Source organism: Mytilus trossulus, chromosome 1 (genome assembly GCF_036588685.1).
Source record: "Mytilus trossulus isolate FHL-02 chromosome 1, PNRI_Mtr1.1.1.hap1, whole genome shotgun sequence".
Lineage (NCBI taxonomy): Eukaryota > Metazoa > Mollusca > Bivalvia > Mytilida > Mytilidae > Mytilus > Mytilus trossulus.
Window position 1 is genome coordinate 65,828,287 of NC_086373.1, and position 72,089 is coordinate 65,900,375.

The 72,089-nt window shown below is 33.0% G+C and overlaps 1 protein-coding gene across 1 annotated transcript; it reads left to right on the top strand.

Moving 5' to 3' along the window:
• The first annotated feature begins 14,146 nt into the window (after positions 1-14,146).
• LOC134689316 (uncharacterized) lies at positions 14,147-41,257 on the top strand. Its single transcript, XM_063549513.1, has 8 exons — positions 14,147-14,266; positions 19,537-19,612; positions 20,234-20,407; positions 20,752-20,931; positions 21,515-21,621; positions 23,480-23,545; positions 38,054-38,180; positions 41,049-41,257. The coding sequence occupies exons 1-8, from the start codon at positions 14,147-14,149 to the stop codon at positions 41,255-41,257; spliced, it is 1,059 nt and encodes a 352-aa protein (XP_063405583.1).
• The last annotated feature ends 30,832 nt before the right edge of the window (positions 41,258-72,089 follow it).

The following is a 72,089-nucleotide window of genomic DNA, read 5'->3' on the forward strand; positions in this document are numbered from 1 at the left end:
CCTGCAAAGGTTGGAGCGAAACGTGCAGATCCCGCTAGAGACTGTGTAGCTTGTAACTATAAAAAGTTTTTGAGACAAGCATGCAAAAGAAAGCAAACAATATTCTGGTGTCCTACATTCAAAGTTGCATTGTGTGTGCCTAATTATTTCCAGGTGTACCACACGTGACAGAACTATCGCGCAATCCTCTTACCTGCAGGAGAAAATTCCTCCGACTCTGAATAAACAGTTAATCAACCTAGTATAACTGTTCTTGATCAGTAATTTTGATCGTTAGTAACATTAATTAATTTAACAAAGTATTGTGTTATATTTATACTGTTTTATTTACATTTTAAAGTGTTATTTGTCCTTAACGAGTTTTCTCGATTTACCTGTGCCATATATTCCTGCAGTATTACCTGTGACTTTTACAAGTTTTTTTGCTAAATATCTAGTTACAAATGTTCTTGTTTTACAAAGTTTTGTCCTGTACCAAGTCAGGAAGATGGCCATTGTTATATTCTTGTTCGTTTCTCTGTGTGTTGCATTTGAATGTTGTGTCGTTTGATTTCTCTTATTTTTGAGATATTAAGATAAGACGTGGCACGGTACTTGTTTATCCCAAAGTTCACATGTATTTGGTTTAGATGTTACATGTGTTATTCTCGTGGAATTTTGTACGATGCTTGGTCCGTTTCTGTGTGTGTTGCGTTTCGGTGTTGTGTCGTTGTTCTCTTTTATATAGTGCGTTTCCCTCGGGTTTAGTTTGTTACCCCGATTTTGTTTTTTGTCCATGGAGTTTTGAACAGCGGTATACTTCTGATGCCTTTATTTATGTTTATTGAATTGTTAAATTATATTAAATTATAAAACTTTACCTTTGTATACCTTTATTTGCACCTACACAGGTAAAAAATAACCGAAAACACAAACAAACACAAGAAATGCAAAATTCAAGATCTAACAATGTTTTTTTCATATAAGTTTTATTTATGTATAGTCAATATTCACAAAGATATAGCAATTTAAAGTAAATAAGACAATTTCATAAAAATGTCATTTTTTTATTTAGAATTAAAACAATAACACAATAAAATCAATGCAGCAGTCTAAGGGTTAAGATCTTTTTCTTTCAGTGAGGTCGTAAGGGAACTCTCCTGGACTGATGATTTTTTTTCTTAGATGAGCTAAAGATTGCTTCTTGTGTAGTTTTATCCTTTTAGACAAGTTTTCCTCGACATTTTCAGCCATGTTGTCCTTTCAGAGTGCATCGATCGGAAAGTCGAATTCCGAGTGCTTCCGAATGTTGATGACGTAAGACCATGGTCTTAAAGGCCAAACAGCAAGCTGCACGTGGAAACGATGCAGAAACAACGCCTCGCGTCTGGTCAAAATACCCGACAGTTTAAAACTAAGTTTCAACTAGTGTTATTTTAAATTGCAATTGAACTGTGGCAAATATTTTTTATTTGTTACAACACAATTTTCTTACCTCCATTTGCATGTATATAGCGCCACAGTTCCGAGATATTCAACACTCAGGCACCGGAGTCGTCTTTCCCGTACCAGGAAGAAGGATCAAAAATACTAAATCCGAGGGAAATTCAAAAGACTTCAAAATTATAAGATTGAACACATTAAAAGAATGTATAGCAACTTGCATAATCCTTACTTCGGGTGCCACATGTTGAGCAGGATCTGCTTACCCTTCCGAAGCACCCGAGATCACCCCTAGTTTTTGGTGGGGTTCGTGTTGTTTATTCTTTAGTTTTCTATGTTGTGTCATGTGTACTATTGTTTTTCTGTTTGTCTTTTTCATATATAACCATGGCGTTGCGTTGTCAGTTTGTTTTAGATTTATGAGTTTGACTGTTCCTTTAGTATCTTTCGTCCCTCTTTTAAATAATAATCCTGGTACCTTTGATAACTATTGGTATGGTCATTTTCTAATTATAAATATATCTGGTTTTATAGCTAGGTAAACCTTTCATTTGTATGACAGTCATATTAAATTCCATAACTTGACAAAATGTGTGATCAAAACAAACGGACATGATTGTTTTGATATACAAGTACCTGGCCACGACCACTCTGTCTTTTTGTTAGATTTAATTTTATAATTCTCAATCTGATGAGGTAATAAAATTGCGACTGAAAATGGGGAAGGTTTGAAAAGTGACAAAACAAAACGACCAAAGAGCAAATAACAGCTGAAGGCCACCAATTGGTCTTCAATGCAGCGAGAAAATCCCGCACTCGAATGCGTGCTGAAGCTGGTCCCATAACAAAAATCTAATAGTTCAGTGATAATGGACGTCATTCTAAACTCTGAAATATATATAGATTTTTTTTATAGAAGACTACAAAGGCCATAAGACTTTTTACAACTGATTTTTATAACTCGTTCTTATGTTGTACTATTACATCACTGACCCAGGGTAGGGGGAATGTTGGGATCTGACTAACATTTTTAACCCCACCAACGTATGTATCTGCCTGTCCCAAGTCAGGAACCTGTAATTGAGTGGTTGACGTTTGTTGATGTGTTATAGAACAGACTCATAATAACTGTCCGAATAGTTTTTGATTGGTCTTGCTCATAAGATTTAAAAATCTGTAAACTACTGTTGTAATAAATTTTCATTTTGTTATAAAGCATAACGAGTACAGTTATGCGTAGTAATTTGCAACAATGGATTCACCCGTGAATACAAGTCTGGAATTTAAATCATTCGATGGGTTACATTCAACCAGTTTATAGGTGTTTATAATTTAATTGCTGCTAAGGTCTTTTTCACTTTTTATCTATTCATGTCTGACGAGAAAATCAAAAGATCTCCTGAACGTGCATCCGCAAGAAGTTATCATAGGAGTGTAGACGATTGTCTTTCCAACAATCCTACAGCTGATGAGTTCTCGTTATTTTTCAAGCAATAAGACAACGCATCAGAAAAAAAGTAAAAGATCTTCACGCTCTGAAGCAAAGTAACCAATAAGCGGTAAGTGGTGACTATATTACGGCTAAATGTAACGTGTTGCGATGCAAGTTTACCTTTCTACGTTAACGGGCTATTTTGTAAATAACTACCGGATTTTAGTTGAACTAGCTGTCAGTTAACTGCGAGTACTCACAGATATGTTTCTAGTGGCATTTTGTTGTTGAGATGTACTAGTACCCGGCCACGTCCACTTATATTTTTTGTCCATCTGATGAGTAAAGCCTTTTCCAACTGATTTATTTTAGTTCGTTCTTATGTTGTACTGTTGTACCACTTTCCTAGGTTATGGAGAGTGTTGGGATTCGGCAAACATGTTAAACTCAGCCACCTTATTATGCATATGCTTGTCCCAAGTCAGGAGCATGTAATTCGGTGGTTGTCGTTTGTTTAAGTGTTAGATATTTGTTTTTCGTTCATTTTTTTTTATATAAATAAGGCAGTTAGTTTTCTCGTTTGAATTGTTTTACATTGTCATTTTGGGGCCTTTCATAGCTGACTGCGGTAAGTCTTTGCTCCTTGTTTGACACCGTAGAGTGACCTACAGTTGTTAATTTCTGTGTTATTTTGGTATCTTGTAGAGAGTTGTCTCATTGGCACTCGTATCACATCTTCTTTTTTATTTTGTTAACGATAGCTGGTTACTTTGTATCCAACTACCGTAGTGTCATTAGCGCATCATTAATTAATGTGTCATTAAATATTTTGTACACAGATTTTATTGAAGTAAAAGTTCATTAAACTGTCATTTAAAATGAAGTTATTTAATGATGCCCCATATCGTTAAGCGTTCATTAGCAATTAAAGATGGCAGCCAATATTTCATTTGACCAACTCGAACGCCGGCGAAATGACCGTGTATACAGGGAAAGGATTGATCACTTAAATCAAATGCGCGACGAGGAAGTTAGGAAAAGATACATATTTAACAAAGAAAGTATAAGGTTCATTTGTAACTTACTTCGAGTCAAACTGCAGCAAGCATCTAAGAGATCACAAGCTCCCTCTGTAGAACTGCAGTTAAATTATGAAACAGTTCCGCATACAAAATTATTTCTACCTATCAAATAACTGTTTACCAAATGACGTCATATATCTATAACATTGGGAGCGATTACGGGCCCGGCACTATTTTTGTTCCAGATCTGGTTTCTTCCATCAAATATAGTAAACCTAATTGTTACACCTGTACCCGATTAAAAAAGAAAATAAACATATTTAATCAAATGGTATATCAAAAATCTGTATAACAAATGTTAGTCCGAGATTGCATTGACGTTTGCATGCCCTTTTATGGATTTGCTTCGGGCATGAAGAGCATTCCAAAGTAGAAACATAATTATCCTTGTATTGTTATTTTCTATCTCGAAATAGGTATTTATTCTTTGCAAATATATCATATATCTTTCGATTCAATATTCATTTACCTCCATGAATACATAATATATCATTCGCACTATTGTAAACATTTTTTGTAAACGGTATGTGACACATACCTAGGAGGGTCCGCTTATCTATATTTAAAAGAGAACACAGGGATATTGGGGTGAAACTTGGTCCGGGTACGCTCTAAAAATAACATAGAGAAAACAAATCTTGATTTGTATTCGCTATCCAGTCGTAAAAAAGGTATCCCTTGCCTTGTCAACGCTCTTCCCACTGTATGTAAAATGGCTCTTTTTTAAAGGTGGAGGGAGGGCGCATGACCTTTATGGGGATGTCGGAATTTAGATTTTTTTTTTAATTCTGGACCTCAGGATTTCATGTTTTAAGCCCTGGATCTGGACCTTCCACCTCCGACCCCCCCCCCCCCCCCCCCCGCCCCTAATATTTGTTGATGGTTGATGTCATAATGTATATTTGAATGTAAGCAGAAAAAAAACATATTGTTCCTGTTGTTGTAAGACTAGAATCTTCCATCTGACTGGAATTAATTGGTGACTCCACCCCCTGCAATCCAGTAAAACTGGAGCAATCTTTGTAGATATCCACAATATTTTCTTGTGCCTTTGTTAAAGGTTTTGGTGGTGGATCACCGCAAGTTCTCTGGTGGTCACGGGCCTTCTCTGAGTAGGCTTTTTCACCTCTTGGTGTATATAGACCACTGTGTTTTAATTTCTTTTGTGGGTCTTGGGCACACTTCAACGGTTGACCCATTCGGTTATGTGCTCTCAGATCAATTTCTTTTTCACTGTTCAGGAACTGTTGCCCTGACTTTAATTAAATTTATCACTGTTTATGGATATATTTTGTTGCTACAGTTCAGTGATCAATGTTTTTCCGACAATTCGAAATTTTTAGATCGATTTCTCTGCGTCTGTGCTTTCTCCATGTCTGAAGTTTGGGCGTTGTTAATGGTAGCAGACGACGGATGTTTACAACTGAGGGAATTGTGCGAAATATTTAGGGGGAAACCAATATTAAATGATAGTTTAATGACGCACCCTTCATTAAATGTTCATAAGTTAATGAGCAACCAAAAGTGTGCTTCGTACAACACATTTTAATGGAATCATTAAGCCTTAATGACTGAATTTCGTACAACCGGCTGCTGTTCTTTAAACTTATTTTAGACATAGTCATACATTTTATTTACCATAACAACTCATCCTTTGTCGTCTTGATGGGCTCTCTCTATAGAGCGTTGCGTCATATTTCTTATGGACCAAGGTATTTGTGCATTTGATTGTATAAGTCTTAGAAGTAGGTAATTTCGGATATAAATCCTCAGATGACGTAACTAGACGTCGTTTAACTAAACGTAAAAGGGAACTATAGAAGTTAAAATAGTAAAACTGACCAAATCTCAAATAAAATAAAAAAGGAATAATTTAAAATGAACAACAACAAATTTTTGTTCATGACAATATCATTTACAATATGAAATTATTGGCAAACATAACAACGAAATGGCAGCCCCCGAAAGAAAACTCTTGCAACTCTATATATGTTGATTAAAACAAAACATTAGAATATTCACAAACTCATCATGAATACCAAAATAACCACCGAATATCTTGCAGTCCTTTTTATTCTGAAAAAAATATAAGGCCCTCATATAAATGTAAGGTATAACTGTTAGATTTATAATTTTCCTACTGATATTCGACGACTTTATTGAAATATCAGAAAGAAACTACATTTTAAATAAGTATTGTTCTTTGGTATAATAGCCAATCAAAATCCGTCTTTCATATTGTAATTAAGTGACGTTACGTTACGTCATTTCACATATACTAATTAACTAATTATTGATTCCCTTAATTAATTTTCCTGGTCTGGTATATTGTTTCTTGGTTAATGTCAAATATTGAAGAGTAACAATTTTCCGACTTTCTACAATTTATTTTATAAACTTTGACCAAGAGATAACAAAGCTAGCAAAAATAATATTAAATGACTTAACTTTTTCGTCTGTTCTCTTCAACTTTCTCTTGCAACTCTATAACGCGAGGGTACCCAAGTTGCACCTATTTAGCAAAAAAATTAACGGTATACAAGGTTTCCTCGAGACTAAACAATTTTTATGATTTGATACAATGCACGTCTTTCAACATAGGTAAACATATTTGAATATACACAAAACGTTCACAGAATTTATCAACAGATGGACTGTGTACTGAAAAGCAAAATGTACGGAAACGTCGCATTCAAAACGTCATCTTTTTCATCTTTTTAAAATTAGCAAATACAATGTGTAACAAGTATCGAATTCTTAACAAATGAAGAGTAAGCATGGACTAACTTATAGATATTAGACAAAAGCTCTGTTATTCGACTTTTGACGATGCAAATTAAAGCATGGATGCAATTTGGGTACTCCTCATTACAGAATCATTGATCGTTTGGAGGTCAGTTCAGACCATTTTTTCTAGGATTTCATATGGATTAAAAATTAAATTGTTTAAACCATACAGTAAATAATGATACATCTACAAAATAAACACATGTGGGAAATTTTTTTCTGGAGCATAAACAAATGTGGGTTAAAAAACAATGTCAAAATAGGTGCAATTTGGGTACCCTCACGTTATATTGACTAATATATAACAAAACATAAGGACATTCACAAACTCATCATATTTAATACCAAAACAACCACTGCTTATCTTGCAGTCCTTTTTATTCTGAAAAAAATATAACAGTTAAATTTATAATTTTCCTACTGATGTTCGACGACTTTATTGAAATATCAGAAAGAGACTACATTTTTAGATATGTTTTGTTCTTTGAAATATTAGCCAATCAAAATCGGCCTTTCATATTGTAATTAAATGACGTAACGTTACGTCATTTCACATATACTTATTAATTAATTATTGATTCCTTTTCTTTATTTTCCTGGTCTGGCATATTATTTCTTGGAACGAAGTGTTAGCCGTGTTTAACTGTAACATTGGAGCGAGACAGGGAGAACATGTGTCCCCATTCTTATTTGCTGTTTATCTAAACGACTTGGAGTCTTTCTTCGCTGAGAATGATGTTCAGAACTTGCAAGTTAACGAAAATATTAGCCGCAATTATTTGCATATTTATATTAAACTTTTCGTATTTATGTATTTCAACGACACTATATTTATATCTGAAACGGACGAAACAATGCTATACACGTCTTAAATGTTTTTGAAAGATACTGTGTCCGACGGAAGTTAAAGGTTAATTTATCGAAGACAAAGGTTGTTGTGTTCTGCAAACTGAAATCACGAACATTACCAAAGTTTTAAATATTTAACCAGTCTATTGAAATTCATGATTTTTATCCATATTTATCGTTGTGGCTTTATAAATATTTTTATATGAGCGTCACAGATGAGTCTTATGTAGAGGAAACGAGCGTCTGACGTACTGAATTATAATCAATAATTGCTTAGACAATCAAATTAAGGTCATTTCTCAAGAACTTTTATGGCCATTATGTCTAAGTGTGTCTGAAATCATATGTGATATTCTTCCTCAGTCATAATAATAACCTTCCATCAATACCGAACTAAACAAAGAAATAACACGACGGGTGCAGGAAATGCTGCACCTGATTTCACTCTAGGTTTTTAGGGGAGTTCGTGTTGTTTTGTATTTATGGTTTATAACTGTTGATGTAAACGTCTTTTGGTTTTGTGTGTCTTTGTTAACTCCTTGGTTTTTGATTGTTATTGTCCTGGTAAATTTGATAACTTTAAGGACTAACCTTTAATTACAATGGTTCACTTACAACAGCTTACAACTGTTTGATGCACTTCCAAAACTGACATATAGATGTGAAATATGGGGATTCGGAAACAATTACATGTTGGAAAACATCCATTTACAGTTTTGCCGGAATGTGTTGAAAATAAGATCGTCGACACCCAATTTTGTGAGATGGAGAACTTGGTCGTACACCAATAGATATCGTGATAAAATGTAAAATGGTTGTGTTCTCTCATCAATGAAAATAAACTTAGCAGTATACTTCATCAAATAATGTTCAGCTTAAAAGATGATCACACTTTCAAATGGATTGATTATATTCAATCGATTCTAGACAATGGCGGACTAAGCTAGTATGTTTAGACTGAGCAATTACCAGTAGATATAAATCAACTAAAAATCGTACTGAAAGAAAATCTTAAGATGCATTAATTCTACAATGGCATAGTCATCCAGAGGAGAATTTAATGGACTATTAAAACAATCTTTGGCTTAGAAAACTATCTTGTAAAATCAACACCAATCGAACGTAAATACATTTCAAAATTAAGATGCCGCAATATAGAGCTGGGAACAAGGTATAACATTCCAAAAGAAGAGAGCACATGTTATTTGTGTTAAACTAAAATTTGCAATGAATACGATTATTTATTTGAAAGCAATTCTATATGAGTAAAAAAAATTATCAGAAATCAGTACATCCCAGAGTATAAGAATTATATGCAAAACAGTGTGGATGTGGCCATTGATTGACGCCCTAAATTATCCCATTGACTGGGACAGATTATGTGAACTTTTGTCTGTAACGACCACTGCTCACTATGTACTTGTTAAAGTCACTTAAACTGTGGAGTTACCAAAGGTTCTCAATACCTAAATAAAGTAATTCGAAAAATTAATCATGAATAACACGATGTTATATGATTTATATCAATAATATAAATCAAAACATAAAGGTTATTCCTGATGAATTTTTCGGATTATTTTATTATTATAGGCGTTAAGAACCTTTGTTGACCCTACAGTTTAAATTCTTTAATAAGTAAGAAGTGAGCAGTGTCGTTACAGACAAACGTTAACATAATCTGTCCCAGTCATTGGATGAATTTAGGACGTCAATCACTGGCCACAGCCACACTGTTTTGAATATGATTCTAATATAAATCAAAACATGAAGGTTATTCCTGAATAATTTTTCGGACTATTTCATTATTAAAGGCGTTAAGAACCTTTGGTGACCCTACAGTTTAAATTCTTAAATACAATGTAAGTAAGTAGTGAGCAGTGTCGTTACAGACAAACGTTCACATAATCTGTCCCAGTCATTGGATGAATTTAGGACGTCAATCAATGGCCACAGCCACACTGTTTTGAAAATGATTATATGTGAAATATCCAAGTGAAGCAAAAATGAAAGGACTACTGTCATTGATTAATATTAATGTACTGAAAAATGTATCTTTATTTATTTCAAAGTAAACTAAAATATTATAATATACAGTAAAGTCATTTTCTATATATTTCATTTCTAAGTTGTTTTATTTATATATTTGATTGTATGTCATTGTATTATAAATTTACCTTTTGTTTCACACGTAAATGTGACGGAGTGGTTTTTTTTAAAAACATATTGGTTGCAAGAATGTCCAATTTTTATTACGGAACACAAGCCAACAGTGTATAACCAATGTCAACAAAATTGCTGAGTGTGATCAACTTTTAATTTTGTTTAATTCTATTCTGAATAATTTTTTGTTGTTGCGGTGGATGGTTTCCTTAGTTTGAAGCAAAATTTAGCCTTCTCTGCACCACGATGAACCTTTGGTCTTTTGATGTGCTTCATTTGCTAACAAATTTAATCCTGGTATCTTTGATATGATTATATACGACCAAGTGGTCGATTCCAATACTGGTGGAGTTTTAATTCCGAGGGTATCAGCACGTGCTGACTGACATGAATTATCAGTGATATATGATCATATTTATAAATTAACTGTTTACAAAAAAAAATGAATTATTGAAATACTAAGGCTTTTCTTCATCAAGAATAGATTTCTTTATCTGTTTTTGGCAACACTTTTATGAATTATGGTCCGCAATGCTCTTCAACTTCGTACGTAATTTAGCCTTTTAACTTTTTTGGATTCGAGCGTCACCGATTATAGTCGCCGTCACGTAAAATTGGCACCATGATTTTTGTCAAAATTTTCTTAAATATCGACCGCGTTTAGTCGAGATTATGTTTTTCAATTAGCGGAATAAAAATCCAATCCAAATATATACTACTGTCCTACCTTTTATTGTGTTTGCACTGTATAATCCTGACCTTCACAAAATCCAGGATTATTTTGTATGGTGGAATCCGACATTGTTATTACCGGAAGTGTTGCCGTGGAGTCCACGTGCTCTCAATTTTCTTGTGTCTCTCGGAGCTGTGCGTCATCTTCATGTAAAAAGCGCGGGAAATCGTATCATCAATGACAATGATATTACCAGAGAGTAACGAATGTTATGTAGTAAGGGATCCTCATAGAAACCAAGATGGCGGTTTTACAATGAAAACAATCTTGAAAAATGTGAAGGTCAGGATTATACAGTGCAAACACAATAAAAGGTAGGACAGTAGTACATATTTGGATTGGATTTTTATTCCGCTAATTGAAAAACATGATCTCGAGTAAACGCGATTGATATTTAAGAAAATTTTGACAAAAATCATGGTGCCAATTTTACGTGACGGCGACTATAGTCTTTTGTAGACTAAACGCGCATCTGGGATAAAATCGAAATTTAATCCAGGTATCTATGATGAGATTATTTCATTTTTTTTTATTTCAGCCCTATTTTAAATTTAAACGCTGTAGTTGGGTCTACCCAGGGTGGGTACAGTTTCCCGATAAAGCAATAACACACACACCTTTAAACATGTTTGATGGCGGGGGTCGGTAGCTATGTTTTAAGGAGCAAATAAATCGTTTTACAGAAATCTAACCCTTATTCGGAAACGCAACGCAGGTAGTTTAATGACCTACTAGTAGTTAGCGCCAAATCGTTAAAACGCAGAAGTCCCCTTAACATGCTTAAAGGTCACTTAGGTTATATTTAACTTTCAGTCAGTCAACCAAACTTGCTGAGTGAGAACAAATCTTGTCGGAAGTAAAATTTACGTTTACCATGGTTCAAAATGCAAGTTCCATATTAATTTTTTTCAGAACCTGTTAAGTTCCCAAAAAAAAAGATTAACTATGTGCACCGATTTTCAAGCTGCTCAGAATAATTGTTTTTCAAGTAATACTAATGAAAGTTCTTATATTTCAATTTTGTTCTTTTTCGCTCTACTCATACGAACATAAACATTGTCTTAATAATACGTAAAAAGCAAAATAAACAAAAAGCAACGTGGGATGAGAAATTGTACTGATCAGTTTCATATGAATAAATTGGGACAACTCTGGTCATGTAAATCATGGTCTCCGGATCTCCGAATAATGATGAGAAATCTACAAATATCAAAATGTTCAATCAGAAAAAGTAAAAGCTCTATTGAATAACATAACATGAATGCAAAATATACGTGTCGATCTGATCAGTGAATTTTCTCGACAAGAGAAAAGGCGCGAAATCTAGATATATATGTATAAAAACCGAATTGTGTATACGCCAAATTAAGAAATGAATTTATTATAAGGACCTGTTTTAGTTTCAAAAGGTTAACAGGACATGCATGTTATCAGAATAATGTTGGGTTTTTTTTGCAAGATAAAAATATAATCTTGTTTCCAGATTTTCATTACTTTAAAGGTCAAAACGTTTGGTTTTTTGGTCATAAACATAAATTATCCTGTACACGTTTGACATCAGTGAATTATTTTAATTTTTTTGTTAATTTATCATAATTTTTTTTTGGCGAAAGTTGTCAAAGAAACATTCAAACTCGCATGTTTAAAGTATACTTACAACACCATGATAAAAAGAGTGAAAGCCAAGAGATAAACAACAATAAATGAGAGGGAAACAACAATAAATGAGAGGGCTGATGGGTTATTTCCATTCTTCGTGATCGGCGCATTTTCGCTATCGTGATCCGTTTTTCTACAGATTTATTTTTCGTGATGAAACCATTGTTCGTGAATCGTTTTCATTGGAATTTTATGTTCGTTCTTCGTGATTGAGACATATATTTCGTTCTCGTGATTTTTTTTCATTACGGAAATAAAGAGTTCCATTGAGTTGTCTTTCTTGGCTTAAAAAGTTAAAGTGGCGCGATAGTTTTAAAAGTGCAATCAGGTCATTTATTAGTGCAAGCTATAGCAGCCCCCATGGATGAGAGCCACAGCAATAACATTGTCGAGGTTGTGATATTTTATGTAGATCCAACCTGTTTTGGACAGGAAAATAAATTTATTGGGGGAAAAGAGAGAAAGATGGTCAGTGTTAAAAAAACGGATGTGAACGTTTTCAGAACTTTTTGTTCAATTTTAAAAGAACAGACCGGACTTGTGGAGGAAGCTCTCCAAAGAGGTTTGGGCAAAGAAGTGGAAGTGAAAATAAGTAGATTGGAGAAACCAAAGAAGGTGTCAAAACATACAGCATTTCCACGCAGGCGACATGGGAGTTGGAGCTTCCCGAAATAGAAAAAGGGTGTAGTTTACAAGGTATTAAAAATTGTCACTGCTATAATAATGTATGTATTTATTTATAAGGTCGGTTCAGCCCTCAGTCGATCCGCCGGCCCCAGTTGATCCGACCCCACTGTTTATCTGACCCTGCCACATCTATCAAGTTATTCTAGACACAGACAGACAACTTAATGGGCCAGTTGGAACCATATCATCGAAAACTTTGAAGTCCGTAGACATGATCCATAGTGAACTGAGATATTTGCAAAGTCAAATAACGTCAATTCTAATGCAATAAGTTTGTAACGACAATTTTCATTGGACGTTGACAAATATTTTGAGGGGTTAGATTCCACTTTCTACCAGTCCGTAACTAAGAAAGCCACCATTTTGAATTCCTATATTTTTTGGGTATGTAATTTCCTCGTAATTTCTTAAAAAATAAACAAGATAGTCACATTCTGAGCCTCAAAATCTTCTTTTTGTCTATATTGAAACCATTCTGAAGCGTACGAAAGGTAGAAATACGTTTAGTATTCATGTTTGACAACCAGAGCATACATATGACGTCACATTGTTTAAATGCTAAAGACCATGCAACAGTTTCGCGGACTTTTTCATTTATGGCATTTTCAAACCAAAATATTTATTAAATGAAATTATGTTAATATGTGGCATTAGAATGGAGATAACTGAATTGTATTTTAAGCTTGGCCTTCGTAAAACTTGATTTTACTGTCGCAAATATCCGTTTACCTATCTCCGCTCCGCGTCGCATTGTAAACTCAATTTGCGACAGTAAAATCGACGTTTTACGAAGGCCAAGCTTAAAATACAATACAGTTATCTCCTAATTAACTCGTCAATTCCCATTAACATGTTGTCTTGTCTCACTGTATGCGTTGAAAACTTACATGCTCTTGGACATTTCAAATGCCAATCACCAACTATGTTAGAACATGCCCGGAACTTAAGCAATACGGTGTATGAGGGAATAAAAAGGAGTGTCATGTGGGCTGCCTACTAATTTACGCATCCCTCCTCTTATTACCCTATTCCTGAAAATGACATGCCATTGTCGTCCCTGAGTGCTATGGAGCACTTGAAACCAAAATCCCTGCTGTCAAAGGACCAGGAACGAGAAATGCGTGAGTGGGCCCAAGACTTCGGAAAGTGTGTTCGACAAAGATCAGTACGTCAGCAAACGTACAACAGTGGCACATTACCACTTAATATGTACAAAAATGCAACTTACAGTACCACAAGTCAGGGACGTATATAGAAGTCCTTGCACAAGTGAAAAAATTACATTTCCTTCAATAGCTGAAGAAGGTAACACGGACTACGATCAAGTTTCTGAATATGATTCAGAATCAGATGTGGACTACACTGAAGAAACGGACAATGTTATTGACACCCCAGAATGTCTTAGTTTTCTTCAAGGGACAACCAGCAGGAGTGGGAGAACAATCAGGCTCAGCAGTAAAAAATTTTGACAAAATAAATATATATACTTTATTATCTCTTAGTTGAGCCTCAAGATAAAACACAGATGTGGTTCCGTGGTATTTACGCCAGTAAAACATTTCTATGAAATATTATTATCATATTATAAAAGAAGTCAGAATGTGACTGTTTTTAACGATTTAATTTAGAACCTGGAAGAATTCAACATGTAAACAAGTAATGAGCCAGTAATGTATTTGATTGTAGCTTAATTGCACTAATCTACAACACAAACAACCAGCTTCTGGATCTCTATTATCGAGATTGATTGGTGACACTCTTTTTATATTTTCGTGATCCGTGATCATGGAAATTTATTTTCTGTGACTCGTGATTGACAAAAAAATCAACTTGTGAATCGTGATGAGACCCTTCCCCATCCACCCCCCCCCCCCCCCCCCCCCCCCATCAGGCCCCTCATAAATACAAAAAAACATGATAGAAAATTACACTTAAATAACAATATACGATGTGAAGGCGTTTTACATTTTAGGACTTGACATGTTTAATGTTTTAGACGCCTGAAAACAGTCTTCAGATAGATAAGCTGTCAGGACACATTATGTCGTTCAGCTGCATACAGTCATCCAGGCTAGTGGAAAAATTAACATGTTTTTTTTAGACAATGAATAATCTCCATGCAGCAACTCATACATAAATCTTTACAAATTTAAAATCTACCTCTCTGATGAGTAGTCAGTTCATTGCCAATCAAAACATATAGTGCTGTATACTATACCTTCTTAATTTTTTATATATTGCATTTAGCATTACAATTATTTTGCTTACAATTGATAAGGATTGTCGCCAGTGAAAATTCTGACTAATTCATAAGTCTTTAAACCATCTGGAGCTACTGATAGAGTGTTGAGATCTTTAAGGTCTTCCACCTGTGTAGCATTATATGACTTCTGGTCAAAATCGCTGATCTTGACTGACCAAATATATACAGTTTTGGCTTTTCATCAATTCTTTAAAAAACATCTATAGCTTCTGTTCGGGGTATTTATTGGTGTTTTTCTCATTTGTGAGATAATTTTTCTCATCAAATAAACAAGAAACCATGATAAAAAAAAGTATGGCATACTCAAGATGCCAAAATGGTCATGCCATAGTTTAAATGGCGGTGTATGATGTTGACCGGATAAACCCCATTTCAAACTGTTCGTGTGTAAGGTTCTGACATAACTGGTGTAGGGGAAATTTTCTGCCATGAACTGTTACAATTTCTTATGTTGTTAGATCTAAAGACTGTATCAGCAACTGTGCCATCTATATCTAAGTTACCAGTCTGTAATTGTTGCCTTACTTCTTTCCTACGTTTTTTTTAGCAGGTTTCAGTGTTTGTGTTGTTAGTCGTTTGCATAAAATATGTTTAGCCCTACGTACTCGTCTAAAGTAATCCCGGCCGCTTATTTTCTACATTAGAAAATGCCTGCACCAAGTCAAGAATATGACAGTTGTTATCCATTCGTTTGATGTGTTTTGACTTTTGATTTTGCCTTTTGATCTTTAATTTTCCTTTTTTAATTTTTCTCGAAGTTAAGTATTTTTCTGTTTTTACTTTTATTCCTTTTGTGTTACTACAACTCTTTCAGATTTGGCAAATTGATATAAAACCTGACCTCCATTGAAAGGTAATTTATTATACAAGTTCTTGACCTCATATTTCCTGGATAATTCGGTCCAGTTTACATTTGATTTACCTGGTAGTGATTTTATATTATTAATAAACTTCTTGTTAAAATGATAGTTTTTGATGTTTCCTATACTTTTCTTTGTGTTTTTTTTTTTATTTTTTGTTTGCCTCTTCTCTAAATGGTGTAACAAGGTTTAGTTTAGCTTTTCAGTTACTAATTTAAAAGTTCCCGGCCTTTTCTATTCACTGTATGATCTTGATAATGCTAGAAAATTTTTATTTCATTACTTGCATTTAGTAGGTTGGAAATTTCTCCTTTTTGTTTTAACGGTACAGATTTTATTTCTTTTTCTCCTGATGTCAACTTTGTTGTACATGTATGCTTATGACCCCAATCTTTTTTGCAAATTTTCTATGTTCAGTTACTTCAGGTTTTCTGTTCAATGTACTAGAAAATTGTTTTTTCAAACTTTTATCATGTTGCCATCATTGCTAGTGTTTTAAGTGTTACTTACTGTTGTTGTAAGTTCATACCATAATTTGTCAATATCATTTGTTGTTTGTGGTGCACTGGCTGCATGTAGAGACGTGTGGAAGGCATCAGATTTACAAAGTTTACAGTCTTGTTCGTGGCTTTTTCGCTCAATTGCAGTGAGATTACACCAATTCTTCAGGTTATATTTTTCAATAAAGACATTTTTTCCCCTGATTCCCATTCATCTATGGTCGTGTAATGTTGTAATTTTCATGTTATAATTAACACTGTCTTTAAAGCGGGAGGTTTGGCATGCCACAAAATCAGGTTCAACCCACCATTTTTTCATAAAATGTCCTGTACCAGGTCAGGAAAATGGCCATTGTTACATTATAGTTCGTTTCTGTGTGTGTTTCATTTCGGTGTTGTGTCGTAGTTCTCTTATATTTGATACGTTTCCCTCAGTTTTCCTACGCCGTATTTGGCACAACCTTTTTCAACTTTTTATCTTCAGTGCTGTACAACTTGTAAAACTTGTAAAACCATGGACAAAAAACAAAATCGGGGTAACAAACTAAAACCGAGGGAAACGCATTAAATATAAGAGAACAATAACACAACATCAAAACGCAACACACACAGAAACGGACCAAGCATCAGACAAAATCCCACGAGAGTAACACATATAACATCTAAACCAAATACATAAGGGGCATTATGTACTTTTTTTCACTTTCGATCTTTTATATCTGGTCGTCACTGGTGAGTCTTGTGTTGACGAGGCGCGTTTTTGACATATTGAATTTTAAACCCGATTCTTTTTGTTATCTATTAATCATGTGTCTCTTTGTCTAATATGTTCTCCTATTTATTTGTATTGTAGTCCTGTAATATTATGTTGTCATTTCAATGTTATATTTAACCTGGCCATTAAAGTGCGAGGTTTGGCATGCCACAAAACCAGGTTCAACCCACCATTTTTATTACCCTTTAAAAATGTTCTGTACTTAGTCAGGAAGATGGCCATTGTTATATTATTGTTCGTTTCTGTGTGTGTTGTGTCGTTTGTTTTCTCTTATTTTTTAGATATTAAGATAAGATGTGGCACGGTACTTGTTTATTCCAAATTCATGTATTTGGTTTAGATGTTATATGTGTTATTCTCGTGGGATTTTGTCTGATGCTTGGTCCGTTTCTGTGTGTGTTGTGTTTCGATGTTGTGTTATTGTTTTCTTATATTTAATGCGTTTCCCTCGGGTTTAGTTTGTTACCCCGATTTTGTTTTTTTTCATGGATTTATGAGTTTTGAACAGCGGTACACTACTGTTGCCTTTATTTAGTTTGTAACCCGGGTTTGTTTTTATGCCCCACCTACGATAGTAGAGGGGCATTATGTTTTCTGGTCTGTGCCTCCGTTCGTTCGTTCGTCTGTGCGTCCGTTCGTCCCGCTTCAGGTTAAAGTTTTTGGTCGAGGTAGTTTTTGATGAAGGTGAAGTCCAATCAATTTTAAACTTAGTACACACGTCCCCCATGATATGATCTCTCTAATTTGAATGCCAAATTATAGTTATACCCCCGCTTTCAAAAAAGGGGGTATACTGTTTTACCTCTGTCTGTCAGTCCGTCCGTCCCATGAAACTTTCGTCACATTTTTCTCAGGAACTACAATACAAGGATTTCTGAAATTTGGTTTCAGGGTTTATCTAAGTCAGCTATACCGTGTGATGCGTTTTCATATTGATCACTTGACAACTTCCTGTTTACCGAACACTTGTATGATTTGACAAAAGAAAAAAAGTTTGTCCCTCCATGTATGTCATCGCATAAGCATCTTACCGATCATTTTTCCTTCTTATATCATTAATTATACATGTTGCTAAACATGTATGTCATCATATTAACTGTATTTGTTACCTTAACTATTGTGTCTGTATTTATATTGTATGTTTCTCTGTAAACTTGTATTTAGTTTTTAGAGAATAAAGTATCTATCTATCTATCTATTTTACACATGATAGCCAAGTTGAAAATTTTCGTCACATTTTTCTCAGGAACTACAATACAAGGATTTCTTAAATTTGGTTTCAGGGTTTATCTAAGTCAGCTATACCGTGTGATGCGTTTTCAGATTGATCACTCGACAACTTCCTGTTTACCGAACACTTGTATGATTTTACACATGAAAGCCAAGTTGAAAATTTTCGTCACATTTTTCTCAGGAACTACAATACAAGGATTTCTGAAATTTGGTTTCAGGATTTATATAAGTCAGCTATACTGTGTGATGCGTTTTCAGATTCATCACTCGACAACTTCCTGTTTACCGAACACTTGCATATTTTTACACTATTAATATTATCCACTTGCGGCGGGGGTATCATCAGTGAGCAGTAGCTCGCAGTTTCACTTGTTTTGACCCCAATTACATGGTCCACTGAACATAGAAAATGATAGTGCGAAGTTCAGGTTAAAGTTTTTGGTCAAGGTAGTTTTTGATGAAGTTATTTTTCATCAGTCAGTGTGTCACATTTAATGTCATCACATTATTAAGCAGGAACAAACTATCAAGGCTTTCTCCAATCTGGGAATCAATGTTTATATGAGCAAGTTAATCTGTGTGCTACAATGTACAGGGACAAATTCTGGTTTAAAGTCATATGAAACGAGTAATCGATGAAAAATTAATCCAATTCTTGAACCAATTAATGCATACATATACTTGTCTTCTGTGCATGGTTTTTATCATTTTTTTCACATACATGTTGTAAAATCGTCAAAAATATTTCAATTATATATTTGTAAAAATATGGCAGCTAATTTGAAGCCGAAGTTTAACCATTGTCACCTATTTATAAATTATCAACAAAGAAGCACAGATATTCTTGCTGGAAACAATTAAACAATTTGAAAGTAAACTTCTAAAATTCTTCATAGAAAAGTATAATTTTATAATAAAGGTAGCCATTAAGTAAGAAAAAACATAATGCATATTTTTTTAACTTGAAGTTCCATATGACTTGGATAACCATTTCTGCATTGTACTCATTTAGCCAAGTGGATGATTGATTTTGATATGGCATTAGCAGTTAACTTGTTCTTTATTTACAATATGTTTTCCCCTGATATTTACAGACAATACAAGATTTATTACTGCAGGCGCAGAAAGGAAAGGTAGTGGATGAAAGTGGTATACCACCTAGAATACCAGGTATAATCACACACTACAACAATGTTATGTTAAATGAAACTGTGATAAGAATTTTGTTACAGCCCTACAATATTTTATAAAATTTTCTAACAGTCTCACAGGACATGGATTCACAAGTTATCAATGTCACAGTGTCCCTAAACATCATACACAAAGAAGGGAAGAAAGTCAATCAGATTTTTGATACACACGTCACAATTTCATTTCAACTAAAAATTGTAATATTGATTATTCTGATAATGTACATTGAAAAGTGTAAGACCAACCATTCTTGATGTATTCTCTTTGTTGATGGTTATCTTTGTAAAACTGTTACAAATAAAGAAATGTAACATTAAGGTATAAATTCTTGACAGTCTTGAAAACAAAAAAATTATAAATTTTATCTGACAAGCCTGCTTTTCATATGTTTTTGATTTTTTTGTCTTGTTTAAAACAGATAAGAAGGAACAGTTCTTGAAATTAATCTTGAAATAAAGATTGCAGTAGGTTTATGTTTAAACACTGATGACATAAACTGTTTTATCAATCATAAATCTGAAAATCATTCAAAATTTAGTGACTGCAATTAAATTGCAAATTAGGAGACTTATAATTGTGGTGTCTGTGTTTTAAAAATAGAGACGGAGCAGATGATAGAGACAAAAAGAGACCAGTACAAAACAACAGCTCTAAAGCCAAAGCAGTCTGCAGATACTCACACAGCTATAAGAAGTAAACAGCCTAGTGCATCAGCATCACCTTCTTCACAACAAACCCTAAGATTTAACAATGAACCAACATCACCTTCACATGGTATTTATTCTAGATCTCGTTTATAGGCCAATAATTTCAAAACACAGTTGACGAACAGTCTCATTATTTTTTCAGGGCTTGCCTATATTCATCTGATTATTATTGAAGTCTTATTAACTTTCATCGTAATTTTAGTGATTATAAGATTAAAGAGATAAAACATACAGTGGCATCAGAAATCAGCTTAAATGGTAAAACTTTAATCCCATTACAAGTTAATCCCAAGTCAAAATGATTTCATATAAACTGTTTTATCAATCATAAATCTGATAATCATTCAGAATTTAGTGACTGCAATTAACTTGCAAATTAGGAGACTTATAATTATGGTGTCTGTGTTTTAGAAATAGAGACGGAGCAGATGATAGAGACAAAAAGAGACAAGTACAAAACAACAGCTCTAAAGTCAAAGCAGTCTGCAGATACTCACATAGCTATGAGAAGTAAACAGCCTAGTGCATCAGCATCACCTTCTTCACAACAAATCCTAAGATTTAACAATGAACCAACATCACCTTCACATGGTATTTATTCTAGATCTTGTTTATAGGCCAATAAATTCAAAACACAGTTGACATACAGTCCCATTATCTTTTCAGGGTTTGCCTATATTCATCTGATTATAATTGAAGTCCTATTAATTATGCCCCCCTACGATAGTAGAGGGGCATTATGTTTTCTGGTCTGTGTGTCCGTTCGTCCGCGAGTCTGTTCGTTTGTCCGTCTGTTACACTTCAGGTTAAAGTTTTTGGTCAAGGTAGTTTTTTATGAAGTTGAAGTCCAATCAACTTGAAACTTAATATACATGTTCCCTTTTATAAGATCATTCTAATTTTAATGCCAAATTAGAGAATTTATTCCAATTTAACGGTCCAGTAAACATAGAAAATGATAGTGCGAGTGGGGCATCGGTGTACTGTGGACGCATTCTTGTTTCTTTATCGATTTATTGATTTTTGAACAGCGGTATACTACTGTTGCCTTTATTTGTAACATTTTTTCCAATATTTTGTTTTTGTTGGATAAATTTGCACCTGAGGAATTCTATATTTGAACTCTGCTAATGGAACGTACATTTTTGGGTATTTGTTTATTATTACATGATAGTTGTTATATCTTTGCAGTACACTAATGGTCTGACTATGGTTATACACTGTTGTATAACATTAGTTTTCTTGGGCATTTTCACCTTGTTTATGGGTGTACCATTTAAGGTTATCACGGTCTTTTGTTGATATACCCAAGATCTTCTTAACATAATTACAAATATTCATGTTTGCGGATTATTTGTCCATCAGAAAGATTGTGTCAAGTTTTAAAATGTGTTGTGTCTTCCATGATGATTTCCGCTAAATTTTTTTAGTTTATGCATTATATTTATATACGTATCGAATCTATAAAAAAAAACCTTGCATTTCCACAGAAATAAAAAAATAAAAATAAATTACATTCTATATGTATTTAATTTAATTAAACAAAAGTTAACAGACTAAGAGACAGCAATTTTGACGATATATAAGAGATATGTCTCTATAAATATTAAATGATGATTTTAAGTAATTAATTAAATACTACATCATAAAAGTTCATGTATGGCCATTACACTAACTGCCCGTTTTGTACCACCATATCAAAAACAAATTATAACTTATGGAGGGAATGATTCCTCGTACATGAGCCTTTACGTCGTTTTGCCTTCTTTTTTTTTTCTTTTCCTAAAGACGTAAACACCTTTTTTTCATCAAATCAAGATATCGATTAACATGTTCAATATTTTGAGATTTCATGGATAAAGGAAAGCATGGTGTTAAGTATGACCGATTTCATTTGTCATACAGATGAATCGGCAAGCAAATGAATTACAAAAACAACATTTATAAAAGTAGATTGTTGTTTTAAAAAACGTGGCATATTTACTTCATCAGGGGAAGTAATCCATATAGTCCTGATCAACTGAGTTTTATTTGCGAACAAACATGGATTTTTTGTTTGATTAACGTATAAAAATTCATTGGCGCACCCCTTTAATCTTCAATTACCTTAAGCTTTTGAAACTTTGCATATCTCTTCTAATGATTATGATAATTAACAATGTTGCTCTTTCTTATTTTAAAACTTTGCGATAAGCATTGTAAATATACAACGACTTCAATGTTTACAGCAATTTTGATACAACCTTCAGTGTGTTTTTGTAAGTATCAAACGAACCAGTTTAATTTAAGCAAAGAAACAGCAAGCAAAGGAAAGACGAGACTTTAAGGAATAAAACATAACTTTGCTTTATGAGTTATGTGTAGATCGTCGGGTGTGCCAGATTTTTAAATATGGGGGATCAAAGTACTTATTTGCATATGCCCCGTTACATTGATAGTTACGCGATAAACAGGCAAAAGTGCAGCCGCATCGTAAAGTTCCTTTGCTGTATCAAGACTTTTTTTTATTATTTTTTTCATTCCATTGCTATCCATGGAGGTACTCAGCAAAATTCAGTTTCAGTCGTCATTTTGACTCAAAAATTTGACAAATAACCGTAGTGCAGCATTAACCTACCTGCGAAATGGTTAGCGGTAATCTAAAGGTGCCATTTGTATTTTAACGGAAATGAGTTGAGATGTCCCAAAATAAATTTATCTTATATAACAGGGTCCTAGTAAGCCCATATAAACCCCTATTTTAACCCCCTAAAAAATGTAAGCACACCAAACATGTGATGTCCTACATACAGACATTTATCGATTTTCTCTACCATAAATTCTTTTGAACAAACGTAATTTGGAAATATAAAATCTTATCGGTACGGACATCTGCCATATTCGCCCTACATAACCGTTACGGAAGTTAAGAACAGCCGCTTTCCCAAAGTGTTTATTTGTGCTTGAAAAACATTTGATTTTATGAACTGCTTTTACACGTATACGTCTATTCTAATAAAACTGTACAATTATTAAGATGCACATGTAACTCACTGCCTAATTTCAGTATCAATTTTAATAGATAGATATAGAAAGATGTTCTTTTTTTCATTTATATAGTTGTGAATTGTTTCTGATATTTTTCAATTGTATATTGTAGATTGAACAGGCTGTTGATCATATTTCTAGTGAGGAGAATGTGATAAGGACTGTTTTTGCGATGTTTGTATTTTGTTTCATTGAGTCTTTTATAGAAACGAAATGCTTTGTATAAGGTTGGACCCGTAAAAAAGAACATGATAACTGTTTGTCTATTTGCGAAAGTTGTCCTGCCCGTCAGACAATTTAGACGTTTATCTTTATCATTCAACTTTGACTCAATATTGTATACTTATTGACTGGGTAAGAGTGGAATAGTAAGTTTATTGTCCCAGAGGTGCAACTATTGCCTAATAGTTGTATCCGAGGGGACAATTGCAATAAACCTTCTACAATGTATTTAATAAACGAATATCCAGTCATTACTATGTGTTTTATTATACCGAAAGAGACAACAGATACAAAGTAATGCCAAGTACTTAACGTTATAGATGACCAAAACTACTTACTTGAACGCGACGACAGACACATAGTGATGACAATTATACATTTGTAATTATGGGTACCAATAAAAGAAAGCAATTGTAAGCTAAGTTTAAAGCTACATTTTAACAGTTAACAGAACAACCATTTCAACTAATTCATTTGATAACAAATAGTCATCACTTTTGTTGATAGTAGTTAGTAGTTAGTTGTTGAAAGTGGAAATTAATAGAACAATTGCTAATACTGATGATGGCGAATCCTGACGGAGTCTTAAATCCAGCTGGGATCTCAAATGTGTTTAAATTACAAGTTAGCAACGTGTTCACCTCTGTTATTCTTCGTAGGACATCCTATTTGCATTTTTATGTCTTGAAGGCATAATCTTTTCCGTCTGACATGCTTATTTCTCCTTACAACTTCCTGAGTAAAAAATGAAGAAGATTGGGATCGACCTGATCCAACTCTTCTCATGACTTCAGCTCACCATCTTTTTCTCTAAGAAAGCCTGACCTTATTTTTTTGGCAGTTCGGACAACTTATTTAGTGTTTTTTGTATCTTTGTCCAAAATCAATCCTTCTAAATCTCCATCTGAGCGCTTGTTATTTGAAAAATAGTGAAAATATTGAGTACTTATTTTATATAGAAAATGATAATTGAGGTAAAGTAAACAAAAATATTTCATTTAGTTAAGGTCAAAAACCACATTTCATAGTCTACAAATATTCGTACATGGCATTGTTTGATAATTATAATTAATGAAGGGGATTACAAAACACAATGTTCATTTTTATTGTGCACAACGTAGTTTAAAAAGACATCTTTTGATTTCTCCTGTTTGATTTTTAAAACATCATGGCCTTGAGCGATAAGTTTAGCTAGCTATAATACAAAGATTATTTCACCATTTACTACATAAGGAAACGCCTGTACAGGTTCAAGGATATATAACAGCGTTTTAAGCTCACCTGGCCCGAAGGGCCAAGTGAGCTTTTCCCATCACGTTGCGTCTGGCGTCCGTCGTCGTTAACTTTTACAAAAATCTTCTCCTCTGAAACTCCTGAGCCAAACTGAACAAAACTTGGCCACAATCATCATTGGGGTATCTAGTTCAAAAAATGTGTGGCGTGACCCGGCCAACCAACCAAGATGGCCGCAATGGCTAAAAATAAAACATAGGGGTAAAATGCAGTTTTTGGCCTATAACTCAAAAACTAAAGCATTTAGCAAATCTGACATGGGGTGTAATTGTTTTTAAGGTCAAGATCTATCTGCCCTCAAATTTTCAGATGAATTCGAAAACCCGTTGTTGGGTTTCTGCCCCTGAATTGGTAATTTTAGGTTTTTTTTGCTGTTTTTGGTCATTCTCTTCAATATCATTATAGATAGAGATAAACTGTTAACAGCAATAATGTTCAGCAAATTAAGATTTACAAATAAGTCAACATGACCAAAATGGTCAGTTGACCCTCAAGGAGTTATTGTCCTTTAAAGTCAACAATTTGTAAATTTTTACTACCGGTAACATTTTCTACAGAAACTACTGGGCCAAGTTCATTATAGATAGTGATAAATGTAAGCAGCAAGAATGTTCAGTAAAGTAAGATGTATCACCAAAACACAATTTTGTCATGAATCCATCTGCTTCCTTTGTTTAATATTCACATAGACCAAGGTGAGCGACACAGGCTCTTTAGAGTCTTTAGTTTTTTTTGTGTTTCAGCTCTTGATTTGGCCATCTAATAAAAGACTTCCCGATTTGAATGTTCCTTGAAGTACGGTATTTTTGTTATACTTTTTTGAAGCACGACTATACATTTAATTTTAATTAGACTGTTCTGTGGTATCCCCTCTTTTTCCTCCTGTTTAGTTTCAGTATATGATGTTAAGTAATCTATATTAATATCCTACAGGACAAAATCTGAAACAATGAAAAAAAAAACAACGACCTGATTTACGGTAAAACAATAAAGGAAATACAAATTTTGCAAATACCAACAAACACCATCGCTTTATAACAGACTCGCGTACATAAAAGTTTGGTTTGGCTAAAATGTTTGTGGGGTGATTAACCCTATCTATCCCCTTAGCTCTGACATGTTCGCTAGGTTCAAATGTGAGTCTTGAACTTAGCCTTTTCACCTTATCATGATGTATCATGAAAAAACTATAAAGTACATGATTTTAATCTATGACCGAAACCACCTACAGAAACACGAGGAAGCTAAAGGAGTTCAAAAATGGCAAGACATATAGTAAGTTTGTCCTATCTCATCTTATTAAAATACTATATTTATTTAAATAAAATAACTATAATAATGAAAACTGTTTCATAATCTACAGTTTATCTTCAGTTTAATGACTTTCAGATAACATCCAAGCGGGTTACAAAAGCTAAATCGTGCCCGCAAAATATGTAATTTGCATGAAAATAGATTTTTTTTGTGTAATAATTATACCATTCATAATCAGATTTAAATAAAACAAACAATAAAGAAAAGATGTTTCTCATTTTAAAAAATGTTTTGAAATGAAACCTTTTATACTTTCTAGCACATCAAATTTGTAGTTCGATTACGAAATGTAAGTTGCAAATTTCAATGCACGAGAAGGGAAAGGATATAATTCTGTTTTCGTATGCGGCATAATGCCGTCATTATACTATCACTATTGGTTGTTACCATCTGATTTCTGTAATTATTTTTTGGTAATGACAAAAATTTCCAAATACAAATGTTCGTTCAATAACAACATGTCCTACGGTAGGAATTTACTTTTGGTGTATGAATAACTTAAGGATAAAACTGTTTAAGGTGGTATGGGAGTCTAAAATAAAAATGATAGAATTTGTTCATACTTTGTCAAAATGTAGTATCTATTGATACATGTTAAAAAATATTATAAAAATGACAGGTCACCGCGCATTTTCTCAAGCTACAGGTTGTGACAAAATGACAAATTTTTATGGATTGTACAGGAAAAAACATTTTGTGAATAGAAACTAAACAAAATGATAGAATTGTAAAATAAACTAGGAAAAGATTGCTTTCAGACATTGCTTTGAGAATATCAAAAGAAAAGATAGGGTCACCGTACGTTTTTTCCAGCTAAAAGACAAAATAGGAAATGCACTGTTTTAGAGTTGCCTCCTCTTAAATTGCCAATATGAAAATATTCAAAAACAACCAAAAATATTCTACACTTGTACAAATATCAATATTTCCAAGTTATATTCTTAAAAATTGGTTCTTTTAAATGAAAATTCACATTAATATCTGCATTCCTGCATCTAATTTTGCTAACTTGATAAAAAATATGGACCTTAGATTCTCTGTTTTTTACAATCCAAGATGGCGAAAGACACCCATACCACCTTAAACAACGGAGTAATTTTTTTTAACACAGAATACTCGTAGTCGATGTTGATGACTCTTTGTTATAAAATACTCTAACCACACATAGATATCGCGGAACATTCACTGAATGAAGTATCTTTTTTTAAATATACCTTATAGATTCGTGATAATGAAAAAAATTATCTAGTTCAGTTTTTATCTATATATTGGTAAACTAATCATAAGACATTTAGTCTTTGCTGCATGATTTTTTTTATTAGTTGTTAGTGGCTTTAAACTAGCTGTCAGTAACTGCGAGTACTCTCAGATCATTTTTAGTTTCTTTTTATTGTTGGGATATACAAGTACCCGGTCACGTCCACTCTACTTTTTAGCTCACCTGGCGTCAGCTTTTCTCATCACTTGGCGTCTGTCGTCGTCGTCTGTTAATTTTTACAAAAATGTTATCCTCTCAAACTACTTGGCCAAATTTATACACACTTGGCTAGAATCATCATTGAGGTATCTAGTTTATTAAAATGTGTCCGGTGACCTGGTCAGCCAATCAAGATGGCCGCCATAAATAAAAAAAGAACATTGGGGTAATATGTAGATTTTTGCTTATAAATCTGAAACCAAAAGCATTAAGAGCAAATCTGACATGGGGTACAATTCTTAATCGGGTCAATATATATTTGTCCTGAAATTTTCAGATGAATCGGAGAACCAGTAGTTGGGTTGTTGCCCTTAAATTGGAAATTTTAAGGAAATTTTGCTGTTTTTGGTTATTATCTTGTATTTTATTATAGATAGAGATAAACTGTAAAACAGCATTTATGTTCAGCAAAGTAAATTCTACAAATAAGATAACATGACCAAAATGGTCAGTTGATCCCTGAAGGAGTTATTGTCCTTTATAGTAAATTTTTAACAATTTTTTGGTAAATTTTTGTAACCTTCTACAAAAATCTTCTTCAAGCTACTTGGACAAATTTGACCAAACTTGACAACAATCATCATTAAGGTATGAAGTATACAAAATGTGTCGTATGACCTGGCTAGTGAAACAAGATGGCCAACATAGCTAGAAATAGTACATAGGTAAAATGCAGTTTTTGTTTCAAATCTCTGAAACCAACGCATTTAGAGAAAATCTTCTTGAATAAAATTGTTTATTAGGTCAAGATCTATTTGCCCTGAACTTTTCAGACCAATCAGGCAACTTGTTGTCAGGCTGCTGCCCCTGAATTGGTATTTTTAAGAACTTTTTGCAGCTTTTGGTTATTATCTTGAAAATTATTATAGGTAGAGATAAATTATGAATATAAATAATATACAGCAAAGTAAGAACTACAAATAAGTCAACTTGACCAAATTGGTCAATTGAAACCCTTTATGAGTTATTGTCCTTTAATAGTCATTTTTTTACAATTTTCATAATTTTTTTTCCACTGTCACTTATTGGACGATTTAATTATAGATACAGACAATTGTAAGCAGCAAGATTGTTCAATAAAGTAAGATTTACAAACACATCACCAACACCAAAACACAATTTTGTCATGAATCCATCTGTGTCCTTTGTTTAATTTGCACATAGACCAAGGTGAGCGACACAGGCTCTTTAGAGCCGCTAGTTCTTATGTGTATTTCCATTTGTATTCTTCTGATGAGTTAAGACTATTTCAGTTGATTTTTATAGTTCGTTCTTATGATGTACTGTTATACCACTGTCCCAGGTTAAGGTAGGGTTTAGATCCTGCTAACATGTTTAACTCCGCCACATTCGCTTACCTATAGTTGTTAATTTCTGTGCCATTTGGTCTCATTGGCAATCATACTACATCTTTTTTATATGTGGTTCACTTTTGTAATTAACATGGAATACATGGAATTATTAATCCATCAAAAATGTATTTGGACTGGTACAGGAGCATTACCAGGTACCAATTTATTAATTTTAAGGCATTACATGCGTATTACCAAAAATAGTACTAGTATTAATAAAAAATCGTCAATATGTTTTCCATAAGTAGAAATACGTTTTAGGTCTCTTTTAAAAACTGTTCGAAAAGTATTTAAAAAAAAACATTCACGTCATATCGGAATTGCGACGTAAAATTCGATTACCTTCTTTGTTAAGGGAAGTTACAAGTTTTGCTTGAAACCCTGGTCAACCCCTTTACATTACATACCTGTAGATTTTATTGTCAATGTACTCTTAATTTGAATATGTAAGAAATATATACCACTTGACTTGATTCAAACAATATTCAAATATTCAATTATCTATATTCTGCAATTCACGTCTATACATAAACGCAACCGTAGTATATAAACTCATTGTAGATACCAGGACTAAATTTAGTATATATGCCAGACGCGCGTTTCGTCTACAAAAGACTCATCAGTGACGCTCGAATCCAAAACACGTCTATAGATAAAGGCAACTGTAGTATACTGCTGTCCAAAAACTCACAGTAGTATAGAAACATGCTTGGAAAAATAGTTGAAGATAAGATATTCTTTCGTAAAATTCATCAAATATTTACAATTGAATGTAGGTGAAACATCTTTTTTTTTAATTGTATTTGCAATAATTATGACTCACTAACATAGCTGCGTATTATATACCAATATTAACAAAGCCAAATGTACAGACCTCTGATGGCGTATGTTTTATTGCAGTATGATATAATACTGAATTCTCTTACAAAAAAGGTACAGGGAATGCGAATTAAGGCTAGAAATGTTTCATTCCCTCTCGCGAAAATAAATAAATAAATATTCTGTGCAACAAAAAATGGCTTTAAAATAGACCATTTGCCCTTTTGAATCTTATATTTATAATTTTAGCATCTATTTTACCCCAGGAGTAGATTACCTTAGCCGTATTTGGCACAACTTTTTGGAATTTTGGATCCTCAATGCTCTTCAACTTTGTATTTATTTGGCTTTTTAACTATTTCGATCTGAGCGTCACTGATGAGTCTTATGTAGACGAAACGCGCGTCTGGCGTATAAAATTATAATCCTGGTACTTTTGATAACTATTATAAGGAAATGCCTGGCTTGTCAGAATCTTAATACCTTCAGGGCCGAAAGTTTGTAATGCGTACCATTTTTCTTCCTGGCGTCATGATAACATGAATTTCGTCAGGTGTGTCAAAGCTGCTTTGTGTTGCTTTTTTGGTGTTTTAAGCGTCTTTGTATGTCATCCATTGTACAGTTCCGAAACCGATGGCTTCCCATATTGTTTACAGGCTCTGCTGACGTTATTTTCTACGGGTAATAAGTTGTGCAGAAACCAAGAGGATCAAAAGGTTTTTTGCTGGTGAATAATAGGGTTATTCATCGATGGGTGTTAATTGTTCGATTTTCGAATTGAAATAAATTTTATCAAATTATTCCATGTCACGTGATAGTGTTTTATCCAATAGAATTGTTTATTATATATGTAAGGTATAATAATTTCAATAGCCATCGGAAAGACACCTCTATAAAATATACATCGTTGGATCCTCCAAATTGTCATATGGTCTATCGCCATTTGGTTCTAATTAATAGGGCGTTGATAATAGTGACGTCAATGAAGTTGCAAACAAATTATTCACACTGACAATACATAATTATAATAAACATTTTGTACGAATCACATCGGTTAACTTAAGGGCAAAGAGATGAGTATGCGAGTTTGCAACATGTATCTATCTGTTATTCATAATATCATATGGTCGCTGACAATAGATTTTCTTCAAATAAAGAAACATTTCTCATATTAAAAATACATAAATTATAATAAGATACATGTTTAAGTGTTCACATTAAACTAAATAAAGAACAAAAACCATTTCATTCATGTATCATAAATTCTCTCGAAAGTTAAATTACGTTTAAAATAATAAATAGTATACAATGTTTTCTCTCTTTAAAGGGGGCACTAGCTGTCAAATTCATGGTCACCGATTTGACTCAAATTCTCATATTTGATTTATAACAATGTGAAACATTTATACAAACTATCAAAAGACTAAAATAAACAGTATACAAAGCATGGTATAGATAACATGTAGGTTCGTTTCGTCTGTATGTTAGTCCAGACGCCAACTAATGAACTATTGATTTGACCTCAGATGACCATATAAGCGATGTAAACATAAATAACGATATGAATAGATTAAACCAACACGTGCAATTGGATTTTTATAGGTCTGTTTGATTTTATCTTATAGATTAAAAATGTATGTGTCTCATTGTTTTTATCCGTATAAGAAAGTACCAGGATTATAATTTTATACGCAAGACGCGCGTTTCGTCTACATAAGACTCATCAGTGACGCTCAGATCAAAATAGTTTAAAAAGCCAAATAAATACAAAGTTGAAGAGCATTGAGGACCCAAATTCAAAAAAGTTGTGTCAAATACGGCTAATATAATCTACTCCTTGGTTAAGAAAATCCTTAGTTTTTCAAAATTCAAAGTTTGGTAAACAGAAAATTTATAAAAATGACCATATAATTGATATTCATGTCAACACCGAAGTGCTGACTACTGGGCTGGTGATACCCTCGGGGACGAAACGTCCACCAGCAGTGGCATCGACCCAGTGGAGTGGTGTAAATAGTTATCAAAAGTACCAGGATAAAATTTTATACGCCAGACGCGCGGTTCGTCTACATAAGACTCATCAGTGACGCTCAGATCAAAATAGTTAAAAAGACCAAATAAATACAAAGTTGAAGAGCATTGAGGACCCAAAATTCCTAAAAGTTGTGCCAAATACGGCTGATATAATCTACTCCTGGGGTAAGAAAATCCTTAGTTTTTCAAAATTCAAAGTTTGGTAAACAGAAAATTTATAAAAATGACCATATAATTGATATTCATGTCAACACCGAAGTGCTGACTACTGGGCTGGTGATTCCCTCGGGGACAAAACGTTTTATCTTATAGATTAAAAATGTATGTGTCTCATTGTTTTTAACCGTATAAGATAGTACCAGGATTATAATTTTATACGCAAGACGCGCGTTTCGTCTACATAAGACTCATCAGTGACGCTCAGATCAAAATAGTTAAAAAAGCCAAATAAATACAAAGTTGAAGAGCATTAAGGACCCAAAATTCCAAAAAGTTGTGCCAAATACGGCTAATATAATCTACTCCTGGGATAAGAATGATTTTATATAGATCGAATTAGTAATCAAATGATTTACCGTAGTTTCACTTTCATTGTTGACATTCTTTTTCTTTAAATTACCTGTACACGTATAATGCATTGCGTTGTCAATCTCTAGCGAGGGGTTAAATTGAAGTTCACATGAATACGGATTTAATGAGGTCGGCTATTTCACTTGCAAGTGAAACAGTAGTTATCAATGTTTCATCGCTGAATTTGACAAAATTAAACAATTTTGCTGCTAAAAGCGAATTATTATCACTTTCATTATTGATTGAACTGAAAAAAATCTTACTTAAGATTTTTTATAAATCTCGTAGCTAGTGCCTCTTTAAATAACTTTTGATGTAATAAAAAGATAGTATTCATAAAAAGTTTCTAACCAACTATAATCTGTCTAATAAAAAACAATGTGCATCCGTATGTAATCAAATAAAGTCATGACGACGAAGCGCACGTCAAAGGCGTAACGTCATAAAACAGAAACGGGAAAATGTGTTATTCAAAAGAGCGCAACGTAACATTAGCGCTTTCATAAATAAATAATAAAAACTGCGTTTCGTATTTTTACAAGAAAAAATGAATACGTTAGTTAAACAATTAATAAATAATAAACTTATATTTAAAATTTGAATATTTTAAATCTTACACTCCCCACAATGAAATTACTACATAATTTCTTAATACAGTTTGAAAAATGAAATACAATTTGTCACCAATAAAAAAAATAGTTCTATTTAGAACACGACAACGAGTACATATTACATTTTCCCAGAGACATATAATAGTCTCTGATTTTTTAATTTTTTTTTGGTATCATTTTTTTTTTTATAAATAATTTTCTAGTAAGCATAGTTTATTTATAGGTCTCAAATCTGTGATTGACTAGTTTTGACCACACAGCTACGGATATGATCATCACGGTTCCTTGTGACCTCGACTATTCTACCGAAAGACCATTGTCCCCTCTGTATACGTTCATCAGCAACTAAAACAATATCGTCTATTTCAACATCTCGTTGTTCCCTCTGCCATTTGCTTCTTTGCTGTAGGGTTGGTAAGTATTCCCTCAACCAACGTTTCCAGAATTCATTCGCTAGGTGTTGTATTTGTTTCCATCATCGGTTGGCATATATATATATCCTTTATGTCAAACACACCTTGCGGTGTTGACGTGTTGCTCTTCGTCAATAATAACATATTTAGCGTTTAAACTGGTAAATCACGACAATCGTCACTTATTGCTGTTATTGTTCTATCATTCATAATACGCTCAGTTTCGGCCATAAATGTCAGTAATTGATCATCGCTAAGTAGTTGTTGATTGATCAGTGCTTCAAAAATGTTCCTTGTTGAACGAATAATTCGTCCCCATGCACCACCACGATGACTTGCATATGGTGGATTAAATGTCCAAATAATGTCCTTGTGTAGCATATAATTTGATATAATTGCTTTATTCCATTGTTCAATGTTTTTTCGAAGTTCAATTTCATCGCCAACGAAATTTGTTCCATTATCGATATAGACCTTTTCGGGGATGCCTCGTCTCATTGTAAAGCGTTGAAAGGCTGAAATAAAAGAAGCGGTATTTAAACTGTGTGCTAATTCTATAGGAACGGCTCTTGTTGACATCCATATCTCTTAACAACTGACCGTCCAAGTTAAACGTTTAATGGACCAAAGTAGTCAACTCCGACAAAAGTAAGAGGAGGTTTGTCTGCAGTCAACTGTTCCTATAATGTTAACTTGAAGTTTCCTTTTGATATGAGCTGTGTATTGAATAGAAGTGCATGTATTGTAAGGCCTACAAAAGTAAATACGCTTACCTGAAAATAGGGGAAAAGCTATATGTTCCATATGTAGCGTGCATGCCAAAGTGTAAAACTCGCATTATAGTACGAGTAAGCCAGGGTTTGCATTGAATCTCATACGAAAAAATCCTATTTCTTTATCTGCCATAAGAAAACACATGAAAAGAAATTAAAAAGTCGAAGTAAAATAAAAAATATATATTAGTATTCAGGTCGTCCAGACGTTGAACCAGGGAGTTTCTGTTAAAATGTAGTTTAGGGAACCCAATATTCTAGCCTGCGAAACTTAATGAATAAATAAAGTTGAAAATTTCAGAGTGCTTTTTATTTCTTTTCTGATATTAATATGAAAAATTGTAAAAATTACACCAAAATGACGAATTCAAAAATACGGGATATTGTGTTAAAGTAAAATTTTTTTATGTCATTATTCACTTTTTAAATTGAATACTGAAATAATATATATTTATAATCTGTTTCATTATTCAATATTCATTACTTAACGTTGAAGGCCGTACCTTGACCTATAATGGTTTACTTTTATAAATTGTTATTTGAATGGGACACTCATACCACATTTTGCTAAACTATTCCATTATTCACCGTTGAATTTTGAATAATAAAATATAAATAATGGACGAACTTCAGTGCGGTCATAATAGTGTGGTACAAAAAAAATAATCCCTGGTGTCTTCGTTTTACTATGAAAATAACATCAACAAATTTTTTTTTTTACACATCTTAAATATAATAATAAGTACTAGTATATAGCTGTACTCGTCTAATATATATCAAATGATAGTTTGACATGCAATGAAGTTGGTAAGTAGTCTTCAGCAAGATATCTAATCTGATCAAACAAAATATCATATCTCTGTAACCAATTTTGTAGAAACTACGTATTTATTGGATTACTTGTTTTATATGTTCCCTTCATTTGCTGAATATGCAATAGAACTTTAACAAAACAAGAATATGGAGCACATACATTCTTATCTTGATAACCTAAGGTTTTAATTCTCAAAACGTTTAGCCTATTGTAAAATGTTTGCTATTTGTTAATTTGGAGTCTATAACTTCACTAAAACAGTAATAGTTTTTCAAGGGAATTACAAGTTTGGTTACAAGGCAACATTCATCAAGTACCATGACCGATAGTCACGTGTCAATTGGAGGTATTAATCTACTGGAATAGATATAGAACAGGAAGATAATCTTATCATATACAACGCCTTTACGTACTAAACATACCATGAATAAATGCCCTAAAATAAAGCTATTTAATGATTATTAGGATACGGACAATATAGTATATACGGACTAACAATCATTTAATAGCTTTAGTTTAGAGCAGTTATTGGAAGTATATGTTTAGTACCGGAAGCTTATATACAGGATAACATATGAAATTCCTATCCTGTATTTATTTCAGTAGAATAATACCTCTAGGGTATACATGAAAACTTCTTCTATCGGTCATGGTATTTGATGAATTTTGCCTTGTAACCAAACTTGTAATTCCATATTAAGAAATTGTCTTCGTGGAACTTTTGTAAATGTTGGGGTTTCAGGGCAAAAAGGTTAGCTTTAAACATGAATGCAAGTTCTTGTCACAAAGTTACGTACCCGGAAGGTGTATATGAACCTTTACATTCTGATTGCATCGTATTATATAGCAAAGTGCTTTCGACCAATGAAATCTTAAGATTTTGTGTTTTTTTTATTCTGAAGAATGAATGAAATCATGTTCTTATTAAGGGATTATCTATTATCCAGGCCTTCTAACAGTTTGAACCAAAGAATTTCTATAAAAGAGTTACAACTGCCCCTAAGCATATTTTCCACCTCGAAAGAATTTGTGAATATGAAATTAATTTAAAGTTGGATTTTAAAAAATAAAATGCCTGTATACATTTTTTTTTATATTGCTGATCCAGTGATCTGTGTTTTGAAAGCTTATTATTAGAAGAAAAATATATAATTTGGTTGAAATGCACTAGAAATTAACGAATAAGGGAAGATAACTCCGTAATTTGCTATAATTCTAACCAAGTTATTTGATATTCCCAGACAAACACAAACGAAAGACTTATACTTTTTAACTCAGGATGATGGTTAGCATTAAATAGCATAATTAGCTCGGTGGTTTTTTTTCTAATCACGTTTTAATTTTTACCTAAATTGACTGATTCTTACCAAGACTGGCACTTAAAAAGTTAATGCGTAAAAAGTCACAAAGCGTCAAACACACTTTTATTGATAATGGACAACAGCGATTTTTCAATTTAATCACACCCGTTCCAAAACGAACTCTTCGAGCAAGTTAAAAGATTGACATATCCTTTTATATGGTGACTCATATCGATATTATCATCACAGAATGCGGGTATAGAACGGTTGCAATGTATCGTATTGCGTTAACAAAAAAAATGTTGAATACTTATATGTCATGTATGTAGTATGTATTGAATTAGCATCGTTTAATAAAAAAAATAAAAAAAAGATTAGGAATGTCAACTTTACTCGACAAAAGTTCGCAAAGTATTTATATGAAGATATTTAACGAAAAATATTACCATCATGTGTAACAGTGGAATTCTTTTGACTATAATATACTACACATTTATCCAATTGATAATTGATTTCCTATTAAGTCAAAAACTGTAAATAATTTATCAAGAAATTCTAGAAAACAAGCAATTTATATTTCTATGTATTTTGTAATGATCTTTTTTTAATGTACTTCATTTGGCCTTTTGAGCGTTAATGATGAGTCTTTTTGATATGAGCGTCACTGATGAGTCTTATGGAGACGAAACGCGCGTCTGGCTTACTAAATTATAATCCTGGTACCTTTGATAACTACTTATGTAGGCGAAACGCCCGTCTGGCGAAAGTACAAAATTTATATCTTGCAACTATGATGAGTTTGCTTGCGTACTTTATACATATTTCAAAATACCACTTTATAGATTTTGTGCGTCAGGTGCCCTTTTTTGGCCTCATCGTGAAAAAAAAAATGTTGATAAATAAAGGCAACAGTAGTACAATGTATACCGTTGTTAGGAAGTAATAAATCGTTTGAGAGAAACCAAATCCGGGTTCGAAAAGGGTTTCCATCTACGCAACAACAAAAAACTCGTTTGAAGGAAATTGGTGTACATGGTTATTGACATATGACAAATTGCGAAGATATATTAAATTTTATCTTGTCTGACTATTTTTATTTAAATATTATAGTCGGATGTTACCAACAAATAAAATCATCATATATACTTTGAATAAATGTGTACGGCAGATGCGAGTTTCGTCTACACAAGACTCATAGGTGACGCTCAAATCAAATAAGTTAGTTTAAAAAGTATTTATTAATGAAAAATTATAAGATATATATTACAATGTTACATAAAGTTCAAATATGGGATTCGGAAATAAGTTTGGAAATTTTTTTATAAATCCGTCTCCCTGAAATCAAATCAAATAAGTTGAAAAGGTTAAATAGAGTACCAAGCTTTGAGAACCAATGATCCGAAAGGCTTTGTCAAATACAGTTTATGTAATCGATTCCTCGGTAAAAAAAAATCCTTCGTATTTCTAAAAATTCAGTTTTGTTAACAGTTGCTTTATAATTATGACCAAATCAAAGATAATTCATGTCAACACAAAAGTGACAAATTAGTCAATAAATTGAATTGTTGCATTGAAGCCTTTAAGAAATATCTCTGAAATCATTGTACAATATAAATTTAGAGTATGTAGGTATATGAATAAATAGCGACGAAGTTCTAGCAAACTAAAAACGGTATCTTTCTGTTTATTACAGGTATGGCTTATGTCATTTTTGTTTGTATACACATCTGGACTGACAATCGAGAGTGATATTCTAGCACCTAATGTTGTGAATGATATTGTTGAACCAAATACACCTCTGGGTAATTCAGGAATTATAGGTAAGTTGGTTCCTTTTGAGAATTTGTATATATATATATATATATCTTACATTAATTTGTAGGATCCTTTACTATAGATAATTTAGCTGATCTGTAACAATAACATCTTCATGCCTTATATATCATGTACTGTAGTACGCCGCTAGATTAAAACTGACGAGGAAAGGTAACATATGCCCACCGAAAGCTCTTTTTTTGAGAGCCCAGGTGGTCGTGTGGTCTAGCGGGACGGCTGCAGTGCAGGCGATTTGGTGTCACGATATCACAGTAGCATGGGTTCGAATCCCGGCGAGGGAAGAACCAAAAATTTGCGAAAGCAAATTTACAGATCTAACATTGTTGGGTTGATGTTTAGACGAGTTGTATATATATATATATATATATATATATGCAATATATTTTGTAATTAGTATGCTTCATTGTATTATTTTACGTAGTTACAAATCAAACAATGATATTTGTATTATTGTATTAATATCGATATGCTGTAGTTTGATAATGAGTTGAAAACGCCGAGCTACAGAGAATGGCAAATACTATGATGGAACGTTCAAGCAGCACCTGCATATGGAGTTTATATTTGATACGATATCCGGATTTTGCCTTTTTAATCGTAAAATCTTTGACATAGGGTTGCTGCTCAGGCCCGTAGCCAGGAATTTCCAAGGGGGATGGGGTTCGTTTGACTCACAAACTCGACTTTAACAGTCACAATTCGAACAGAACATTGACTTTAACAGTGCTTATTTGTTTTCAAAAGGGGGGGGGGGGGGGTCGTCCAAACCCTGCTGGCTACGGGTATGCTGCTTACAAGAAAGCTATTGCACAAAGAGTTTTTAAAATCATCTCTACGAAAATTGTACGGATCCTATCAAGTGCTAGTTGACCGTTACAGACTATCTGATTTTAATACAGATAACGACAGATATATTTCAATTATTGTACATCTTGTACACACACTTCAATCCCCTTTTCCTCGAATGTGACCTACCGAGCAAGATTTATCACTTGTTGTTTATTTTTACTTACATTAGAATCACGAAAGGTGCCACATGTGAATCAGGATCTTCTTACCTTTCCGGAGCACCTCAGATTCTCCAAAGTTTTTAGTTGGGTTCGTGTCGTTCAATCTTTAGTTTTTTTTATGTTGTTTTGTTGTGTATTGCTGTTTGTCTCTTCTTCATTTTTTGTTTTTTTTTGCAATTTCATTGTCAATTTTTTTCGACTTGTGAGTTAGCATCTCACTTTGATATCATTCGTATCTCTTTAACAACGCATTTCGAAATACAGACTATGTTTTTGGGTCCACAATATTCAAAAGTATATTCTAAATTGAATTCAAACTTCATAACAAATAATCACAAATATAAAGATTGGTTTGTTGTTGTACAATCAACATCCAATTGCAATTTTGTATTCATCTAAAACTCCAATTATAAAGATAGGAGGTGTTAAATAAGGTCTCCTTTCAAAAGTTTGTTACTGTTACAATTAGTACCTTTGATAACTATATACACAACTGGGTCGATGCAACTGCTGGTGGACGTTTCGACCCCGAGGGTATCACAAACCAAAAAGTCAAAACTTCGGTGTTGACATGAATATCAATAATGTGGTAATTTTTATAAATTTCCTGTTTACAAAATTTTGATTTTTTTTCAAAAAAAAGGATTTTCTTATCCCAGGCATAGATTACCTTAGCCGTATTTGGCACAACTCTTTGGCATTTTTGATCCTTAATGCTCTTCAACTTTGTACTTGTTTGGCTTTATAAATATTTGGATATGTATGGCAAGCCAAAGTGGACAAAAAGAGCTATTTTTCTTATATCAGAAAATCATTTTTTAATATTAGAAAATCATTTTCTTATATTAAAAAAGAAAAAGTCTATTTATGATTATTTAATATTAAAAAATATTTTTTAATATTAAAAAATTATTTTTTAATATTAAAAAATGATTTCTAAATATTAAAAAATTATTTTCTAATATTAAAAATTGATTTCTTAATAATAACAAATGAATACCTAATATTAAAAAATCATTTATTAATATTGGAAAATCATTTATTAATATTAGAAATTCCTTTTTTTATATTAGAAAATCAAAAGTTATTTCTTATATTAGAAATTCATTTTCTAATATTAATAAATGATTTTTTAATATTACAAATTCATTTTTGAATATTAAGAAATCATTTTTTAATATTAAGAAATCATTTTCTTATATTAGAAAATCATATTTTAATATTAAAAATTAAAATCTTCATCATCAAAACGTTTTGACTTGTTTGTTTTATATTCAATAACCCCTCACTGTTTACAAACGGAATTAAGAAAATAATGTCCTAATGAACTGAAACAGATTTTGCTAAATGATACAAATGACAATAAATTTAAATACCAAATATCATTGATCATTAGCTGTTAATCTTCAGTGGCGGATACAGAACTTTTCATAAAAGGGGGGCGCTGACTGACCTAAGGGGGACCCACGCCAGTCATGCTTCACTGATTCACTATATAAGCAACCAACTACAGGACATTTTAGTGCCGACATTAGAGCCGATTTTAGCGCAGAATTAATTAGTTCACATGTTTCATTAGCCCGTTATAGAGAAAACTGACCCGCCTCTCTATAACCATAAACAGTAAGTTATATATATGAGCGTCACTGATAAGTATTATGTAGACGTACTTAATTATAATTCTGGTACATTTGATTAAACTATTTACTTTTTTTTTCTCTTTTTCGGTTTTTGATAAATTGTTATCGTTAAATAAACAACATAAAACTTTAACTTTAAGTTAGCTTTTACAATTACAATTTTATCATTGGTAAACAAAATGCGTGTTGTTGTTGCTTTTAGCCTCTTTTTCGATTGGTTTCCTGTTTGGAAGATTAACAACACCAGTCATGATGTCAGATGGTACAATGATGGCAGCCGGCCAGATGATGGGAATGAATATGATGAACGCAGTTAGCAATTTAATGACAGGAGGAACAGTGCCACCTGTGGTGCCAGTGGCTGCAGCGACGTTGGCACCAACGTTGCCCACCCCAGCACAGAGTATTTAATGTTACAAAAGTTGCAGAATTGACAATTGTTTGAAATATCGAAACTGATTAACGGGGATCGAAAATTTTAGAACTTGAGATAATTATCTTCAGTTTTTATGTAGCGATACCTAAGGAGACCAGGACAAATTTGCGAACCTTATGATATCTCCTCTTTCGTTTATTTTGTAGGTATTTATATGGATTTCTCCGCTTAGATGTGAATTCCAGATTCTTTAGATAGACATTTTAAATAATGATTATTGCATATAAAAGTATGTTGTTGGAGCCTGTAATGGCTGGCACAACTTCGACATTCTTAATTTGGAAAAAAATTGGGATACTTGATGCAGATATTGTATCCAGTTTTGATTTAAAAAGGCATTACACATCACTGTATTGAAGAACAATATGCATATATTGTTACGGGTGCGGCATAAAATATGCATAGTTGTTAAACCATTTTATGATTTTAAGTTACTAGTATACAATATATTTGATAATTTTTCAGTCATTTGTAACTGCCCTGCTGGTTTTACGAGGATACCACCGGATAGTGGCAACTGCTATCTAGTTTGTGGCTCAACTTCTGATTGGCTTGGAGCAGTGGTATGGATTTTTTGTGGCTAAAATAAATGTTATTCATATCGAAGAATTTTACTAGTATTAAAACAGTTTTTTTCCCAGTTCTGATATATTAAAACAGTTTCTTATTATTAAATACAAACTTTTAATAATTAGGAACCTGAAAAGGTAATATTTATGTTGGTTTTTTTTTTATTTTGACAAAGGTTTGGAAAATATAAAGTGAAAATAAGTAATGTTATCAAGCATCATTGTCCTATTAAATCTATTTCGACAAATTGTAATAGTATGTTCTTGTAGTTCGAATGTAGAAAGAGAGGCGCATATCTGTGGGAACCGAATAATGATGCCGAGGTAACAGCAGTCGGCACAGCGATTCTGGATAGCACAGGTAAGTTACATTTGATGATATATTAAAAGTACAGTAGGGTGTTCGCCTCTAGCGCGGGAGGTCGTGAACTCTTACTTCGGCCGTCACAAACCAAAGACCCCAAAATTGATATTTGCTGCTTCTAAGCCAAGCACGCGGCATCAATGAGTAAGAACAAAGACTGGTCAGCTCGGAATCAGAATAATAGTGTAAGGTGTCATATCCTTATGCGGACTCTAGTCGGTCGAGTGCAGACTGGGAAAATATTCTTATCAAATTAACATATTCTTTTCCTGAATATGCATATTAATTGTCTGCTCGATGTTAAGCAACTATCTACCGTCATCATTATCTTAATAGTTCATAGAATACAACTTAGTATAAAACGTATTGATGCTACATTTCACTAAGCGCACAGTTTTCGATAAGTTACTATGCTGGTTAGGAATCTTTTTTTAAGTTGGTAAAAAGTTTAGCGGATAGTGTATGACACATAGAACTGATTGACAACAACGTTAAACAAAATTATTTTTTTTAAAATGATATTCTTAGCAACATATGAATAAATCCTTTTTTGCAAATACATATTTATTATTTTATCTAATTGATTTGCCAAGATAACCCTTTCTGAACCAATGTATTGATCTTTTACTACGTGGAAATAGCTCCACCCTCAAAATTTATTGTTCAATTTAATTTTTCTATTACATATTAATATATATTTTCATTAAACTATATGTTCTTGACTAAAAGCGCTTCCATTTGACCTAGAGATGCATACCTGAAGTGTATGGCGTAGAAATGTGTGAGGCATTCGAATGAATTTCGGTGTTACCAAATATGACAAAGAATTTGATAAGCATATGAGGAACATATCCTTGCATAGTCGGATTTTAAATTTTTTGATTTGAATAAATGCTGTACTCCCCTGGTACTTATCTAAGAATCTGTATGTAAACAAAAAATGTCTACACATTCATTAATTGACCTTAACTTGCATGAATTATTTTCAACATTTTTGTTCGTATTTATAATTATTCATTTAGTTATCGTTTTAGTTGCTTCTTTTCTTGCTCAATTGTTGAATTCTTTATTTTTTGTATCAAACGTTGCAATAAATATATTTCAGTTTGTATTAGTTCACTTCACTCATTTGTACAAAAGTAAATTTAGTTTGTTAAATAGTTTCAACCTTCAAGTTTTGTTCACCCTTTCAATATACCTTATTCCGGACTTATATTTCTCGACAGGTGACAAATTTTGGACAGGTGCTACAGATCAAGGGGACGAACATACGGTCACTTTTGCCCTCGGTTCTGGAAATCCTTTTACTATTGCGGCTGGTGAGTTTTTGTCATACAATAATATCCTAATGAGTATCTATGACTAATGATTGAATAAAGATATATCATAACTAGTAATCCTGTGTTAGGATGCTAACACAAAAGTCACCAAAACGGCCCCAAATCATTGTTCTACGGTATCCATGATGCCACATAACCTATGTGTAAAGTTTCATTAAATTCAAAGAATTTTTATATTTTATTCATTTTTGCCGTTTCCATCATAATTATGATGAAAACCTACCTTTCATACGCAAATATTAATAAATATTTCACTACATATTTTGTGTAGTAATTTCTAGGTCTCTAAGCTGTCTATTTTACCCCTTAACACAAAAGAACAATTAACACATATACATTTCACATTTGATTTGCTGTTGAAGGAATAGACAACAGTCATAGACTTTCACGCCGGATTTTGGTACAACATTTTTTTTCAGACGAAACGCTCGTCTGGTGTACTTAATTCAAAGCCTGGTATTTTTCTTGACTTTTTACTGATTTGAAGGCTTCAGATTTAGGGCATTTAAAACAAAACATAATTTTTAGAATAGGATACCAAAAAGATACTAACCGGTTTTTGGGTGGTTTAAAATCATTACAGACAATGTTCATGTGAACAATATCAATTTGAGACTCTGAAATGGTAGGGGCACATTAATAGATATTGGTTAAATAAAGGCAATAGATGTATACCGCTGTTCAAAAGTCATAAATCGATTGACAGAAAACAAATCCGGGTTACAAACTAAAACCGAGGGAAACACATCAACTATAAGAGAAAAAAGGAACAACAGAAAAACTGGAGCGTAGAAACACCATTCTCAACGGAGTTATACATACGCAACTCTCTATTAAAAGTTAATGTTTACTTCAATGTATCTATCTTCTAACAGCAAGGAACAGTGCATGTAATTAGTAATATAAAACATTTAACCATAATTCTGTTCGTGTTCTATTCTAACTATAATTTCCCCGTAGACACAATAGATAAGTGTGGTGTATGCTCAAGATTTTATGTCTTATAATGTGGTCTACATTCGCTCTTAGTGTTTACGTTCAATATAAACATCTTTTCTCTTATACATTAAATCACAACCAAGCGAACCTTCTGAATCATACTTTTATCTAAACTTATAACAGGCAGTAATAGGTATGTGTTCCATTTTACGTCTGTTGTTGACATCCATTGTTATCTGAGGAAACAACCAAACAGTAGGTGTGAGTGTTTGCGAGAAATTTCTGTTTTGTTCTTGTCAGATGATTCTAGTTCAAAATATGATTAATTTATGTATTTGTAGATAGTGATGGTTCGAATTCTGACTGTGTGTCATATGAACCAACAACATTTATTTATAGAACATGTCCTACAAGCCGAAAAAGTGTTTGTGAAAGAGTAAGTTTAATAAGCCACACAGAGTGCTACCAGTATGTTAATTAAAGGCAACAGTAGTATACCGGTGTTCAAAGGTTATTCATCCATTGAAAGGGGAAGAATCCTGGGTTAAAAACTAAAAACGCGGGAAACACATTAACTATGAGGCAAGTAAAAACACAAAAATACTGAACTACGAGGAAAATTCAAAAAGGAAAGTTCAAAATCAAATGGCAAAATCAAAAGTTCAAACACATCAAACGATGGATAACAAGTGTCATATTCCTGACTTGGTTCAGGCATTTTCCTATGTAAAAAATGGTGGATTGGACCTGGTTTTAAAGCTAGCTAAACCTCTAACTTGTAAAACAGTCGCATATAATTCCATTAAATTGACAACGATGTGTGAATAAAACAAACAAAAAAAATAATAGGTAAAAATGTCACAAAGAGGGGTAAATATTCTAATTCGGTAGGTCACATTCGTGAAAAGGGAACGGGATTGAAGTTACGACATAAGGAACATATCCGATATCATCTGTGAAACTGATATTTCATAACGTAAACCAACTCGTGATGGCGTCCGTAAAATTTACAAAGTGATGATTTCAACTTCACCATTTGGAACTTTTGGTTTCAAAATGAAATTCACAATTGGGAAGCTGAAATCATCGCTTTTGTCGTAAAGTTTTGTTTTCAACCGACCCTCATAGTCATTTTCTAGATATAAGTCATAATTTAATGGCAAAATCAAAAGCTCAAATACATCAAACGAATGGATAACAACTGTCATATTTCTGACTTGGTACAGGCATTTTCTTATGTAGAAAATGGAGGACTGAACCCCGGTTTTATAGCTAGCTAAACCTCTCACTTGTATGAGAGTCGCATCAAATTCCATTACATTGTCAACGATGCGTGAACAAAACAAACATAATCAATAGGTAAAAATGTAAAATGTCAAACGAGCTACAGGAACACTTAAGTGAACAGAATAAAGCTGCGTACATACATAGAAACAAACTATTTGATAACAAATTGCATATTCCTGACTTGGTTAATGACATTTTAAGATAATAATAAAGGTGGGTTTAACCTGGTTAACAGGCTAGCCAACCATCCCGAAAATGTTAAAATTATCGCTCAAATGACAACACTTCGTGACAGAAATATACACGTCAAGAAAATTCAACATAAAACGACACGTCAAATGTTTTACTATTTCGTTTGTCTTAATGCGTACATGTACATTATGATATGTCAAAAAAGATATATAGTCGTAAAACAATCCAATCTAAGCAAAATATCTATCTGTGCAAAATACGCTTCCGTTATTATGTGGTTACTTAGGATTCACGTCAATGAGACGGCAACCTAATCAAAAAGAATGTCCATTGTAAGTTGACTTTACTTTAATTTTCAAATTACGATAAAATACTATCTCAGCTTTCCATGAGAATAGTACTTCGTGATCTATCTCACTCGAATTGTTAAGCCTAGTTATTGGTAGTAGATTGCCCATGCACCGATATTCTGATTTTACCCCTAAATAAACACCCCTGTCAAATTTAAACAAACATGAAGCTGGCTACTAATGGTTGCACTTTGTAAATACAGCTTTTTCTCAAACCACGCCTCTTTTGGGGAGATTTAGAATATAAAAGAAAAATTAATGTTGTTAACATACTGCTTCCCAGTTGTGCTCTCTGTGTTCCATCTCATAGACAAGAAACTTGGGAATGTTACCAGTAGATATACATGTGCATATTGTTTACATTGAAATCTGTGGTATTCCTCCAATCGAGGTAGGGGTAGTTAAGAAAATTTGTATTAGTTCAAAATCTGAAAAGTTCAGGGCATATAAACGTTAAAAATATGCCGCACAGCCCTATATTTTGACTTTGAAAAAAATTGTAGTGCATGTAGTGCACGAGTTATGAGGAAATACGTCTGACGATAGTAAAAGTCGAATTGGTTGATCGATACACTGCGCCTGTGTCTTCTCGCACTAGTGATATGTTTTCGTGGATCTATTTTTTCAAATACCAGAATTATCGTTTGATTTGTAAATTCAAAGGTTGGGTCTAAATAAATTCCTGATTCTGACAATTTGACTGAGTATAGATTATAACGGCGGCTGATGCATGCATGTCATAAACAGTTTGATTTGATTTGTCCACGCATTCGTTTTGCTCATTTTGAGGTTCATAAAATTCCTCAAGTTTTTGGGTGTTTATATTTGTATCTTCTTAATAAATTGATGACAATTGAACATAAATGAACTTCTGTTGTGCTTAATAAATAATACGAAAATATGAAGGAGCGTCGGATGTGTTGTTGTTGTTATAGAAATAAATTAATATAAACCAAGAAAATGAGTAAACACGACAGAATTATTTTGGAACGGCTTCGCTGTGCAAAATCGCATTTTTTCAAACAATTCTCCTAAAATCTGACATTAAATATCCTTTAACTTTGAACATGAAATTATCATCTATAACAAAAAAGCACACTAAATGAATTGTTATATTACTCCTCTCTGGGATTTTGTTTATTAATCCAAAACTGTCAACAAACATGACCAATTCTATCATTATATAAGTGGACCAGAATCAGCACTCCCTCCAACCCGTCTGAGATCACCCCTGGTTTTGGTAGGGTTCGTGTCGCTTAGGTAGCAAAACACAGTTCGGAAAAAAACCTTAAAATTGACACTCATAATTCTTAAACACCCTCTGTCCCTTCCTTTCTAACAAATAAGGCTCAATAGTTATTAATAGTGTTATGCATGGGCATATTTATGGAAAGAGAATCATACAATCGTGACAGTTTGTATAGTCTCCATATACTGTATGTCACGTATTGCATTTAACATAATTGTGTATGTTTGATCAAAGAGGTGATAAAGAAAATTTGTCTATTCTAAATTTTACAAAGTATTAAAAATTCAAAGTAGCGATGAAAAAAGGCAACAGTAGTATACCGCTGTTCAAAACTCATAAATCCATAGACAAAAAACTAAATCGGGGTAACAAACTTAACCGAGGGAAACACATTAAATATAAGAGAACAACTACATAACACTAAAATGTAACACACACAGAAACGGACCTAGCATCAGACAAAATCCCACGAGAATAACAAATATAACATAAAAACAAAATACATGAATTTGGGATAGACAAGTACCGTGATACGTCTTATCGCGATGAATGCAAAGAAAGTTTAATATTTTTGCGTCACAAAAGTTTATAAGACTGAAAACTCAATAATTAGCGGCTAATCAAATACACTGTTAATGTACACTGAGAGAGGGGCGGGGTCTCAAAGTATGTCATGGCGGCAAAAACTGTTATGTTAAGTTATTAGAACAAACGATGAGATTTCTTATTATGTGAATACGGGGAATTTACCCGTTTCATAGGTTCACATTATGCATTTGAGAAAGGGATGGTTTGCAAAAAAAAAAATGTTATTCCAATTTTCTTATGGTCAATTGTCTCTTAGAAGGACGCTATGAGCTCTTGTTTTCTCGCGACATCTATTACAGTTCTACCAGATCTGAAAAACTACCAAATCCCCTCACCAAAAATATCAAATGTTAATAAAAAGTTTGTTTTAAACCTTCAAAGAAACATTATTTTAAAACTGTTTTATCTTCAATTGCAAGTATTGTAGATGCTATTTTATATTTCAGAATTACTGTATTTAGCCTACGTAATGAAGAAAGATGTAGCAGCTAAAGAACTACGACAACATCCAATCAATTGTAACCAATGACTTGTTTAGGATTAAACATATTATAAAAAATATTCTAATCTCATTCTTAGAAATATAAATGTTTATATAGAAATGTGTTTTCATAGCACACTTAAATGAAGTTGCAGATAGCTGGGATTGCTTAAAGTATTGACGCAAATAGAAATAGCGATCCGATTTTTTTAGTACATCCGATTGGGACATCGACAAAATGAACAAGATTTGAGCCAATATTTCAAAATGCAAAAATTAAAGCTTGAAAATACTTAGTGTATTCCACTTTATTCATATTCTGATATACTCCTTGCCTCGTAAGTTTTGGCTTCGTGTCTCTTTTCAATGTACATTGAATGTTGAGCAACCAACACTCATTTTTCAAAATGTGTTATTCATGTCAGTTATGACCATCTTTGTTTTGTTTTTACCCAAAGCATGACAATTTATAAATGATATGGAACATTGGTTGAGTGTCTATTTTTATATTGTTGTCCAATCAGTTGATGTGTTTTAGCTTTTTGGTACTTCCATTCAATTATGGACTTCCTCAGAGTTCGGTATTTTTTATCATCATTTTGTTTAGTTGCAATCACTTTTTAACATTTGAAAGTGGAAATGCTTAATATCACTTTCAGAAAGGTGTCAAAAACAACAATAATAACAGAAAATGCAAGGCTATATACAGACAACTAAAGATTGAACTTCACCTGATCAAAACACATGTTTGCTTCATTTCTAGCTGCAAACATTTCACGCAAGTTCGAACAAGAACAAATTAACAATAAATGCAATAGGTAGGTCCAAAATGGAGGGTAAACAGGATTATAGGAAAATTTGTAATGTTACTGAAAAATATAAGTACAGAAATTAAGTCTTGCAACAGGCCACCTATGGACCCCTTATAGAGTTGTTGCAAGGGTTCATAACAGGCAGAGAAAATATCACTTTCTGTATATCAGGCATCAGATTTTACTTATATATATTCGTACCAGACAGAAAATAAATAACAAATACATCTTGTTGTACATTAGTTATTTTTTGGCACTTTTTAGCTTGCCGTTCGGTGCAAGCCAAGTTAAAGGTTGTTTTTTTACTTATACTTGTTTACTTTTTTCAAATTGTGACTTGGATGGAAAATTGTCTCTTTGGCACTCATACCACGTCTAGTTATTTCTATATGTGGACGTAAATGAACAGATCATCACAATTCTTCTAGGATGCTGAATTATTAATATAATCCTATAAGTTATGGTCAACTTCTCATTATTCCAACAATAAACACAAACAAATAAAAAAACTGCAAAAGATATTCAAAATTCAACAAAACACTTTTCTTACATTTCATATATAAATGACAAAACACAATAGTGTGTTTCAACTTCAATAAAATACTTCTTCTGTCAGTAAATAAGGTGATTAAAGTTTATAAATTAAGAAGATAGTAGGGTGTTCGCCTCTATCGCTGGAGGTCGTGAAATCTAACTTTGGCCGTGTCAAACCTAAGACCCGAAACTTGATTGTTCATGCTTCTAAGCCAAGCACGCGGCAATAATGCGTAAGAGCAAAGACTGGTCACCTCGGAATCAGAATAATAATGTAAGGTGTCATATCCTCATGCGGACTCTGGTCGGTCGAGTGCCGACTGGGAAAATATTCTTATTGAATTAACATATTCTTTTCCTGAATATTCATATTAATTGTCTGCTCGATGTTAAACAACCATCCACCATCATCATTATCTCAACAGTACATAGAATACAAGTTAGTTTAAAACGTATTGATGATACATTTAACTCAGCGCACAGTTTTCGATAAGTTACTATGCTGGTTAGGAATATTTTTTTAGTGTGTAAAAAGTTTAGCGGATAGTGTATGACACATAGAACTGATTGACAACAACGTTAAACAAAATTATTTTTTCAAAATGCTATTCTAAGAAAAATATGAATAAATCCTTTTCTGCAAATATATAAATAATATTTTATCTAATTGATTTGGCCAGATAACCCTTTCTGAACCCATTTAAGAAATATATTAACCAATGTGTTGATCTGTAACTACGTGGAAATAGCTCCAACCTCAGAATTAATTGTTCATTTTTTATTTTTTTTTTACATATTAATATATATTTTCATTAAATTCTATGCTGACTAAAAGTGCTTCCATTTGACCTAGAGATGCATACCTGAAGTGTATAGCGTAGAAATATGTGAGGCACTCGAATGGATTTCGGTGTTACCAAATATGACAAAGAATTTGATAATCATATGAGGAAAATATCCTTGCATAGTCGGATTTTAACTTTTTTGATTTGAATACATGCTGTACTCCCCTGGTACTAATCTAAAAATCTGTATGTAAACAAAATTTGTTTACGCCTACAAATCTCTTTTATTGATACTTTACACTAAAGTGAAGTCTTCACATGCCAAATTTCAAATTACTTTTTAAGGCCAATTTTCAATCAGTGTGTCCTTACATTAATTGACCTGAACTTGCTTGAATTTTCGACACTTTTGTGCGTTTTTATAATTATTCATTGAGTTATCGTTTTAGTTGCTTCTTTTCTTGCTCAGTTGTAGAATTCTTTATTTTTTGTATCAAAAGTTGCAATAAATAACTTGTTTCAGTTTTTAAAAAATCACTTCACTCATTTGTACTACAGTAAATTTACTTTTTTAAATATTTTCAATCAATCAACAAATCTTCAAGTTTTGATCACCCTTTCAATATACCTTATTCAGGACTTAACCTATATTTCTCGACAGGTGACAAATTTTGGACAGGTGCTACAGATCAATGCAACGAACAGACGGTCACTTTTGCCCTCGCTTCTGGAAATCCTTCACTATTGCGCCTTGTGAGTTTTTGTCATACAATAATATCCTAATGAGTATCTATGACTAATGATCGAATAAAGATATATCATAATAAAAATTAAAGCCTACCTTTCGTACGCAAATATAAATAAGTCGTTCACTATATATTTTGTGTAGTAATTTTGATGTCTCTAAGCTGTCTATTTTACCCCCTTAACACACAGACAAAAATAACACATATATACATCACATTTTATTTGATGCTGAAGGAATAGACAACAGTCATGGACTTTCATGCCGGATTTTGGTACAACATTTTTCAGACGAAACGCTCGTCTGGTGTACTTAATTGAAAGTCTGGTATTTTTGGAGACTATTTACTGATTTGATTTCTCAGGTTTTGGGAAATGAAAAAAAAAATCATAATTTTTAGAAAAGGATAACAAAAAAAGTACTAACCGGATTTTTGTTGGTTTAAAATTTCTTGCAGACTATTTTCGTGTGAACAATAACAATTTGAGTTTCTGAAATAGTAGGGGCAATTTGATAGAGATTGGTTTCAGAACGCAATAGTAGTATACCGCTGTTCAAAGTCATAGATCGAATGACAGAATACAAAACCGAAAGAATCACATCAACTACAAGAGAAAACAATGAAACAGCATAAACAATGAAGTGTAGAAACACCAGTTTATGGGGTTATTCCTTTACGACTCACAAATATGACAGTAAATTTTTATTTCAATGTTTATATCTTCCAACACATTTCTGTTTAGTATTGCTTTTTAACTATATTTTCCCCTACACATAATAGATATATTTGAAGTATATTTAAGATGTTATGCCTTATTATGTTGTTAATATTGTATGTACGTTGTTTTGTTAAATATTAACATATCTTCTCTTATACAATTGAATAACACCTTTTGAATCATCTAAACTTGCAACAGGAAGTATTAGTTATGTGAATCGCTTGACGTCTGTTGTCAACGGTCATGGTTTCCAAAGAAGCTGTTAAGGAACAATTTTGTATTTGTAGAGAGTAATGGTGCGAATTCGGACTGTGTGTCGTATGAACCAACCAAATTTATATTTAGATAAAATTGAGAAAGGAAATGGTGAATATGTCAAAGCGACAACCACTCGACCATAGAGCAGATAACAGCCGAAGGCAACCAATGGGTCTTCAATGTAGCGAGAATTCCCGCACCCGTAGGTGTCCTTCAGCTGGCCCCTAAAAATATGCATAATAGTACAGTGATAATGGACGTCATACTAAACTCCGAATTATACACAAGAAACTAAAATTTAAAATCATACAAGACTAACAAAGGCCAGAGGCTCCTGACCAGAGGCGCAAAATTGCAGCGGGGTTAAACATGTTTATGAGATCTCAACCCTCCCCTTGTACCTCTAGCCAATGTAGAAAAGTAAAAGAATAACAAAACGCACATTAAAGTTCAGTTCAAGAAGGTCCGAGTCCGATGTCAAAAGATGTAACAAAAGAAAAAATAGATAAAATGACAATAATACATAAATAACAACAGACTACTAGCAGTTAACTGACATGCCAGCTCCAGACCTCAATTAAACTGATTGAAAGATTATGTCTTCATCATATGAATATCAGGCACAATCCCTCCCATTAGGGTTTAGTATCATATTATCATAAAATATATGAGAAGAACATAACCCGTGTCATGCCAACAACTGTTTTTTAGAAATAAATGTGTTTAGTTCCGATGCAAAGACCCTATCAGTGAATCAATATTTCAGCCAAAATATGCAATCTTTAATGACCTGACAACAGTATCGTAACTATATCCCCTTCTTATAAGTATATTTAAAGGTTTTGTTAGTTTCTGAGGAGAATACTGACATTTTTGTGCTTTATACAGAATATTTCCATATAAAAATGGATGTGAAATACCATGTAGAACATGTCCTACAAGCAGAAAATGTGTCTGTGAAAGGGTAAGTTTAGAAAAGCCTTTAATGTGTTACCAGCCGCACGCTGTGCTAAAAAAATTATATAAAAAAAATATTTATACAATGTTTGTACTAAAATGAGTAATGCTACTACATGTGAAGCAGGATCTGCTTACCCTTATAGAACACCCGCCAGTTTCTGGTGGGGTTCTTGTTGCGCATTTATTAGTTGTATGTGTACTATTGTTTGACTGAAAGTGTTCGTTTTGGTTTTTTTTTTGTTTTTGTCATGGCGTTGTCAGTTTGTTTTCGACCTATGTGTTTTAATGTCTAATTAGAAAATCAAACAGACATGTCAGCAGCGTAAGGGTTCCGTTGATCGGGAAATGAAAATATGCATGTGATAGAATAATTATTTAGGAAAAAAATTAGTGCATTTGTAAGGTATACAGTAATTTATTAATATTTTTAAATATCTTTTATTCAAAGTAGGTTAGGCAATCCAAGATGGCGACTTAGATCCATTTAGTTTTTTTCAGTATACGGATATGGATAGTAAAGTGCACATTGCTAGAAAACAAAGAAATATCGATGACATCGCCAAATATGTTAATAAAGTAATACAAATAGACAGGAAATACTAAAAAAAATATAAAAAACATTGATTAACAAAATTTTAATCTGCTAACCGAGTCCCTGTGAGAAAAACGGGAAAAAAGGCATCCGGATATTGTCCCATCATTGGACAAAATTTTAAGTCAGATTAATCTTCCGGTTTGCGTTTTTCTTCATACTTTGAACATACATATACTACGAATAAAGTGTTTTTTAAAACTATCTGCTATCATTTTCAAGCTTACTATCCACGGCGGTCACAGAGTTTATCAAATATTATATCAATGACCACAATGGATCGCTTAGTAAACTTAGAATTGAAAGTAAATACACTTTATTTATATAGTAATGAATGTTCGTAATATACAGATAAGCGCTAAAATTATTCATGTGAACTTTTGACACCTTTCTGAAATTCTCCAGTCATTAGATCGTTTACAAAATTAATTGATTACAAAACAAAAATGTGGTATGCTTGCCATATGTTGAGAAAACTCTGCACCAGAGACAAAATTACACAGAAATTAACAACTATATATAGGTCACCTTGCGGTCTTCAACAACAAACAAAGCCAATACCGCATACTACGAAATGACTTTATTTATGTACATTAAATGAACGAAAAACTAATATGTAACACATAGACAAACGAAAACCACTGAATTACAGTCTCCTTACTTAAATTTTCAAAACATACTAAAGGTATGTTCATATTGAAATTGATAGAAAACCAAAAATTGAGAATTTTGGAAATAAAGGAGAAGGGATAAAAAAAAGAACATTTCCCTGTCCCCAATAACCTATGACACTTTTGCTGAAATTCTTCAGTCATTCAATATTTTACAAAATTCTTCCAACAACACTTTTCATACTTTAAACTATGCTCTGAATGCCCGCTATTTCGCGGGTGTGTTCTAGTTTATTTTTAAAACCGAAACCAGGCATTCTGTAATTATGAAAATCTCTGTTCTTTGGTAATTTTGCTTATGAATAGTGGTATTAATATCAACTCCTACATCATTGGCGGATCCAGGGTTGGAACCCCATTGTTTTGGTCAATTAATGCATTTGAATGGGGACATATAGTTGGAACCCCTCCCCCTTTAGCCATGAGTTGGGAACCCCGCTTTCAAGTTAAAATGGCTGGATCCGCCCCTGTTCACTTTTTGTTTTTAATATATTCAATTTGTTTCTGCAGTTCCTTTCCAATTACTATTAATGTGTTGCGTCTGAATTAAAATTGTAACATTTTATAGTGATTGGAAAGGTAGAAAAAAATCATCAAATGAGAAAATACTGAAGACACCTAGAAACAGCACCAGATCATTGTATATATTGCATCTAATAAAAAGAAACTGAGATTTTGATAGTTCCACTTCAAGGTAAAAATATTTATGTCTTGTGAAATGAAAAAAATATTGTAACACTGTAGTTAATTAAAAAAGATTCTATTACGTGTATTTCTGTATTGGCCTTGTTATTGGTCCTCGGCCAGCTTATAGCACGCGAATATCCTTGAGGGATGGGCGTTTTGTGTTTTCTTACCATTTCGTAAAATCATGATTATTTAAAGGGTTTTGAGAAGATAAAATAAGACCGAAAGTCATAACACTGAATTAAGAGTTACAGTAACGGAATATATAAACAATTTATAAAACAGTCGAAGAATTCTAATAAAAACTATATTGAACAGCCCGACAAAATGACGTTATATAACAAGACAGACATGAAACAAATATAGGTCCGAGAAAACAGTTATGATGCCTCTATTATTGTTGTTGTTACCAATTATGTAAATCAATTGTATCTGATTGTATGCCCTTGATGGGCTCTGTAATTTGGGAAATAAAAATATTCTATTCTATTCTGTAGTGAATTTATTTATAACAGAAAAAACAACAAATACCTTTAATTTTAACAAACATTAGCACGTGCTCGATTCAAAACATATTTTTCCGACGTAGTCGGTATAGTTTCGGTTTGTGCACTTTGAACTTAAGGACGCTTCACTATGGTAACAGACTACGCATGCTCTAAAATCCTTTCTGTGATTGGATAAAATGCTGTCATGGTGGGTGATTTGGTTGTGTTTGAAAAAAACGTCTCGAAAATTATATCGTGATGGAAAGCATGTGAAAAACAAAAAATATTTGAACTAGATCTTACAAAATTTATATTTGTATTAAAATAATTGTTTCTCCAATAGCTCTTTGTATCCATGACAGCTGTTTATTCGGGACAATTATATAATTTTTAATGTAAACTTTGTTGTACGAACGTAGTACTACATTACTTTTAGAACGCACCTACGCATGTGAGATTTCCACGGGGTTTTGGTGCATTTAAACAGAAAGATACTTATACTTCTACTACCAATAGTTTCTAGCTTTGTTAACCATGAATTAAGTTTTATGTAAACAGTAGTAAATGTATATTTGTTTCTTTTTATTTGCGCTAGATTTTTTGACAAATAGAAATTTTAGGTGTCATCACAATATTCTAGCTTATATATTATTGTCTTAATACATGTATACCCAGACTTAGTAAAGAATTTCTTGTAGTTACATTCAGATGGAGATTTTATTAAAGAGGTCCTGCATCATTAAGCCATTGTGCTTCAGAAGGTTATCGAAATAATAGTTTTGAACATATACTCAAATTTAAATACGTCGGATATCTTTTTTAAAGATAATTCTTGTTAAAGTGTAGTGTTTAATTTTGGGACACATCCTAATTTGTGACCTTTTCAAACTGGACCGGTACCAGATCACTAATTAATCTTAACATAAAAGTACTATAAACTGTTTAGACATTTCCATTCCATATGACTTAAGCCTGGACGGACTCATACGTGTACAAATCACGACGATAGATCATAACAAGAATGTTCACGAATAAAAACTTTCAAAAAATAAAAAAGATATATGATATACGTACTTCATGCATGTATCAAAAAAAACCGCAAAAGGTTACTGAAAAGTTAATACAATCAAACGGAAAAGTCTATAATTATTGGGATGTATTTATTTATGTCAAAAAGTAGTCAAAACACATAATAATGCTGCTGTATTACATGTACATTTTCCGTAACATAAGTCGAGCAGTATTTTTTTATTAATTGAACTCTCAGGATTTTTCAGATTTTTACATCAAGAATAAAGGGAAAAAAGAGGAAAAGAATGCCACTGTTCCTTTTTAAAGAACACTGGCTGACGTGTGAATAATAAGGTTTCCGAAATATATATATGAATATATTCTTTGTATAACGCATTCGTAACAAATATCAACGAAATCTAGAACAAGAACAACTACGCAGTCTCGTTTTTCTGTTAGGGTTATTGTTTCATCATTTAAGCTTCATCGGATAGAAATCGAATGATATCAAAACATCTGTTAACATATTTCGAGTTACATAATCTAAACGTAGAATTTATAACTGTTTGACAATTGAGATGATTTGACAGATTTAGAATTGACAGGGAAGGGTTTAATTGAATACGTAAAATGTTCTGTACTTCGGTGTTGACATGAATATCAATAATGTGGTCATTTTTATAAATTATCGGTTTACAAAACTTTGTATTTTTCGAAAACTTAGGATTTTCTTATCCCAGGCATAGATTACCTTAGCCGTATTTGGCACAACTTTTGGATCCTCAAAGCTCTTCAACTATTTACCTGTTTGGCTTTACAAATATTTTGATATGAGCGTCACTGATGAGTCTTATGTAGACGAAACGCGCGTCTGGCGTACTAAATTATAATCCTGGTACCTTTGATAACTCCTATATATACGTTACCAGGCTTTATTTAAGAATGTTATTCTAATAATTCTACAATGCTACAGCGCAGTTACTGGCATTTTGCAATAATCGAACAGAAGAGAAAAAGAGTAAATTCAGTGGTCAAACACTTTGTAATAGAAAATGGGGAGAAAGCTATATTACATGAGAACATTAGGGCATGTGAAGTGTCTTTATACAGAACATATGGAACTCATTTGTCACAAACTGGAAATCAGGTTTTCTTAAATAATATACAACAAGGGGGTGAGTCTTTCCAACGCACAACAAAATTAAATTTTCCAATGATTCATTAATGAAAATTTTGTGGAGGTGAGAACAAAAGTAAGATTTGACAGCTAACTTGGGCTCTCGTGTGGCGGTCCAGGGAGACTGGTAGTGATTGGGGGATTATTTAACTCGGTCCTTGCTCTGGGCCCGACAAGTTCTAAAATTTGCAGCTTTGGAAAATGTGGTAAGTGGTAACGGTGGGGTCTACAGATGGGTAACTTTGGGACCTCCTCCACTTCATCTTATAGAGGGGCGGTCTACACCTACGGACAGGTGGGGCACTCATAACTGGAGCATTGGTAATACGAGTGTTTTCCCCGGTCACTCCCCATGGTAGGTGGTGGTGTAACCGTTTTTAACTACCAGGGGTTTTATGACACTATGTCAACATAGGTCACCTGATAGCCATTGTGTATAGGTAATCGGTAGTCATCCTGGAGCTTCAACAAAATATTATAGAATACTCTTGCTTTTGAAAATTTGAAAATGCCTGTACCAAGTCAGAAATATGACAGTTCTTGTCTATTCGTTTTTGATGCGTTTTGTTATTTGATTTTGCCATGTGATTATGGACTTTCGGAATTAATTTTCCTCTGAGTTCAGTATTTTTGTGATTTTACTTTAATGTCACAAAGTAAAAATGTATATTCTAGTCATGAAAATGTAAATACAATTTGGTGTAATAAAATGTATGTTTAATTCCAAAGATTGTTTTTGTATAAGTTGTAAAAGTTATAAATGAAAAACAGAGGATGGAACCTCTCAACAAATGAGTATAATAGACAGAAAGCCTGTAGTATTTTATTTTGGTATTTGTGAATTACAATTAACAACAGACAAAGAAAGACAACTCTAGATTAATTTTTAATCACTTTGTGATTAAAGGAAGGACTTCAACAAAGTTAGAAAAATACATCAACAAATCTTAATCGTTGTTATTCATCTAATTGTTATTCGTTCAGCATTGATATAGGGTCTTTTTCTATGAGTATTGCAATTAAATAATAAGAGATGAAAATTTAAGAAAAGTTGGTTTATATACATGTAGCTAGCTTTATAAATTCAACTGCATTATAATAACTCTTAATATAAACTTTGTTTCAAACAAGGAGTATATCTGTAAATAAAACATTATTATATCTACAATACTGTAGGTTGTTGATAAAACCATGAATTACAATAAATATAAAAAAAACTATTCAAATAGTTTAACATGTTTCATATACGTAGACAAAAATGGTCTTGTATGATTATCCGTAACGATTAAAATAAATAACCCTTAATCTTTGAAAAAACTGTAGATTCATTTCAACCCTGGACAAATAAATTATCTCACTTCATGTTAAAATATCCGATTTATTTTATTGTTTAGATAAAGAGAAAGATGAAAAACATCAGAAAAAAAAACCAAGTGTATTGCTTTTCTCGGATGTACAAACTTGTCCAAGTTAATAACCCCAATGTCATGTCCGTCTTTCTGTCCAACAATTCTGTTGCGTGGCACTTCTCTGTCGTTTTAATTTGTTTTGGTTCTTGTTATAATTTTTTTAGACTGTATGTACAGCAAATCAAATATTTTTATCGGGTTGGGAAAAAGTCGTAAAGGTTTCATAAACATGATAAAGGTGGACATTTGTTGTAGTAAACTGAGTAAATTAAGGTTATCTTGATTTCTTTTAATTGTAATGATAGTGTAAACATTATATATAACATGTGTTAAAATTTCCAATTGTTTCAGTTGTAAAAGATATTTTATTAACTACGGCATGAGTGATTTATTTCTGATGTCATAAATGTGATAAATATTAAAAAAAAGTTTTAGACAGATAGGTTAATAATAATATATAAAGCAGAATATACCTTTTTTTCTTATTAATTTTTATTGAATACTTATTTTTTTTTAAAGTAAAGGTTATCTTGCTGAACTTTATAGGAGAAGCCCTTACTTAAAACTAGTAAGGAAGGCTCACAATCATGTTTTGCTTCGCTGAATTCCTAACATCCATTTGGATAAAAGTAAACCATGGTGCAAAAGTTAAGAATTGGTTTCTTTTTGCATTTGAGCCTTAATTTGCATGTAACAAGTTTATGCTTTTTTTCAGAATTTTTTTCAAATACAAACTTTAGTACTATAATACTTTTTTATAAATTCAATGTATAACAGACAATTTTAAGAAGACATAGGACACAAGGCACAGTGTGTTTTGATTTAATAACAGACGCATGTATATATTCTATAAACATGATAAACTAGCTATCTACTGTAAACCTGTTTTATATGTATTAACATATATCAGTCGTTTCAAAAAATGCACCTTATATCATACCATATATATATTCCATTGAATCATAAGACTACAATAAATATGATAACATTAATATCATAACATTGTAATACTTACTTATAATATATTGACTACAAATAAAGCTGCGATTTAAAAACAATAATATAAGAAGCTCATTTCCCTACACTAGGTGAGTTCTGATATTATGGCACACTTTTTGTAATATTATTTTTTATATATCTGTCACTGCCAGGTTTTATTCAATTTATGTCAAGTTTGAATCAATCATGTTTTATTCATATGTTATGATATATTCTGGATACGCTTGGCTTCGTTCATATATGATAAAATTTCTATTTTTGCTGCACCCTATCACACTGTCGTAACGTCTACCATGGACACAATTGTCAAAATTGCAGACTTTGCATGGAGGAAAACTCATATCTTCATTTTCTCGTTGTAAGACACACATTTCACCTAAGGACACCCTTGCTAATATCATCTTATTATCTGTATCTTCGTCATCGCCTAAAAGGAAAAAACAATTGCATGAAAATGGAATTATGAATTGATAAAGTAAATTTAATTACCATTCACTTATTTTTGTTGACTCGTTAGGTAAATTCATTATTTATATGGTTAGATGAGGCATAATTTTTTTTGTCTGGTAACCCGGCCAACCAACCAAGATGGCCACCATGGTTATATAACTAAAGAATTTGGGGTGAAATTCAGTTTTTGGCTTCTATCTCAAAAACCAAAGCATTTGGAGCAAATCTGACATGGGGTACATTTGTTTATCAGGTTGAGATCTATCTTCCCTGAAATCTACAGATCAATCGGACAACCTGGTGTTAAATTGCTGCCCCTGAATTGTCAATTTTAAGGAAATGTTTGTTGTTTTTGGCTATGAATATATCTTTAATATTATTATAGAGATAAACTGTAAACAGCAATAATGTCCAGCAAAGTAAGATTTACAAATAAGTCAACATGACCCAAAGAGTAAAAGAGTTTGATACAATTCTCTCCTGTAATGCCTTCATGATCGAATTGGATCCAGTACATGTCATAAATATCAAGTTTTTGCGGGTTTTTTTTGTTTGAAACAAAAAACTAATTTCACTAGTCATTTAACAGCTTTCATACAAAATACCACGTACTTGAATTTGCATCTACTAAATGCAACTTGTCTGTAAAATAAACTCCATATCCAAACTTGTCTTTTCGCATGGCAACCCCATTGACCAAGGCACTATCTACCTGTACTCTATCTGATGAAAGGCAGAACAGATATACTTCGTTTATGTTGCTTGACAACTGCTGTAGTAGGCAACTTTGCTGCCGAGCCATTGTTTTCATTTGACCACCAGAATCTGGTACTTGTTCTATGCCTGGAAAGCAGCCTCTCATTGTCGATGCCTTAAGGAAAAGTTTTGATCTTTTGAACGCGTAATCCTCCCATAAAGTCAAACTTTCGAGTCTCTCAATACGCTTTAATTCTTTGAAACTAGAATCATCACTAGAATCTTCCCAAATAGCTGCTATAGCCTTATACAGTTTATTGTCTTTGGACAATTCTACCATTCGATGAGATGCGTGATTTGATACTTTCAGATTCTTCACTGTCGTGTCAAGTGAGTATGATATCCAATTTTGAGGTAGAAAAATTTCCTTTTGACACATTTCAATACAATCCTTAACTTTTTCATCTGCAGGATCAAAACATTTATCCCGCAAAGCATGTGTCTGTTCTAAAACCTAGAAACATATTGTACTATTTTAATACTCTGGAACGATATTGTGGATTGATTATAATTAGACTGCGTTTCAATATTATGAAAGGTAGTATAATAAGATCCCCCTCCAAGGAGACATCAGATACTAGTAATTGGTAACAAATTCGATGTGAATATTGCTGTAATAGTGCATAGTCATGAAATCCTATCTATCAAACTTAAGTTATCGTTATCATTTAGAAATTTATGTTAAAAGACAATTCAAACTGCAAACTTCATAAAGCGATTTATCACTAAGTTCTGCAATTTTTCCTTAGTATCCGACGATTAATTAAAACTGTTATTATTATCAAAATACGTTAAGCATCGTTTCATTTTGATAATTAAAATATTACCTTGATGGTTCTAGTAGTACGCCTACCCCGTATCACTATAAAAACCTCCTTCAACGATGATTTCAGATTCTTCTCTACAAATTTTCGAATTCCAACACGTTGGTGTTTATATGAAGACAATGCATCGAACGCATGGTCTACCCAGAAGGGAAAGGCAATCGACTTTCTACCGTGTGTATGTGCGAACTTGAGACAATCTTCGCAGATTTCTTCTAATGTCTGCAAAATAAATCAAGAATTATATAATTTCACTAAAACAATTTTGTCTTGTGTTAACTATAGATGAAGATGTATTTTATTATAACATATCCATTGTTCATATCTATAATAGGATTACATGAACTAAAACAAACTAGCAATAATAGTCAACGTTAACTCGTCCATCTATATATTCTGGCGCACAGACTATGATTATACGCAATATCAGGCTTATAAAAAACAGATTAAAAGTCTCTGTAATATTTTTTTTTACTATTATAGTCGCACACATAAAAGAAAAAAACACTCTTATGTTAATGAACATTGTTTTACCAGGTATCTTCGATCCAGATTGAAAAGAAACAGTAGCAATCGCCAAAAAAATATGCTGATATATTTTACGGTGGGTTTTGTTTTCTTTTTGGAAAAGGGTTAATAAATAGTAAAAGTGGATTATACTCACATATGCTAGAATATCTTTAAAGGAAGCGAGTTTCATGGTAGAAAGGACTATTTGATATCACCTATCAACATGTGATCAAATATCTTATTGATATTGATAGAAATAAAATCGATATTTAGTTACACAAAAAAATTTATTGTAAAACCTATATGGTCTATACACCAAAATATTGATATCTTTCCACCACGTTTCGATTATCATAAAAATAAATTAAAAATCGAATTTTTATAACTAGAAATAGCTTATCTGGAATAACAGCTTGGCATACCAAATTATCTTTCCATCTAGAATTATCTCTCTAATCGCGTACAACCATACCGGGTAAACGAGAGTTTTCAACAAAGCAACTGAAGTCCCCGATTCTGGTAAAAACAATCAATAAAAGTTCTGATTATAAAAAAAAGAAAATGTGGTATGATTGGCAATGAGACAAATGAGACTAACGGCCGAAAAACAAATATGTAACACATAAACAAACGACAACCACTGAATTACAGCAATTGTATTACTTAACCGTCCCAAAACCACAAAAACATCGTGTTTGTCTACAAATCGTTACAGACACGCTGCTTTTCTGTGGCAATGTCTAATTTGGTATTGAAGAAACTAACTGCATCTACTTCACATAATTTGTTAACCCCTTTTGTATTTTGCACATTTGTACGGTATTCACCGGTTAGTGTTTGCACCTTGGTCACGAAAACAATGCTTTGAACGATACATATTACGCTAAACAACTTAGATATACCAACGTCACGTCCTGTACAAATTTATAACAAACGTCGAATTAATCGAACGAACCTTAACAGATCCTTGGCAAAAAACTTACCAAAACTACGCGTGCAATAATAGGAAGACCATTTGATATTCGGGGTTGGGAGGGGGGGGTGATAGGAGGATTTTAAAAATAAATAACTCAGCCTTGATAATCACAAAAAAATGGTTTGTTATGTGGTACCTTGAAAATAAATTACCTGACTTTGTTGGAAATAAATAACTTAACCATGTCAACAGGTCTTCATAAATTCATCTTTTTTCAAAAAAAATCGGGAAACACTTCCCGTTTTTAGCTCACCTGGCCTAAAAGGCCACGTGAGCTTTTCTCATCACTTGGCGTCCGTCGTCGTCGTCGTCTGTCGTCGTTAACAATTTTCAAACATCTTCTCCTCTGAAACTACGGAGTGGATTTGAATGAAACTTAGCATGATTGTTCCTTAGATTACCCTCACAAAGTGTGCTTCGATTTTTGATCCGTCAAAAAGCATGGCCGCCGTTACTTAAAATAGAACATAGGGGACAAATGCAGTTTTTGGCTTAGATCTCAAAAACGAAAGCATTTAGAGCAAATCTTACACGAGGTAAAAATGTTCATTAGGTCAGTATCTATCAGCCCTGAAATTTTCAGATGAATCAAACAACTTATTGTTCGGTTGCTGCCACTTAATTGGTAATTTTAAGGAAATTTTGCAGTTTTTGGTCATTATCTTGAATATTATTATAGATACAGTTAAACTGTTATAGCAAAAATGTTAAGCAAAGTAAGATCCACAAATAAGTCAATTTGACCAAAATTGTCAATTGACCCCTCAAGGAGTTATTGCCCTTTAAAAACTTTTTTCACAATTTTTTCATCATGTTGACTTACTTTAAAAAATCTTCTCCTTTGAAACTGCTGTATCAATTTCAACCAAACTTAGGCTAAATGAGGTTCAGAGTATCTAGTATAAATTTTATATTTTATTTCCTTGTATGTCAAAAAACATAGCTCCTATGGCTTAAATAGAACATAGGAGAAAATGAATTTTTTTTTTGCTTTTGAAGAAAATAGGACGATTCAAAGAACATTTTAAAAAAATGAAAAGCCAAAATAATCATTGATGAGAGATTTAACCAAAAAAATTAAGATGAGCGATTCAGGCTCTTGAGAGCCTCTTGTTTTTTGTGATAAAAGTATAAATATAATTTGAATATACTTGAAATGTCTGAAATTTTGTTTAATTTAACTTGAGGTATATTGTCTCAGGAAACCTTACCTCACTTTTATTTTGACAGGGCCGAAACTACATTGAGACAAATGCCTCATGTAGGAAATTTCAAAACCAAACGCTTTTCTCCATATCAAATTATGTTCACAAGAAGCAAGTTCTGTTTCCCTCAGACGTAGCCCTGGTTTGTCGGCGACCATTGTTTCTTATTTATTTGTCTTTTGTTCATTGATTGCCCTTCTGTATTCTGTTAGTGTTGCATTCCTTTTGTAGTATAGTAGTTTTGTTATGAACTTGCTCATGAGTTTAAAAAAAACTGAAGTCACAGACTTACACATGTAACTATTTGAACTAATATCATTCCTTTTTTTGCTTTATCATGCATATTGGTCTTTTTATGTTATACATTTTGATTTAAGACCAAAATATTGTCCACAAAAATTTAAAACAAAACTTGCATTTTCAGATTATGAAAGGGTCTTTGGAACACCCAGAAAGCATGATTTTGTATCATTTGTACTATAGGTTCTTGGGCCTTCAGTGGCTCCAAACACCTTCAAAAACATTCCTCGCTTTGCTCGGTGAAATATGATGTCGATACTATTGAAAGAGACGAGTTATAACCAAACGTTAATACTATGTATGTATACAAAACATGTATATGCAGTTGGGAATATGAAAAAATCATTTCTGCAGAGGATGATGATTAATTGTGATTGCTTCAATAGTGCATAAAATGAATAATCTTTCCTCTTCGTTTACAAAAATAATAAACTGATCAAAAACAAACCCCCTCTCCCAGTATATCAAATGGTCGTCCCCTAGGGAAACATAACCAAGGAAAAATTCTAAGTAGGGGAAACCCCATAATAACATATTAACGGACTGCAAAAAAATGATTTATCAGACTAGCCGTCAATCGTTCTTCCAGCTTGTCTGATCTGACGACAAGTTTGGATTAATTTGGCCCGGTAGTTTCAGAGGAGAAGATTTTTGTAAAAGATCATGGAGATTTACGAAAAATGGTTAAAAATTGACTATAAAGGGCAATTACTCCTAAAGGGGTCAACTGATCATTTTGGTCCTGTTGACTTATTTGTAAATCTTACTTTGCTGAACATTTTTGCTGTTTACAGTTTATCTCTATCCATAATAATATTCAAGATAATATCCTAAAACAGAAAATTTAAGTAAACTTAAGATTACCAATTCAGGGGCAGCAACCCAACAACGGGTTGTCCCATTCATCTTAAAATTACAGGGCTGATAGATCTTGACCAGATAAACAGTTTTACCCATTGTCAGATTTGCTCTAAATGCTTTGGTTTTTGAGTAATAACCAAAAACTGCATTTAACCTCCATGTTCTATTTTTAGCCGTGGCGGCATATTAGTTGGTTGGCCAGGTCAAAAAACACATTTTTTAAACTAGATACATCAATGATGATTGTGGCCAAGTTTGGATTAATTTGGCCCGGTTGTTTCAAAGGGGAAGATTTTTGTGAAAGATCACGGAGATTTACGAAAAAAAGGTTACATATTGACTCTAAAGGGCAATTACTCCTAATGGGGTCAACTGACCATGTTAGCAATTATTGACAAATGTTCTCGTAGTTTGCACTAAACAAAGCCTACATGTAAGGCAAATGGGAATATTGTAAAAGCAAAAGTTTAGACACTTTTAATTGGTCTACATATGAACATATGAACATATGTAGACCAGCTTATGCTGCGAATGTGTTGACGTTACGCACGGTAATGCGTTCGGATTTAAATAACGTTATTATATAATTTTAGAACAGCAACCATTTGCCTATACAAAATAGAATCACCAACATCCATATATCTACAAAAAGGCCCGGACATTTTTTTCGTATTTTAAGTTAATTCTATAAATTTGTGCACATACATTTATTTCAATGATCTCACAAATCTAACTTTTGCGTTAAAATTTGCATGTCCGGCTCAACATTTCAGATTAAATAAAATCTATTTTTCTATGTTCCGTTGTAATTTTGCACATAAAATCTGCGAAATTTAGTATATAAGCAGTTACGATACTGTTGTCAGGTCATTAAAGATTGCATATGTTGGCGTTAATATTGATTCACTTATAATGTCTTTGTATCGGAACTAAACACATTTATTAAAAAAAACAGTTGTTGGCATGACACGGGTTATGTCCTTCTCATATATGTTATGAATGTATGATACTAAACCCCTAATGGGAAGGATTGTGCCAGATATTCATATGATGAAATCATAATCTTTCAATCAGTTTAATTTAAGTCTTGAGCTGGCATGTCAGTTAACTGTTAGTAGTCTGTTGGTATTTATGTATTATTGTCATTTTGTTTATTTTCTTTGGTTACATCTTCTGACGTCAGACTCGGACTTCTCTTGAACTGAATTTTAAATGTGCGTATTGTTATGCGTTTACTTTTCTACATTGGCTAGAGGTATAGGGGAGGGTTGAGATCTCATAAAAATGTTTAACCCCGCCGCATTTTTGTGCCTGTTCCAAGTCAGGAAACTTCTGGCTTTTGTTAGTCTTGTATTATTTTAATTTCAGTTTCTTGTGTACAATTTGGAAATTTGTATGGCGTTTATCTTGAGGGTTATTCTCTTTTGTTGTGGAGGAATAATAACGTCTTGCTAGTTTAGATGCTTTATGATCGTGATATGATAGATATACGTAACAATAACGTGACGTTACATTAACAATAGTTTGCACGAAAGTACGGGAAACAATTACATATCAAAATGATAAAAAGTCTCTTGGCCTATATTCACGACATTCTGGGGGCCTCAAAATGCATAAGAAATAAAATTATTTTAAATGATAAATAATCAAAACTTTAAAGTTCTATAAATGAATCACATTGAAAGTTTTTTGTAATTTCACTTTACGTTAACTGTCCTTCACAAGAATCCTTTAACAGTTAATATAGTTCTAACGGATAGAACTTCACAATTAGTTGTGTGGTAACAAGTCTTCTAGAAGTCCGTACTTTTGCTGCTCGAATAAGTTCATTGAACTACATCACCGATGTAAACTTGTGAAGTATATTTTCCAGAGGCTCGATGATATTCTCGTAATCCGGTAAAATATTCATTAGACCAGCGTTTTGCGAAATGGTCTAATAAGAGTCCTTTTCTCTCAAATAGTTTGTTTGCTGTGATCGTATCAAGTTCTTGAATATTCGCGTTGTGTTTGTCGTTGTGCATCTCTGTGGTCGTAATAATCCTTCCGTATAAAAGATGAGATGTATCCTTGATGTGTAGAGGTTCGGTAAAATCTATCCCAGATGTGCAAAATGGTATGGTGTCTTTAACTCGATCCTTTGGTAGCGGCGGTGGTTCCCACGGTGGTTTTGAGGCATATTTATTTTCCTTAAAAGTTATGCTAGAGTTTTGAACCTCAAGCATTAGGTTTTGTACATTTTGTATGATTTCATCAGAATCCGTCTCTAATCCGCTCGACCCAATTTCCCGATTTTTCTGTAAATTGCACTCCTCGGGTTTGTGCACAACTAAAACATTCATCATTGTAGAGTTCCATTGTGTATTGTCCGTATCTGTGTTCAGCGGTCCTGATATCAAATAGCCTATTTTGGATTTAACAGCTGTTGGTCCGTCACCTCGAATAATTTCATCTTGTACTAAAGACCAGTAGTAATCTGCTCCAACGAGAAGCGAAATATTAAACTTTTCATCCTGCGTAACTGGGTGGGCAAGTTGTTATTCTTGTAAATAAGACAAGCTGTTAATGTTTACCCGTTTCTTCATATGTATCGGTGCGGCAATTTTAGGAACAATAATTACTTCCATTGAAATTCTTTCTTTTCTTTCGGTCTCAATCGATAATGTCGTTTTCTCCAGGTTGCGTACCTCACCTTCTGTCCCGCCAAATGCAGAAATTTGCATGCTTACTACACCAGTTGGTTTGATATGGAGTTTTTCTACCAGTTCTTGAGAAATAAATGAATTCTGGGCGCCTTCATCGAGTAGAATGTAAGTCATAACACTTTCATCATTGTACCATACGGGGCGCTACGGTGGTTTTCAATAAAATTTCGGTATGTGCTGTAATGGCAGAATGCATAGCGGCGCTCTTTGTTTCTGTTGTACTTTGTAGATTTCGTTGACAGGTTTTGTTACGGCTTTATTTTCATTTGAAGTGAAGTTTTCATTTAATAAATTATTACGGCATATGCTACTGTGATTTTTTTTACTGCAATTTCGGCAACTGTATTTTGACCTGCATTCTGAAACCTTGTGATTACCGAAACAGTTAAAGCAAACTCGTTTTTCCTTTACGATTTGGGTGCGGGCGTTTATATCGGTGATCTTTGTACATTCATTTGGGTGATGCGGGTTTTGACAAAACAAACACGGCCTTTTTGTCTTAACTGAACTATTGTTGTTACTATCTTTAGACCCTGTTGAAAACCATCTATTATTTGTTGTTTCTGTCACGAACGATGCGGTGGGGATAATATCGGTTTCAATAGGATTGGCGTTAGCGGACTCTTGGATACAAATTTCTTTCTTTATTGCTTTGCGTAAACTTGAAATATCCCAATCATCATTACCGTGGTCTCTAGTAATGTTTTGTCTGACAAAACATGGAAGTTTGTTGAGTATTAGGGGTATTAATAGGCTTCCGTACAATTCCTGATATCGACCCATTCCTTCTAGTTCACGTATATTACTTTCTAGTGTGTCACTGAACGATTTCAGTTCTCTAATTCCTGGCGTTGGTGCAGGCAAATTTAGCAAATTTTGCATGTATGCGTTAACTCTTTTGTGTTGTTGGCCAAATCTCTCGTGTAGAATTTGTATTGCTTGATTATAGTTTGTATTAGTCATTTGCATTCCCGAAATACACTGGCTAGCTTCTCCATAAAGTTTCGATTTTAAATAATTAAATCGTTGCGCGTCACTTAATGAAGGATTTTCATGTACAGAATTATTATAGGAATCCCAAAAGGCTGACCATTCCAGTAGATTTCCGCCGAATGTTGGCAAGTTGAGTTTCGGCAATTTATTATAATGACTTGACACTGTGGAGGTGGGCATGCTTGACTGGCTTAGGCTTGTTTGCTCTGAGTTGAAAATTATCTGGTTAGAATGTTCTTGCACGCTTGGGTTATTGCATATAAAATCTGATGCATTAGGGTTAAGAGCTGATTGATTTTTAGAATGACTTACTTCTTTCAGGATCTTCTCAATTTTCGTTATTCCAATTTGAATATCTAACTCGTATTTGTCAACTTCTTCAATTTCTTGGTCGAGGTCTTCTCCTTCTTCAATAGATTCTAGAATCTTCTCAATGAGGTCAGACAATGTCTTCTTCTTGGTTTTGATGAGCCCCATCATGGATCTGAGGTTGATAACATCTTGTTGCGGTTCTTCTGTCGGGTCTGCTTTTTTCAGTAGTTTTATTACTGCTCGTCGATGTGCGGCTCGTACTGTTTTGAGTTTCGAACTCATCTCTAGTTGTGGTTTTCGTCACGGCACCAATATCTTGAGGGTTATTCTCTTTTGTTGTGGAGGATTAATAACGTCTTGCTAGTTTAAATGCTTTATGATCATAATATGATAGATATACGTAACAATAACGTTACGTTACATTAACAATAGTGTGCGCGAAAGTACGGGAAACAATTACATAAGAAAATGATAAAAAGTCTCTTGGCCTATATTCACGACAGCGTTCATTATCACTGAACTGGTATATATTTGTTAAAGGGCTAGCTGAAGGACGCCTCCGGGTGCGGGAGTTTCTCGCTACATTGAAGACCTGTTGGTGACCTTCTGCTGTTGATTTTTTTTTTATGGTCGGGTTGTTGTCTCTTTGACACATTCCCCATTTCCATTTTCAATTTTATTCCTACTAGATTTATATTATTACATCATACCCGTATTTTGGTTTTGGTTGAAATTTGAAGGCAAACCTTCAACGAAATATTCAGGAGAGTAACCTGTCTTAATGTGTAATGAGGAAAGTTTATCAAAATTTAAGTTTTATTTTTATCCCTATAAAATAATCGAATCATTACTCAATAGAAAGTTTGAAAAAGATAAACATTTTTAAAGTTTCAAATGTGAAAAGAACTTTTTTCTTGAAGCAGAATTTTTTTTAAAACGAATGTCTAGCCATTATGTCCAAACGTAATTTTTGTCCATTCCTTAGAAGAAACATGTTGTATAAAAACAAAATGTGTATTTATAATGCAAAACTATTATATGAGTAAAATACAAACTATAAGTTAATACAAATGGCTAAATGAGTCGGGTGTTTTCACAAACATCATGACCGTTTTTCGGAAAGCATTCCCTATGTCTAGCCATTATGTCCAAGGGCGTCATTTTGACGTTATGCACATTGGCGTCTTTTATACAAATACACACTTTTTACGAACTGTTAACCCAGTTAAAATAATGGCGGGAAATTTTCATCCAATATGGTCTGCTGAATCAAAATAACACTCAGATAAGAAAAACACACACACATAAGGAATAAACCCTTTATAGAAAATAGAGGAGATGAGGGATGGGCCGTAGCCGGAGGGATAATTACTTATGGACAAATGTTTTCACGCAAATCTAAAACACCTCTATAGATTAGAAACCGATAAGAATCCAATGTATGGAATCCAAATGGTCTTATAAATTTTAAACAATTTTATAAATACGAATTTGAAAAACTAAAACCATCAGTGCTTAAAAGATAGAGAAATAGTCTGAAATTCGCATAAACATGCAGATATTGAACAAAAGTGCGTTCAATCTTAATAAAGGGCTGCGCTTAGGCGGATGATACGCCCGTTGCTCTTTTAACTTGTTTTTTATGCTTTAAATGAATTTATATGATCAACTAGAAATAGTGTGGGCCCTGTCAAATACCCCCCAATAAT

Bases quoted from the DNA above. Each gene is read 5' to 3' on its own strand.
- LOC134689316 (XM_063549513.1), top strand. From the start codon at position 14,147: ATGATTCAGAATCAGATGTGGACTACACTGAAGAAACGGACAATGTTA. The intron at 14,267-19,536 runs GTAAAAAATTTT...TGATATTTACAG, and splicing joins GAGAACAATCAGGCTCAGCA to ACAATACAAGATTTATTACT. The intron at 19,613-20,233 runs GTATAATCACAC...TTTTAAAAATAG, and splicing joins TATACCACCTAGAATACCAG to AGACGGAGCAGATGATAGAG.